Here is a 72089-nt window from a genome sequence, read left to right on the forward strand (position 1 = left end):
CGAGTGACATGCCCTACGCACAGAATAAAGGAGCAGTCGGCTTGGCAAGCCCTTAAATGATAACACGCCTTTCTCTCTTTTTGTAGCATATGCTCCGTTGGCGGCACTCCGTGATCGAGTCCGTGATCAACTCCTTGGCCTCTTTTGGTCTTTTGGCAGTACGCTAGCACACTCCGACCGCCTTAGTGCTTTCTTTCTCACTTTACCCTGTACTGAAGGTCTTCCATATTAATTTAGCCATAAGATATATGTTCTTAACCTACAACATTAGCTCGCTAGCAGAATAACAGAGGCCAATAACAGTCATACAACGTGGTAAACATGCTCTGTAAGCAAAAACAGTACCACAAAGAATCTTTCCCGACGAATTCAGTTCAGCACTTCTTATAAAAGTGATTAGATTTTCTTGCTGCATTTCTATTTCGGGGAAATTTTCGTCATTCTCGCAAACAAAATTGAGCTTGTTTATTGTGGTACAATCGTGGCAGCAATTCTTTTTATTGAGGCACATACTTAAGAAGTGCGTTGGGTGATGTTGCTGATCAAATCTCCAAAATTTATACCAGCGATCTAGCGATCTGTTTATGCTATTTGAACCTCTTTCACTTGGAGCAGATGACTATTTAAGCTGATAGATGTCTGAATTATAACACCACACAACAACGGCAAGTGTTCTCTGAGGAACACCTCGAGCGTACACGGTATCAATGGTGACTCGGACAAATCAAGTCAATCTTTGTTCGTTCAACTACAATCTTTTGCAATTTAGGTGCCTTTAAGCTTTCTTAAAGATCTTGTGCTAGTTTGCCATTTACCAATGCACATGTTTCCGGGTGTGTCCAAATATTAGTCTTAACCTGACCAGCGTGTTCGCGGAAGTACGTCCCACTGCTTAACGTCAAATTGGTCGATTTCACGTGTGCTTATTATGCGAAGCAGCTGTCCCCCTTTGATGTCAGCCGCCGAGCCGCATTTTAGTGCGTTCACCCTTGCGGAGCGTGCTGTGGCATGCAAGTCCAGAAGGAAGATAGCGAGATTGGCCTAAGCGCACCAGTAACGGTAATTATGAAGGAAAAAAAGATGACAGAAGACTTCAGAGATTCATTCGGCTCTGAACTCATTTACTGCGACAACAGCAATCTTCTACTCCGAAGACCGCCATCTTATTTTTGTTTGCCTACTTTTTCCTTTATTAATTGCGCTCGCCTACTACGGAACACTAGGCAGGAAGCCAGTGCTTACGGGGTGGTTCGATGAGAGGAGGGGTGCAGACGTATAAAATGTAATAAATTAAAGTAAGCACTAGAAAAAAGCTATATTTAGTATTGAAATGTTAATGTTAGAGAATATTAGAGAAGGAAAGGTGTGGTTAATAAGAATAATTTGAGGCTTTGCTTTTTATTTTTATTTCGTTTTCTTCTTTATTTCTTTTTAGCTGTGTGCGCAACTTCCTTTGTTTGTGACTAAGGCGATACATGCTCTGAAGTTCGAAATACGTACATGGACTGGGGGAGATTGCAACTCCGGCCTCCTCTCGGACTTCCTCGACGTGAATCTACGCTTCTCTGTCGCCTTTGGTTAGGAGTTGCCTTCACAAAGGCATACTCTACATTAATTGGAGTGACTGACAGTGCAGCATGCGACGTTTGTGGCACCGAAGAAAACATCGACCACCTGCTGTGCCACTATCCACGATAAACCCCAGAGAGACAAGAACTTGCCAACGCTTTCCAAAAATTGGACAATCGGCCGCTTTCTGTGCAGGTACTGCTGGAACATCGCCCCCATCGCCAATCGGCTCATAAAGCGGCGAAGGCGCTTTTGTGCTTTTTAAGGATGACGTGCTTGTGCGACCGTCTGTGACTATTAATGTAATTTCTGTAAGACCACGCACGTCAGCGAACTCACCGCAATTTCCTTTTTTCCTTCCCTCCTCTCTCTCCCTGTTATCTTTGTTTTCCCCTTTCCCAATCCCCCGGTGTAGGGTAGCCAACCGGACGTTATTCTGGTTAACCTCCCTGCCTTCTACTTATCTCTTTCCCTCCTCCTCCTTGACTCCCAGATTTTCCATGTTTAATTAAGCCAGATTTACATAGCTTAAATCGATAGGTTTATGAAACTTTTTGTTCGCATCTGTTGAGCGCAAAACTTCTGTTGATCTTTTTTTGCCCGGGCCATTTAACATATTGCTGTTTGAATATATTTGGTTAAGATAATTCTCCACCACCATCTTTGTGTTTGTTTCTCTTGTGTATTGTTATGGCGAGGTTGTCTTGCGGCCAGTGTAGCAAGTTTCGACAACTTGTGAACAGCACACATTATCTCCTTCGATCATTCGGTATGAGAATGGTCAATCACCATTGAGATGGCAATTGCGATGGCATTGAGATGGCAAAAGCGTGGCAATTGAGATTAACTTTAAATCTAAAATGTTCTTGCACATTTATTTAAACTCGGTGTTTCTGTCAATCAATGTTTCAGCTGCCGCGGATTTAGGCTTCTTGCTTTTCAAGCTCGAAGAGTCATACTGAAGCCCCCGCCTCTCCTGGAGATTAATCAACTGTGAGACCAAAACGTGTAATAGAACTGGCGTCATGAACGAAATGACGCAGTGCCACTTTCGAAATTTGAGCGAATTTTTGTTTCCCTGTACATTTGCGGTGCTGCTGTATCGGGTACTTGGCACTTGTGAAACCTGTGAACTACGCTGTAATTTATGTCGGGTTATTGCTGCAGCGTCGCGCGATGGAATCTTTCGACGTTGTTTTTCCCCCAACCTCTTGAATCTAGGTGCATACTCTATTGTGGTTATGTACCATGTTGGAGGCTGATTATTATCACTGTCATGTACGCCTCCTCGGCGCCGCCGTTGCTGTTTTCACGAGCATGACAATGAATAGCATGCCAACACGTCACGATCTTGTCTAGAACAATTTGTGTGGGATGCATATAATGTCATCCGCATCCACTACAGTACTGCTTCGTCTGGCCGCCACTCACAGGTTTTGTGGAGCGCAACACCTTGCAGTAACTCTAATGTGCTACTGTGTTTTTTGCTACATTTATTTGGAGCTCACGAGTCAATGCGGCTTGTTTTCATGATTACTGTTATTTTTTTGCTATTTGCTTTTCTTGCTTCTCGAATGTGGGTGCCATGGTTTGGCTCTCCTTTTATTCAGACAGCTTGTTCCCCCTTATATATTTGTTTCCGCTTTGATACACATCCACTGATTTACTGAATGTTACATTCACGTCTAGTTAGTTTTCTTTCGAACATTGTATCATCGGCCTTCAATAATATATTGGAGAGACGTTGGGGTTTCCTCAAGGAAATCGTCGAAAGTTTTCTTTTCCTAAACGTACGTTTCTGCGCGGAGTATATCTTGAATGCTTCCCGTAAGGCATTTCCTGCCGCACTAATGGAGTGCCGGCTCCAAGTTTCCTTACATCGTGCCCCTTGTAAAGATGTGCTATGACGTGTACGCCTAATGTGTGTTCCTCCAGGAGGAAGACCGTTTTACTTCGTATTGCATTCAGCAAACCATCGTGTTGAAGCATAGTTGGAGGAAACAGGTTGTTTTCTTCCAGTGTGAACTAACTGTCGTCTGTGTCAGAAAGTTGAAACCATTCACGATTGATTTGATCATTGCAATGACGAGGTCTTCTTTAAGGGCATCCTACAAGGAACACTTGGCAAATATATAGACTTTACACCATATACAATCCATTTTCTACCATTGAGGCGGCCCTCCATGTCACATGCTCACATATAGTAAGACTACACAATGCTGCGCAAAATCGATTGTGTGACAGAAACGCGGAAACTCTTAGGTCGACGATGACATTTTTCCGCGAAACTGCAACGTATGTGCGTGGTGTGTATGGGGCACAAGAGCAGCCGCAGGAGTTGTGCGATGGCGCGGGGGTTAGGGCACCCGACTCCAAGGTGTACATTGCTCCAGTAAAATAGGCTCGAATCTCAGGGATGGCGGTTGTGGTTAATTTTTCTTACTTTTCACGCAGGGTCCATGGTGAAGCGTGGGGCAGCGATTACAATGGTTTTGTGTCGTCGATGATGACAGTGGTTGTCGTCAGCGTAGTGGGATGGAGGAGTGGATGTGATGAACGGGCGGACAAGGTAGACCGAATTTCCAGTCCATAAGTGCTCACGCAGAAATGAGGAGCAGACCTTCGTAACGTCAGCTATTGAGAAGGTTTATTCCAAGTGAAACAAGATCACTAATTCCTGTAAATCTTCACGGAAGGTTAGCAGCCGTAAGATTTATTAGACATATAGTACTCTCAACTACGTCCTCCATCGGCAGAGCAGTAGTACGAGGAGCGTACGGATGTACACAAGAAGGCCAAGCACTCCAGTCACCCACTCATCACATGCGCTGTACTGCAAGCGCCAGGAAATGCTTACACAAAGCAAAGAGCTGCTTTGATTGGCTTCATGTCCACACTATTCTTTAAACTCTGACGCGTGTCATGGATTCGGAGACTCATAGCAATGTCACAATGGTCACCGCATATCAGCGCTTTTTCTTTGAGGATCAAATTTTTGACACCCATAATGAACACACAGGCTCTCTCAAAACTTTTGCGAGCAAACAAACAGGGACGAAGAAAAGGGCAGCACAAGGACGAGCACTTTCCTTGTGTTGCCTTTTTCTTCGTCCCTGTTTGTTTGCGCGCAAAAGTTTCAAGATGAATCTGTTCCAACTAGGCCGACTCACTGTTAGGCTCTCTCAAACACAGTGGCACAAATTTTAACTTTGTCTTGGTGCTAAGAGCCGTTTTTTAACTATGACAGCCTAAATGGAGCGAACGGATTACTGTGACAATACTCACCGTCTTCTGTTGGGTAAAAGGCGCAAAAATGGCCACCGCTCAGATACTCTTGCATCGTTATGCAACTACCATCCACCTTCACTTAGCTTGTTTTCGCAGCAAGTAAAGGGAACATAGCTTGCTACCCTCCTCTCACACATCAAACTTACTAGCACGACTTATATATGGTCTCAAACTATCTAACTAAATTTGTTGGTTCTCTCTCTCTTTCTTTCAAGTATCCCAGGTCACTCAACTGAGGTGTGCGCTCAGCAACAATGTCATGTCCGCCTCCGCCCCAGTGTGTGCGTGCACGTGTGTGAGTGTCTTTAAGTGCGCACTGGCTCTCACCGACGAATCGACCCCCTCTTTCCTTTGTCAAAGGTTCTCGCTCTGTTGCGAATAATGATGATTACTGACAAAAGTAAACGGAGCGAAGACTGCTTCATGACGCCAGGCGATGTAGAGCAGTCAAGTTTTACTCCGTCCTTGAGCTCCTTTGCTTTCCTTGGAAATGATAATCCTCTGTAACGGAGCGCTCTTTTTACCTCATCTTTGTTGCATGGCACACGTCACTGCATGCCTTGGGCCATTGCTTAGCATCTCCGCATAGTTCTTTCTCGTTTATGGAAAGCCCGCTGAAGATGTAGACTTACCTTATGTTACGTTCTTTTTGCAGACGGCTGCCACGACTTGGCTTCCGGGGTGAACATTCCAATGGCACACGCTAAATATATGCCAAAGTAAGCGAGCCTGTTTGGGAAGCGAAATGAGAAGAGCAAGCCTTGCGCGTTATCACGAGAAACGCCGATACCGTTCGTTCAACTGCTGGAGAATTTGATGTCTCTGAGAAAGGGAAATCAGGGGGTCATCGAGAATGCAAGGGAAAGCCTGGACGTGGCCTAGCAAGACGCTTCGTGGGACTTTCCTTCTCCTTTTCGGCCCCGCCAACGTTTACGGTGGTGGTGGACCGAAAGGGGGGAACAACCCGAACGCGCCGAGGTGGTGGCGGAAGCGGCGACTCAGTGAGCGTCGCGGAAGGTAGTAGACCCGTCCAGTGACTCCGGTTTTTCCGTTTCTTTCTTTTTCGAGAAGCGGCGCGCCGCCTTGTCCACAAAAGTCCGCACGGACGCGCGCTTCGGAGGCAGATGCTGCACTGAGCTTGCCTGAAGAACAACAAAGATCTCCACACCGTTGCAACTTTCTCCGAGAGAGAGAAATACACACTCTCTCGACAGCCCTCGGCGCTGCTCGCTTACTTCACGACCATTCGAAGGACAAGCATCGCTCAGAAGCTGTGAAGGTGAGTTGGCATTTTTGCTTTGTAAAGTGCGAATTGTTCTCTAGACAGAAGTTAATGAGGCAGAGTCTATGATTTCTGTTTAAGGTAGTTAGAAAACGCTACCGTTGATTGTGATACGAACTAAAGTGAACATTAGTGAGTTTCTTCTTGTGGCGGGGGACGTTTACTTGAGTTTGAGTAGCTCGTTCAGTATTTTACTCCGCAGCATAAACTTCATCGCAAGACATGCCCTTGCACCTCCAGGAGAGTAAGCGATTCTTGTCAGCTATGCTCAGTCTATCCCAGTTTTGTATCATATTTAGACGAGGCGACACTGTAGCGCATTGATTTTCGGCGGTGTTATCTGCGCAACCAGACGTGCTCTCTGGGAAGCACTAGTCCCAGCCGTGAGAGATATGCGTTTAAATGTTTATTTCCATTGTTAAGGGAAACAAGAAAGCTTGGTTTGGCAACTTCATATCGTGCATTAAGAACATTTCATTCACAACCAATCTAAGATGTCGTCGTAACGCCTTTATCGGCGTCGTTCGGGAGCAAGAAAGGTGCGGTACTTTTGCGGAGACGTGTGCAGTAGGAAACGCAAAGCCTAACTCTGTGAGAGTCAGTGGAGTGACTTTTTCTTGTATTTTTGTGGAGCACACAGTTTTTTTTTTTTTTCAGTGCCCACTACGCGAAGAACTCTTGCTCCCAAAAAATAGTACCACCATTTCTATCTCAGTAACACCAATGTCTCGGTCATATGCATTTCTGTTGCTATGTAAGTATTGTGTAGCAACGCTTGTGAGCACACTAGCAGCTGTCGCATGCAGAAATGTCATAGGAATTTTGTTTTTGAGTGTTACTGCTACTTGCGCTGGGACAGCGGTCGTCGTAACCTCAGTCGTGCTAATCTGTTGTAGGCAAAGTGAATCGCAGGAAAAATGTTTAAAGCAAGGCAGCCAAGAAAAAAAATTTCTCACGACTTGACAGTCTTAAACTTAGTGCTTAAATGCGTTAATCCTTGGGGGAAGCATGACCGATTGAGTTCTGGGAACGATACGTCGGCTACTGCATGATTTCACTTTTTCTCGAATATCCTGTGCTGATCTCTGGTTCACTGCAAATCTAGTCCTAATTGCTGGGCTTCGGAAAAGAATAAATGTAAATGTATATTTCAAAGCTCGAGCAGCATTTCATAGGTATCGCTAGCAAATTTGCTATATTACTCCTTCAGTTTATTTGTTACATATGGCGCCTGTACCATCATCTAAGAGGCAATTTAGTGCCAGGTATCACTCGAAAGAATTAATTTTATTTTTTGTGTTGTGGAATTCGTTGAACTATGTGCCACGTCGCCGAACTATCAGATGAACTCTGAAATATCTCAAGGCACCCATGGTAGGCAAGCGAGCGTCCAGTGGTAGGTACGTGCGTCAAGCGTAAAACGTTTCTTTTTCTCCGCAATCTCTCACGTGTTTTACTTTCGTCTTGCTGTGGCGCAAGTTAGCACTCCTAACTATGGCGGTACTGGCACCAAATGCAGCGCGCTTCGGAAGCGGAGCCAAGAGCACGTTTACTCCGGCGGAGAGAGTAAGTAGAGGGGCCCGATCCTACTGCCATGGAGAAAATTGAGTAAAGTAGGCTCTTAGGCGACCTCAGAATATTATTAAGGAGTTCGAGGGGTGTAGTGCGCAAGTGCTGCTGTCGCATTGAATTACTTGCGAATTTCGTGGACCCTACAGATACAAAAGGCTTTTTGGATATCAAGATAAATAATTCGCTACCATTTATGTGAACAGGATAGCACTTTTAAACTTCGTGCACTATTTAGCGTAGATATTTGTAACAAAAGAAGTAAGGATCCGGAGCACAGCGTTAAAGTAACCGACATCAGAAAAAAGGTGATTGCTTGTGTATGAACGGACACTCAGAGCACATAACGTGAAATTATTTCGTGAAGAAAACTAGTACACAAGAGCTCTAAAGAGACATGAAATATGTCATGTGCTCTTTTAAGGGATAAGAATATCCGTAAGGAACCTTGGCAGCATCGTGTTTATTATGAAGGAGCGAATATATGTTTTACTAAAGGTGAACATTATTCTTTTCCGTGTGCTTGCACGCATCATTTCTTATGGAATAAAGCAAGGAGACTTGCCTTGAGTCAAGGACACTTCGCGAAGAGAGGTTGCGGAATGAGGAAGAATTATTCATAACATAGAGTGCGAAACGCGGATTCTAATGTCCATCAACCTTGTCGACTGAGCAGTATGGCTGTAAGTAGCCGTCTAATGTGTCGCAGACGCAATCACAAGCATTTGAAAATCTAGATAGAGCTATGAGGGACGAACTTAGCGTCAACTAGTGGTAGGTATTAGGACTTTTGAAAACCTAAGGTGGGGAAAGATGCAGGCTTCTGAAGGGCGCACGCCTTCATTCGCAGATTTCAAGCTATACGACGAGAGAAAGCCAGAAATCTAATCAAATGATGTAAAAACTTTTCAAAGACAAGTTTCTTCACTAACGAAATGCAGCCTTGAATGTAAACTCCAGAAAGGAGGACGGAATTCTACAAAAAAAAATGGATCTCGCCCTCGACAGACCGATATCCTCAATAGAGTCCGCATATCTGCGGTAAATTCAGGGTGCTTCAAACGAGGATGGAACTTCTTACTGCAGTTTCTCTTACGTGTGATGACGACGATGAATTAGTTAATTACGTACTGAGGGTACTGACAGTGAATTCTGCGGTTTCTTCGCGCTCAGATGAAGCATCTTTCAGCATTTCTTGTAAAATGAAGTTTGTTTCTAGCTCGTTTGTGCCAAGAAATTTTAGAAGGGAAAACCTACGTTTGCAACTTAATAAATCAGGCGGGATGCATTGTCCGTTTTCTGTTTTCTGGTCGTTTAGTTCAGAGTAGGGCTTCTTTTGTTTTCCTGCTTACTATACTGATGAGTTACAGGAGGCTTTTTTGACGGCGCTAATTTGCTTGGCATCCTCAGTTCAACAATCACTTTGTTTTGGTTTTAATTGAAACATAGCTTTATTGCAAGCTGCTCACTGCTAAACCCGCTTCTTTGAGTGTAATTGAATATTCGGTGAAATTTTGGTGCGTTTCTTGGCTTAAAGCGAAAAAAAAAGTATATGAATATGAAAATGCATTGGTCTAAAAAATCTGAAGCTTCAGAAATAGGTTCCTTTTAGGCAAATCGAGACCAATCCTTCCTTCTAAGTTTCGTTTCCCATTTTCTTTCGTCCAGCTTATGTCCACTGATCGTTCTATGGGCATTTTTCGTTGGTTTAAGGTAAAAAGCGTCAGCATAGTAGACGGTCAGCTGAATCGCGAAACAATGAACAAAACCAAAGACGAGGCACACATGCGACTATCGAATGCATCTTGTTAAAGTTGAAACACATAGCTATAGAGCACAGTGCCGGCAGTGATGGGAAGAGCGTTATGAGCTGGAAGTCGTTGGCACCGTCCAGCTTATCAAGCTTGTTTTTCTCTGCGCAGAACTTTAGTTTTACTTCACAAAGCAATGTGCGGGGTACTAGAGCACATCGATGCACTTTCTGGCTTCGGCTGTATCTCCTATCGCTCGGTATCTCTTGCTGCTAATGCAAAGGGCACCAGATGGCGCGCGCGACGTCAAATCAGTCCCTCCTAACACCACCCCCTCTCCACCCCTGCTCCTTGATATATAGTTATATAGTCCATGCATGTGTTTCGCCCTAAACAGAATACAAGTAGACAGCAATGTACACTGTATTTTCGCATGGCGCATTTGCTTCGCGACTAAAATGACCCTTTACTGGGTACACATGCCGACTATAGAGACGCGATTTTGTAGCGATACCTTTCCTGATGCTAATCCTATTGCGATTTTCGCGCCTCATAAGTAGTCAGAGTGAAAGCAACGCTCCGCTCCCATTGTCAATGAGATGAGCCAGCCGTGAACGGTGGATCATAAGATTGGCCTAAAATCAAGCGGAAGGCATCACTACAATGTCGCGGCCCAGCTTAGATTAAAATAAAGAAGGAAACTGCTGGGACGTCAACCGACTAGACGAACTCTCACGCAATCTCTTTCCCCAACGTGGGAAGGATGGGAGGCAGCCCTGTCCAGCTCAACCCTCAAGGACCAGCGAGCCCTCGTGGAAAGAGCTAGGGCGGCGGCCTTAGCCAGCGGAATTCCGGAATAAGAATCCGACCACCCTTCTCCTAACTCCCCTCTCCTTTTTTTTTTCTTTAAATAAAACGTTTTCATCATCATCCCCCACAAGTACATCTCGTTATGCTTTTGAGCAATGAGATAGCTACGGGCATGGTGGAGGTCGGCAGTACATAATCATCACATATCTGATAAGGTTGGCGTACTTGTGCAGATTCTGTGACTAGATGCTCAGATAATTGTGTACTTCCTTCTAATTGAATCATCAGTAGCGAGATAACAATATCAGATTTATATCGGAAGAGAAATTCAGACAGTAAGCCTATAGTTGACAACATGGTGAGTTTCAGCAGAAACCATGATATTAAATACCAAGAGATTACACGATGCAGCATGGTGTAAATGTTATCCTCTGTATTGCGGCTTTACACAGCGTGTCTGGCTGAATTCAGGTTATAAAACAAGCAATAAAGCCCGATCTCATGCTTCTAATCGCTGAGAATGCAATTACGCAGCAACTTAACTTTTTAACATCTGTAACTACATTTTCGAAAGTAGAACAGAAATGAGACTTTTACTTAAGAACCGATGACAATTCTATGTTTTCAGAAGATGATCTGCTTGCGTCAACACTACATTAATGGTCTCAGAAGCCAGGATGACGGCCAGCCCACACGCTTTTCGTAGCGGGGCTGAAGTCCAGCATCCCACGTATAGTATTTCTGATTCAGTACTCGGATAATATTCAACTGCAGTCATGCGCCACTGACAGTGCGCGATATTATTTTGTACATTCGTTGGCCGTAGACCATGAACACTTGCTAAATTTAAAAAGGCAGTAGCGGATGTGGCATATTAAAGAGATAGAACTATCTACAGAAGTCACATAAGCTCTAATGGCAGCAACTCTGCGGAACCTTCCCGCTCCAATGGCGTAAATGAAAGCCCGAATTTGAAAATTGCAAATTCCGTCGTGGGTAAAAGTCTGCCCATTAAGATGCGCATGCACATCGTGTTGCCCCATGACATTCGTATGTAGGGATTATAATTAGTGTCACTTCTACATCGCAATTCAATAGCAGGCCTTGTTGTGTCAATTGTAAGATATGAGCAAATATGCTGCGACATAATTCACTTGTGGAGGCAACGTGCGGGGAGTAACGGGGGATCTGAGAAAACTGCACGCTTTTCGAAGTGACCGAGGGAGCCGTCCCAGGTGACCCTTCTTTTCAGTGTGATTTGCTTTATCTTCGTGCCAGATGTCATTAGCTTAGAAGTGGTTTATCAAAGGGACAGATGGCTACTCGCTTTGTCAAATTCTAAAAGGAGAAATGCACGATGACAGGACAATGGCTGCGCCTTAGCACTTTCTTCTGAAGGCAATTTGGTAACATTCTTCAAACCCGTTGAAGTCAATGGTCGTATTGCTGATCGTGTATGACTACATCGTAACGTACAGACATGAGCTTATTCAAAGTTGATAATTGCAACCATTCACCAAGTCGAAGAGCAAGGAACTGAACTTTTGTCGTTTCAGGGATCTTTACGGTTTTTCTGGTCGCGATGAGCCGGAAAAGTGTCAGTTATCTGTTAAATATGCTGCGCATGACAAAGACATCGTGGGTAGATTGCCGGAATATTGCCGTCCAATGTGTTAATTGTGCGTGTGTGGCCTCCTGTGAATCAGGAACGAATCAAAAACATTGTAGTTGCCAACTTATATTTTTCATTGAACAAGGTATCATAAAGCACTTGACTACAAGACATTAACTTCCCATGTATTCTCATAGAGGCGTCTAATATCATATAATATTACGTTCTGATAATCAATAGCCAATCTATTCTTCGTGTCGTACATGGAGCCTGTTTTTGAGGATTTGCAAGCAGAGAGAGAGAGGGAAGAGAATGCATAGAAAGGCAGGGCGGCTAACCAGAGGAAGTTCCGGTTGGCTACCCTGCACAAGCACAAGCAAAAATTCTAATTGACATTAAGAAAAAGTAATGGAGCTGGGCAGGTCATGTAATGCGTAGGTTAGATAACCGGTAGACCGTTAGGGTTGCAGAATGTGTGCCACGAGAAGGGAAACGTAGTCGACGACGGCAAAAGACTAGGTGGGGTGATGAAATTAAGAAATCCGCAGGCGCAAGTTGGAATCGGTTGGCGCAGCACAGGGGCAATTGGAGATCGGAGGGAGAGGCCGTCGTCCTGCATTGAACTTAAAATAGGTTGATGAGGATGATGGTGATGATGAAGCAAAAAGACATAAAATTTTCAGTACTACTACGTACTACTAATTTTTCTGCCACTCTTGCTGCAACCAGAGTATTAGGGCCCCAGTGTTTCATTCTCATACAGCTGGTAATTGCAATCTTGCTATATATATCGTGCATAAAAAAGGCAGCCAGCCTAATAAGGAATTTTCTAGTACGGGCTTTACTTTCTTGCTACGGTTTTACGGTCCTTACTTTCTTCCTTTGTGACTTAACAATATTACTTCTTGAGTAAAAATAAGTAGCCATCTCTAACAATTTTGGACAGACTCCTTTATTGTTTCCTTTTTTTTCAGTTAGTTGTCAGTTCAAGTGGCGAGCATCTCCGTTCATAAAAAGATAAGTCAGTTTACATGACAGCCAGTCAAAGAGATGCCGAATAAATACCAACCCTGCATAGATAGCAGTGCCGTCGGTTTCTCAGCTCCCGGAAAAGTCGGTCACATTCGAAGGCAGCTCAACTGCCGAGTATCGTTTTGCCGACACCACTTCATGGCAAGCAAGGAGTCGTGTTCCGCCCGATGGTAATCGTGCGGAAAGAAGCGGAAGAGTTTGGCCGCTTCGGCTTTGTCCTTTAGGCTGGCCAGGTTGCCTCCCTCCGAGCGGGTCTGATTTAGGTCCGATGTATTTTTGAAATGCGCCGAGGCTCGCTTCCACTCTCCGTGCGAACTGGCACCGTGCATCAGTGCATCCGGAAACAAGCCCCCACCTGGCCCACTCCACCTACACTTCCTTCCTCCTTCCTCCAGTAACAACAATGACGCTAAATTAAGCGCGCTGACGGTCGAAACGGCACGTACAGCCTCCTATACTCCTACCCACCCCCCGCCCACGTCGCGACCCACCAGCATGCAACTAAGTCGTGATCTCACAGAAAGGGTGGCTCCTCTGCGCGGCAGATATGGTTATCCGAGATAAATATTACGCTGCAGGCCTGGCTATTAGCTCAGTTCTAACCACAAATCCTATATAGAGTGCGGGACCCCGTCACCAGCGTGCAACGGCCGGCAGATAAAATGCGTCTTGCACTGCGAACCCCATTTTTACGTTGTTTCGCTAGAACCAATATAATTGTCTTTAACTTGTAGCGTATTATGTGGGTCATTCTATGCATGCAATGCTCCGTTAAGCTTGTGCCTCTTGTGGTGATGTTCGAAGACAGCGCACCCTTCTCCATATGTGGGACAGAGGTTTGTGGGGGCAATGCAACTTACAAAAAGACTTCCACTTTAAATACTGCAGCACGTTGATACTACGCAGTCTTCTGTATACGTCGCGCCTTCCTTAAGCCGTTCAATGTCTTGGTGCTCTTGTACTATTACTCTGTATTGCTCTGAACAACAGTGCCACCTCATAAACCACCTGGGCTCCACACCGAAGCGATATAAAGATTGATGTAGCGGAGGGTATTTGTTCGAGACTTGCCGGTCAACCATCCTCATTCACTGGACGTAACCTGCATGACGTTCCACTCTTGTGGGAACCTAGTATGGAGAATGTTTTAAATCGAGGAGTTGCAAGTGGTGATGGCTTAGTGCGAACTATCCTCATGGCGTGGGTCTGACGGTATTACGTACGTAGCTCCTGGAGACCTCGGTCAAACAGCCCGCATGCTTATCTGGAGGTTTATGACAATTCATGGCGTGAGAGTGGTTCCAGCTGCACGAAAGTCCAGCCGACCCAACCCGCTGCTCAAATCACACAAATCAGCCCTAGAAGCGGCGTCTTATCGTCTTATTGCCAAGACCTAGGTATGGAGACCGACAGGATGGCGCTGACACGTCTGGAGTCGTATCTACAGAATTAGGAAATACACCCTAACATCCCCACCTGCTGCTATGTTCCACGTCGGCGGGCACAAGATCGAAAGGTGGAACATGGGAATGTTGAACATTCGCCGCCATTGTCGCAATGAGCGCTAGCTAACACTGCCGGACTCAATCTTGTACGCATACGCAAATACTCAAGAAGACGCTGAAGAAGGTGGCCGCAGGTGTAGTTTAATTAACAACTAATTGCGCGCGTAAGCGTAAGAGGTTCCTTCAGCTCCCGCCTGCGGCAACTTGTATTTTCGTCCGCGTTAATTTCGATTTACTTATTCGTACGTTTCAAATAAAACATAATTTTTCGTACGCTTTCGTTGGATTGATTTCCTGGTTATCTTTTTTTTATGCGGTTGCAACTAAATTATATAATTGTAATAGCAGGTGCTACCTGCTTCTCAAGACAACTACGGTTTGTTTAAAGCATGATGCGCTTTTCCACTTCATTCCGAGCGTTTTCAATACAGGAATCTTAGCTCTTGTGACAAGTGTTTCAAAGATAATAAAGATCAACACGAATCTAGAAGAAAATTCAACAGAAGTGGAGCACAAGTAATCAGCTGACAGCCTAAAATAATAAACACAGTGAAATATTTTGAAGTGCGCGCAGTGATGCTTTCAAATACTCTATGTTGAGTGGACCTGATGGTGAATATGAGAACTTCTGCACTCACGCGGGTCTCGCAGGCAGAGCAAAAATGTTTGTTTTTGTTGGGGAAAGCAACACGCAGACATTTGATACACCACGAAATGGTAATTTCAAACTGAACCAGCGGAAAAGGAAAAAAAATGTAGGCATTATGCACTGTGGGAATCGATGTTGGATGCAACATTTTTCAGGGACTGGTTTTCGAGCATAATTTGGGCTTTAACAAAGAGTAACCAGATGTGCGAACCATGTGTGAGGCGAGCACAGGGGATTGTGTATGTGTCACGCAAGTGTGTTTGTGACAAAAACGTATGTGGGACTACAGCAGAAAGGTAACGATGACGGTGACGACAATAGTATGACGACGGCTGCAATGGCTTGACGACTGATTTGTTACATTCTGGCGAAGAAGCGTCATGTTTTTGCGCCGCACATGTCACGTCATTAATCTCTTGCCATAGTTATGTTCGAGCAGCAAACTGTTCACAAGCTATGCCAAAATTTAAAAACTATGTCATGCGGATGCACAGCGTGTAATGAGACTCTGACGTGGCGATATCACGAGTGCGAAGGCGATGTGTGATCGAGTGTTTTCAGCGCAAACAAGAAAGCGAAAGTAACACACGTGAAAACATGACAAGCGCTAAGAGTCATATGCGATAAGAGTCACCGATATATGATGCTTGTCGATGTTTATTAAATGACGAGACCATGTGAACATAGGCCACCGAAGCACCGACTATCTCAACCATCGAAAACAAACTCAAGCGACAAAAGAATGTAAGAAAAAGCAAAACAAACAGACGGAAAAAGGAAAAGAAGCAGTAAGGAAAAATGTGGAGAAAGTGAGCATTACTTCACTCAAGCGTCGCCCGCTGCAATATACATCGCCAGAGCGTGCTGTATGGGCGACATGCCAACGTCCAGTCACAGCATGCGTTACCGTAATGATCTTTATCTGTAGAGCCAGGGCATAAAACACAAAAGAGAGTGCAAAATAAAGCACACACAAAATTGTTCAGGTTCACATAAACGTGTACAAAGTCCGATACTGAGTAAATTCACGATGCACGATGAATCATATTTCAAAAAGACTGCATAAGATCACTATTTCTCAGAAAGCCATGAACAGTTGCGACAGCATGTCTTTGTCTGGGCATTAACATGGATCAAGAACCCTTTGCACAGATGAAGTGCGCCTTTCCAGCTCGTTCAAGCAGCTGTGCAGGGCATTTCGCTGGCGATTGCATGGGGGTGATATGTGCATTGGTACACAGTATGGGTACACATCTTTAAAGGGACACTAAAGTAAAGCACTATATCAGTGTAGGCTGAAGTATTGTTAGACAGCTCTGTTGTCGTCAATCTCACCATAATAGTTTGACTACTAGAACAGCTAATGAAGGTCAAAGTTCCATAATTTTAACCTCCTGCCGGAACACCAACGCTGGTACGTCAGTGTCACGACACGGATTTCAAGTAATTTTTTCATGTTTAGCCTGCGTTGGCTCAGTGAACGTTCCCAAGACTTGCCATGTTCATTTCTTGGCTCCCTTAAAACACAATGTAGTCCATTTTTACTAATAAAGAAATGCGTAGGACTCAGCAGATGCCGTCAAATTTCCTGACGGCATGGTGAGATGATTCGGCAACTTCAGGCGGCGTCGCCACACGTATTTCATTTTCACGCCTTTTCTGGCTTAGTGCCAAGTGTCTTCCCGCGGTAAGAGTTGCGTTTGTGGTATTGTAGGAGGGTAATTTACTAATACAGGGGAAATTATTTTTCTCTATAGAGTCCTTTCTAGTATACATTTACGGATTTTAAACCTTTTGTGTCACGGTGACACGTATGCATTCTGAAGGAAGAATTGGCACATACCTAGTGGTACATACCCAGTTGCACAAGAATAGCACATTCGAAATATAAGAAATAAAATAAAATCAATGAAGCCGTTGAATACCATGCACAATTCGATTAAAAGGTCTGTCAGTTTTAGAGGTACCTATTCAAATGAACAGTACAACATTTAGAAGTATATTTAGAGGTACTTAAGGTAAACAATTATAGCTACATTCAAGGCGCCATGTACATTTTTCATGTCTGAAATTATTGTTTGATCCCACAGTAGAGTTGCGCTCACAGCTACTAATTATTCGGCAAGAATCGAACCATACTATCCCGCCCGCCGTAAGAATAAAATCTGGGATAGATCCAAATGATGCTCCGCATTAAAAGCGAGAAATTAACTAGTTGCTGTGTACAAAACTAATAAATCGAAGGTTGCGGGCAGGAATACGTGTCTCGCCCCCAAGGTCTTCGACTGTTGTCAAACACTGCAAGTGTTGTAGTAAATACTGCGTCCTGTCGTCACGTAGGTAGCAAAGTCCACCATTTGTGTAACGACTACCGTGCTCAATGCATACAGCTGCCGCCTCAGATGCTTAATGGGTGTCGCCACGTACATCGGTATAAAAGCCATTACCTCTGAGAGTATGTGCCTTTCTGGTTAAGAATTCACGAGAATCTTCTACATAGCCATAAAATATATAAACGAATAAGTGGTCGGATACTTTCTTCTCTATGTATTATTATCCATAGCTTGTCAGTGCGTGGTCAAACCACCTTAGTTTTCCCTAATACTTTACTTCAGCGTGCGTTATCTTTGCCGGCCGTCTTGCGCGGGAGGCCTTTCGGCGCCTTTCTTTTTCTTCATCTGTGCGCGCTTGGCCATTGCAATCTTTCCACGCAATGTATTAGAGATCCCAAGTAGTGAGGCACCACCAAGTGGGCTGGTGCATCTGTCGCTGAAAAGTTTACCTTGTACACAGCCGCGTATACGTACTATTTTATGAGAGAGAACACCAATGGCACGTCCATATCATGACCTCCTAAACATGTGGCACACAATAAATCATCGGTTCCGATCTAATGGGACGCATGGCACAATACCTTTAGCTTGTATTGCAGTCTTAATTTAAATCATTTAAACAAATCATGACTAGAGTATTCACTAATGCTCGTTTCTCTTTGACAACAATGGTTTACTTCAGCTTTTTTGCGAGATTTCCACTGTCCTGCCGACCTTCATTGCAGTGATTACGCTTGCCACCTTAGCTTCTACGTAGAACCTTTGATATATTTAAGGGGGACGTATTTCCAGTGTCTATTTTCTTATTTCCTCGAAAAAATTTCTTCGAGACTGGTTTACAGTGATTGTGCCAAGTGCATGGTAGGAGGGATCAACTTTTTCCTCAGAACGCCTATGTTTGCTTATGACCATTTCCATTCATATGCTTGTTTCAGAGGGGTGTGTCATTTGGTTCGCAGGTTTCGACACTGCTACAGCGAACCAAGAATAGACAAAAAATCTCAAAAGATAAAAGCGTAGGAGCTTTCTGTTGTTTAAGGAGCATTATTTAGCACCACACAGCCTTGATCATGCCTTTATCCTATAGTGGCAAATTAGAGAGAATGAAACGATAAATAAAGGCATCAGAGAAAGATAAACTAGAACTCAATATATCGCGGTTTTTATCCTTCTAAACCAGCCACAAAAATATGCAGGAGTTCTTGAGCAAGAAATTACATCAATACATTGTGCGCGTTATGCAGTGTGACAGCACATAAGATTCAGCACTGAGAAATATATATTTTTTGAATGAGTAACACACGGCCGATTACACGGCATTCAGATTTAGAAGACCTGTGTGCTGTATTAAGTCCACATTCTGGAAGCCTTAGAATAGTAACACGGCATGTGAGCGAGCTTCAATATTCCTGGCCATAAATGACACCCGACCGCATGAACTCAAACATGATGGTCGACCACACACTGGTCTGTTAGAGGTTGCAGTGCTCTTTATTTTTCATCCTACACGGGCACCTTAAAAATTCTAAGTTCCTTACAATATACCTGCGCTGTGTTTTTTGAGGGACTCAGCACTTTTTAAAAAAGTGTCATCTCCTTCATTACCTGTCAGTTTCTTCAGATGTCACTGCTTTGAGTGTCTGTGTTTGTCGGAAATGTCTTGGGTATGTAGGGGTGCTTTATCGTTGCCATCACTTTTATGGTGGTCTTCTTTCGTGCGTGCAAATAACGATTCCTAATGTAATCATTCTTGCAGAATGAGGGCCACCATGCTGTTGGTGGGCTTTATGTTAGCCTCCTTGGCAGCCATCAGTGCTCAAGAAGCAAGTGACGACGTTGTTCAGACCATCACTGGTGCTGTGCGGGGTGTCGATGTTCCCACGACGACAGGGTCAGTGCGTGCCTACCTAGGCGTTCCCTTCGCGGAGCCCCCGGTTGGAGAGCTTCGCTTCAAAAAACCAGTGCCGAAGATGCCATGGAAGGGCGTTTACAACGCTACCTCGCAGCCACCACTTTGCCCTCAGATGCCCGTTCGAATCAACAATTTCTTTCTTATTAGGGCCTCGGATCCTGTGTCCGAAGATTGCCTATACGTGAACGTGTTCGTTCCGACCAGGAACGACTCCAGCTTGCTACCCGTGATCGTCTACCTGCCAGGTGGTGGCTTCTCCTACGGCGGCATCTCTATCGGAGCCATGGACACATCTGAGCTGGCAGTGAGAGGCAACGTCATCACGGTCGCCGTCGGTTACAGGTTGGGCGCCTTCGGATTTCTCTACATGGATATCGAAGACGCTCCGGGAAACATGGGGCTCTACGACCAGCTTCTAGCACTCAAGTGGGTTAGGAACAACATACGCGCATTCGGTGGTGACCCCTCCAGGGTGACGCTGATGGGCGAAAGTGCCGGCTCCATTGCAGTTGGCATGCAGTTGATATCGCCCAAGAGCAAGGGCCTGTTCAAGCGTGCCGTAATGCAGAGCGGCAGCCCATTCACCGCCGCTGTGGTGAGTGATCAGAAGCAGGGGCTTTTCAGAGCTTACCTGCTTAGCAGAGCGCTAGGTTGCGATGGAGGTGAGGCCAAGAACAACGCTGAAGACGTTGTCAAGTGTCTCAAGTCCAAGCCTTTCATGGACATCTTGAACGCCACAGAGAGCTTCAACGCCGGTGGCTTGGACTCGTTCTTCCCCGTTTTCGGCGAGGAGATGCTGCCCGAAAAACCTGCGACCGCACTGAAACGTGGAATCGTCAACGCCGACGAGCTCCTGGCCGGCATCTGCGAATCAGAAGGCGACCTTTTTCTCTACTTCCTGTTCAACAAGCTTCGCGACATGAACTCCATCGAAGACGTGATGAGCGGAGAGATGATATTTCTCATCAAAGCTCTCATCACCTCGACCATGGAGGTCGACCCGGATCCTATCATCAAGTACTACTTCAACGGCGTGAATGTTACCCAAGGAAGAGAGCCCGTCTATATTGGTTCCTCACTAATCGGAGACATGCAGTTCGGGTGTCCGACGCTGGGTTTCGCGAAGAGGTTCCTCCGCACAGATAGGTCGGTTTACATGTACCAATGGTCGCAGCAGGCTTCCTTCGTTGACTGGCCGGAGTGGACGCGACCAACGCACGGAGACGACATCTTCTTCAGCCTTGGCTCCGGTCTCAAATTGGCTAAGAACGCCACCAGAGATGACATCAAGGCCACAGAAAACTTCATACACATATTGTCCACCTTCAGTCACACAGGGTAAGGCTTCGTTCTGATTTACTGACGGTCCGGCAACTAGTTGAAATTGTAAATTTTGCGAATGCAACGACCGCATTGCATTAACACGCTGCGCATCTTTTCAGTAAACCTTTAAGGGGAAACCAGATACAACGCATTTCCGGCGTACCTTGCGTGATAACCAGGCTGTTGCCATAAGACATGGTACATTTACTCTTCAGTTGGTAACCACGAGGAATACATCTAGCCGGTGCACTGCGTAGTCACTTCGTAGCGTTGAATGGACACACCAATGCCATCCGACAGTACGCGGGTAATACGCCGGAAATACGTTATTTATTAACTACCTTCAATGACACGTTATGTGTAGCTATCCACTGACCTATATTCAATAACGCACGAATTTCGTGGAATTACCGGTGATCGATGATTGTCAATGGAACAGTATGCAGAAGTGTCTCAGTACTTACAATCTCAGTCTCAGTACAATGTCGCTCATACACTACTGGAATATTACTACGTTTGCTTTTATGCTGGGGGGTGCAATAGCGGTTGAATACGTTCACGCGAGACAAGTACGTGAAAACTCTAGGTTGTGAATCTATGAGCGACATGTTTACTATGAGGAAGCATCGCACATACGCAAATAGCAAGACTAATCACGCGACCAACTTGTGCTCATTTTTCTCAGCTTTCTAACTCTTAAGCCGTTTTAGGCTGAGAGAACAATTTTACCTCAGTACCGTACCTCGTGTCATTTTCGGGATATTATCTACAAAATTGCGCCTATTTTTATTTTAGTTTTGCCTGTTGACAAAATTAAAGGCTGGTTTAAAATAAATTTGACGTTTCCAAACAGCCGTCATTTTTGTAGTCATTTACATGTTATGATAAGTTGCACATTTTTTCATGAGATCTCTGGCGAACGCCATGCAGGTCGATTATTATGCTACATATCCATAGATCGATTCAGTCACCAGGTTGGCCTCATCTGCATGAGAACTCGATTTGCTATGCATTTGGTTCGTAAATAAATGCATTCGTGTGCAGTAATAAATGCATTTGTGTGCAGTAATAAATGCATCAATTGAGCCTCGTGCATGTCGCGTGCATATGTCGAAAACCTCGCACATAATTTTCACTGACGCAGCTTCGTTTTACGCACACTATCTTAATGCACATTCCGCCCGCTTTATACTCCTCAAGCGACAGCGTCGTTGGCGCATTTGCAGCAATATTTGTAGTCAGCGCGACGTAGCTATACCAGAAGTTGCGAACCTTATCGCATTAAACATCTTGAAAAACAAATGACCAACTCGATGTTCACAGGATTACCGTTTTTGTATTGTCTTTCTTTCTTTTTTGCCTTCCAGAGTGCCAAAAGTTCTCGACAACACCAGCTGGCCGAAATTCAATGACGAAGAGCAGTACCTAGACCTTCGGCGGGAGGGAAACGTGGTCAAGAAGCGTTTGCTTCAGCCTGCATGTGAATTTTGGGGCAAGGTGCGTCCTTACGAATGAAGATGTGTTCCATAAAGCCTGCTACAGAAAGCATCGATGACCATAGCAAATAACATTGCACTCTTGTGATAGCTGACGAGTGGGCTCTGACTGGAGAGGTTTCAATGAAATGCCTACATTGTATGATTGCATCTTCATGACATCTCCAGCCAGAGGTCATTCCAAATTATATATATATATATATATATATATATACATATGTTGTGTACCTGTCAGAGATTATATAGCAATATTTACAATACTAGTGCAGATATATTTACATAGTTATCTTGTACATAACCAGAAAACAAAATATTGCAGCGTGTTAAGAATTTCAACAAATCCAGGAATTGTCACTCCTTAAAATGTCACCTACATGCAGTTAAAAAGTCTCATATTTCTTGTTCATGTATGATGCAGTGCATCGGGTATGACACAATTTTGTTTGTCTTGGAGAGACTTCCTTTTGTAACCCTTAGTTGTTATTGCTTTACTTGTGAAAGCAAGATGTCAAAAGTCATGAATGACTGTCTTTAAGGCTGTTAGCTATTAATTGTTATTCTGTTAATGTGTTATCTACCATGTGGGCTCGATTTAGTATCTGAAAATTTGAACTTGCTCGCATTATATGCGATGACATTTATACTTTGTTATCATGGCTACGTACACGAAAACTACACGGGAATTATGAGAAGGATGTGTATCCAGCGGCAGACATTTTGTGGTCCTGCATAAAAATCTACATTCTCGGCAACGTCTAAAACAGTTTTACAAATTTCCAGTACCTTTTCCTTACATCAGTGATTACAGATTCTTATTTACGCATGTTTGGAAGCGCCTACTTTTCAAAGCATGAGCGTGTTACACAGCAAACCAATTGGCGTACTTAGAAAGTTATGTGTCATCTTGTTTTCGCGTAAGGAACTGCAGCAGTCTCGCTGTAAACGTGAGATCACAAAGGAGTGGGCGCTGTTTGCGATCTCATCCGACAAAAATGTCGGAGGCCTAGATATGTAACGATATATCCAAAAGGATGAACTATTTTCTTCCACGTGAGCTTGAAAGTCTAAAAGTTCAGCACGCAAAGTCAACGACACGTAGTGGCACTGAAATTTATATTTAGCATAAATAAAAGCATGAGAGATGCAATAAGCAGGACAAACGTCTTTCCTGTTTCGCGTTGCCCCGTGTACGTCACATTGTCGCCGTTTGCGCCTGAGTGCGGAGGGTCGGAATGACAAAATTCGCAGTTAACTAAGCTAAGCAGTGACATACTCTGAAGTAAAGCCGTTCGTATAAGTGTGGTAGATTTTTTTTTTTTTTTTGCTCACATTCAACGTTATGCTGCGAGCCCGGCACCTAGTCCGTTTATGTAGATTACAGTAATAAGGTGCATGTAAATGGGTCGTTACAATTTCCCAAGTGTCTATTAAATAACCGGCTCTAATGTAGCCTACCTTTCCATCTGTGTGCAGTTAATAAACGAACGAGCAACATGCGAGCACTGCCCTTTGATTCAGTGCAAGTGAAGTCCTATCCTTGAGTATAACGAGAAATCTGTTGGTCGGTATTCGTTGACTTTGTAATGCGCTTTGCACAACTAGCATCCACGAAAGGACCCGCCAGATAAGGACGACTGGCAGCAAGTCAGTGTCGTCCTCAACAGCCTGAACAGCCTCCTTAGAGGATATGTTGTAATAGAAGTTCTATGACGTTGAGAAGATCTATGACGTTGAGATCTGTCATCGTTGTCTGGTGTGTCTTTTCCTGGTTGCTAGCTGTAGTCAGTGCATTACACGATGAAATCCTAACTTTACATCTGGGTTTCAAATTGAGGCTTGTATGCTAATGTCACCAATACAAGAAAGTATCCATATCTCAGCAGCTACAGGAAAATACCGCTTCTTTCGTTCAGTAGACGACCGCTTGGGCTTTTCCAGACAGTGTGTTGTGTGCCGTGAACATGCATCGCATATAGTGCCATGACACTGTACAGATATATGAAAAAGTTAACTGGACACATTGCAACAAAAGTTGTCCGTGATCTTGTTATCTCGCAAGCATACACTTTGCACACTCAATGCATGTTTTTATTTATCTAATCGTAATCTGCGGGCACCATCAGCACTGTTTCTCCGCAAGCATCATTGGTCTTCTCAGGGCGTGATGAAAATGCAGCACTTGGTGAAGACCAATTTCTGTTGAAGCGATCACATTGCCGCTCATTTTCTTGCTTGTGCATCATTCTGTGTGCGACACACATCTTGCATTTGTATAAGCACTACTTTTCGACACAAACATCTTTTTAGGTATTTTTTGAGCACAGAAATATACCTACATCAAAGTAGGCACAACCGCAGCGATTTGCGCCTGTTGGTCTACCGTGCTAAAATATTTTTTGTATCGGGAGTACATGGAAAGAAGAAACACAACGGAAAACAGAGCGCTCTGCCTTCCTTTGTGTTTCTCTTCCCACGTACTTGCGCTATTAAAAATATTTTATCAAAGTAGGACTAGTGAGACATGTTTACATGGTGTCATGCAATTATGTCAAACACTCGAACCCGGAACATGCACGCGCTTCAGGATGCAAAATTCTTTCGTTTGTATTATAAGCAGCTAATATAAACACTGGCACTCTTAACTGTTCATTAGCACCGCTCTCAGGGAACCTAAATAACGTGGAACTCTAGCCACCAGGCTCATCTCGTTCATCTAAAAAAATGTAAACTCATCACATTATTTGTTGGCATTTAAGAGATATATCTGCAACATCGTTGGAACAAAATCAGCATTGTGAACGCAATGTCCTATTAAAATGTGTGTTCACCCGCTGTTTGTTGCTTCAGTAAGTTTATTGGCATAGCGAATCCCACTATCATTCCCCAGCCTGCTCGAATATTAACATCAAATGGTATTCCCTATGTCGACCCTTCAAGAATCGTAAGTACAATGTTCTTTGTTGATATACGAATATTCTTGCTTCACGGCAGGTTATCACTCTAGTCGCTGGCAAAACATGCTGACACTGCACCCGTATTGACACAAGTATTTGACATCACTTATGTTTTCTTCTGGATTATCTGGAAGATCGGATGTTCTTCTTTATTAAATGTGTGGGCAGGAGGGGTTAGCAGTTGGGTGATACCCGCTACGCCTTATCTCTTAGACAAACAGTACTTATAAAAAATTAGCCGGCTAAACGAAACAACAACAAATGACAGGGACAGTACGGAAAAAAATATAGACTGGCTAAGACTGACTCAAGAAAGCGATACAACGTCAACATAAAAGGTAAATGTAGGTCCTAAAGCACTAGCACAGAATTCACATAGAGTTCGAACTGGCGTTTATTACACTCCAGACCCGTTCCCTAGCATGAAGTCTCATGTTCATGTCAGGCCCATTTTTCGGAGTGCATTGACGTGCCTCATTGCGTCAGCCGTCAAGATAAAACTTGGAAAAATTATTTTCTTGCATAATCTATTTCAGACTTTTGCCAAATGCTTACGTTACAGCTGCCAACAAGAGGTGCAGGGGAAAATACGCTAAATTGCAGTGCATTACAGTGCACTGTTAAAAGATCTGTGACCATGGACCTTGGCAAACTAAGAAGCCGCATTATAGCGCACCAATTCTCCATGCGATTGTTCAGTGATTAGTGAAATAAACGAGGTGTTCCCGTGTCGCTGTCGCGATTCATTCTCCCCACCAATTAACTTTCAGTAGCAATATCAGAACTTATTGGGTTCAACATCCCACAGCAACGGCTGTGCTATGCGAAGCGCCGTAGCGCAATGCTTTCGAAACAATTTTGAGCAGCTGACCATCTCTAACTGCACCATAAGATATCTGTGCAGGTACGCTGCTTCTATATGAATGCGGCTGCCGTGACCAGGATTCCAACTCGCAACCTCGCACTTCGTAGAGGCCGTCAAAACCGCTTATTATCCGCGGCGGGCACGATAGCTATCTATTTTTTTTTTCTAGATGCAAACTTTTCCATAACCCGAATTCAAATGTGAAAGTTGAAGCACGCCATCAGAAATATACCATCCAGGCGTGGATCTCCGCGCTTATCGCTAAGGCTGCACTGTTCCCAAGCGAACGCGGCCACAGCTGACTGATGTGCGGACTGACTTACAAACGTGGCACGCGAAACTCCAAACACTCGCTAGGCCATTCCAGACTTTGCGCTGAAGTCCAGGAAACTACCCGAGACCGCACTTGTTTCTTCTTATCGCGAACCAGTCGTTGGCGAGAAATGAGCACAGTCTGGCGGCAGCGAACTTCGGAAACCAGCGCGCCGGAGACAACGTCGCCACCTGGAAGAAGCGAGGGCAACTAGGCAAAGCAACACGCGGAGACGAGTTATTCGTCATACAAGGAAATAAACAAGACTGGAAATAAACAGAGCAAGCGATGAAGGACGTGTATATGCAGTTGCTGTGGGCACCGACAGAGAGCGCGCGTTCTTTTGTCATGGTGCGAGCCAGAGACAGGCAGTTGTTGCAAATGACGGCAGACTCCGTGCTAAAGCCCTCAAAATTTAACCCCTATTATCCAGCGGACTGTACGCAAAGCATTGGCCGGCGGAAATTTAAGTCGCGAACATGTCCTAAATATTATATACATAAGAAATAATATTGATAATTAGTTCCCGCTGAGCCTGCTTACTGTAAACATTCAAAATTTCAAAAGCTCGCAGCATACGTGGCGTCCCTATCTGCTAACTTGAAAGACCGGCACAACAAGCACTCCTTTCGATGTCCTGCTCCAATCTGTGTACGTGGACAGGGCCGGTCACCCTCCATCTATTAAATTAACACGCTACATTAGAAGTATAGCCGCGTAGTCGGACTCGGGAGTTCTCTTTTATCTTTGTTCTTAGCGACTATAGGCACATCTGGCGGTAGGTATTATAGTTTCTTGGTTTTCTTTTCGTTTTTTTTTTATTGAAACGCAACGAACACTGCTGTCTTGCGTTGCTAACAACAAAATTACATTTTCCGGGCCGTTTTACTTTGTTACATAAACGGCGCACATTGGCCCACATGCCTTCAGTTAAAACTATATGGTGTGCTACTCCATCTGTCAGCCCCCTTCTTAATTTTGCATTACCCGCAGTTCTTGGTTCTGATCAGAACCACATAGACTTCAGAAAGGGCAGAAGGTATTCCTTGCTTCTACAAGTCATGACATATTCCCTATATTAAAACGCCGTCTGAACTCATAGATAGGATCTCCTCAAAAGTTGCTTAATTAACAGCCCTAAATTCAAGATAAGGCAGTTGATGAAGTATACAGAAATTTTTTTACCTACTTCCATAAAATTTGTACATGTATACTTTCGCTATTCTTATACTTTCACATTCTTTCACACCTTGTGCCAGCGTACTAGATGCAGTGAAACAGCTGTTTCTAAAAACCTGGCCCTCGACGTTTATGTACCGTTGAAGTATACTAGCAATGCAGAAAACAGGGGGAACAAGATAGCATGCTTAGCCGTTGTCTCTACGTGAAAAATCAGGGGGATATAAGAGGCAAGATAATTTTTAATACATATCATTTAAGTTGTGCTGGAACAAGTATTTACTAAATATGAGCCCACACTGAACAAAAAAAAAACCGGGTAACAAGAACGAAAAGGTCAGTCGGTTAACATAAATGCCCTAAATTGGTTCAGAACATAAATAACACAAAACACATGGGAACATAACGCAACCTTAGTTAATTTTTATTCGCAATAAGGAGCTGGAACCATCAGCTCCTCCCGTACTTGAATTGCATGCAGAGGAAGATGTCTTCACGTGAAGCACCACAGTCAGGTGCTTAATAAGACGTTACATTTGAGTACTTGAGGACAGAAAGCGTTACGTTCGTAGGAGTTGTTCGTTTCCTCAGTAGCGTCGCGTTGATCACCATTATGATTCTCTGCGGCCGTATAAGGACCAGCTTTGGAGCTGTTCTAGTGCACGAATGGTTGCGAATCAGAGACGAAGACTTTCGCTTCTAGAAAAGGATTACAGCGTTCCATAAAACTAACAAGAGCGTGATTTTAAAGCGAAACTTTATTTGCTTATACTTGGCAGAGTATGGCGTGGCTTCTGGCTGCTGCCTGCTAGGCCGGTCACTATCTCGGTGGATATATATGGGAACATTATATAGGAAGGTTATATGTGCGGCGAATAAAAATAGCAACGAACCGGCTTGTATGCTGACCGACAAAGTAGTGCAAGTAGGCGCACCTTTCTTCTGCGTAAGAAAACAATAAATTCCTGCACAATACCTGTAAATGTATGTTGGCACAGAGGCATCTCTAAAGCACACCAGCCTGTTAATAGAATGGCGCATGATATTCAGCGGATCCTTCCATTTACCTAATCTTCATTGATTCAGCCATTCGGTATGTGTCATAGGATGTGTGTATAGGCCAATTCTCCAGAATGGGTATGTGACACTGTGACACAAGTGTTACATAATCCTTAAATGTTGCTGGATAGGTGTCGTTCTTTACTGTGCAAAACACCTGTCATCACCATGCCTTCCTTGACAAGTATTATGCATCGCCTACGCCCTCATGACATCGCTGCGTATGCGTCTCACATTCTGTGTCCTCCTGATTTGGCGTTTTGATTTCGGCATAGCTTGTAAATAATTATGTGCATAGACATAAAAAATCAAGATACGATTTTTATGGTGGACGGACATAAACACTGCATGAGACTGCACGTGCCATGAATTGGATGAAATTAAACAATATTGTACGTATCGTGGTTAGTTGTAGAGCATTCAATTATCCGCACTTTACTAACGCATTGCTTCAGATAGATTCCAACATGTGCATTGTGTCATCCTTTTCTTTGTTTGTTTAGGTTGCCCGTAGAAATTTATATAAAATGCGGTGAGAGAAGTGTAAAATAGATAGCAACACGCTTGCATTTTAATAGAAGAAAACAATGAGAGACAAATGTGAGCTGCTCAAAATTTTGGATTTCTTCTGCATAAACTTTGATATGAGAAAACGTCGATAAACTTCGAGATAAACTTCGATAAAGTTCGAGATGATAAATATGCTCTCCTTCCCGAAGTAACAGAGCAGATGGCCAGTTTTAAAGAAGAGCGTGTTTCTAGGACAAACAAAAGTATTTTTCAGCTCAAATGATCCGCGAGGTGTAGGTACCACATGGAGGTCAGTTATCCATGGAGTTACCAAGAGTCAAACACAACTCGACGGTATAACAATGGCAGTATCGATCAACGAATGCCGGTTAAGAAGGGTGCCAGCCACGGAGAAATAATCTCTCCGTTATTAGTGACTGCATGCTTGTCAGAAAGTATCCTAGATTGATCATGATTAGGCGTAAGCGTTAATAAACAATACCTCAGGGACCTGCAGTTTTCAGATGACATTGCTCTGTTCAGCGACACTAGAGATGCCTTACAAACATGATAGCGGTCAGAAATAGCATAGCTTAAGGATATCTCAGTAGAATAATATGCAGCAAACTAAATTGAGTGGCGCCACAAAAGAAGTGGTTTTTGTGATTAGTAGCCATTGCCTTGAAACAGTGAAGCAACGCATTTATCTACACCACGGAGACAGAGGGGACTAGTATCATGAAAAGAAAATTTCCAAAAAAGTACAAATAAGTTGAACGCGTATGGCAGGCATTCAAAAGTAGTGACGGTAGCTTGCCGATATCCTTGAAAAAAAGGTTTTTGACCACTGCATTATGCCAACGCTAACCAGTGTGGCCGAATCTTATAGGATGACGAAAAAAGTTTAGAATCGAGCATCGTGGCAACTACCACTGAAAAAAGAAAGTAACAGTAACGTGAGAAGACAGGAAGATGACAGTGTGGACGGCAGTATATTTTTAAATGAAGTTGTGAGAATGAACCTCTCCGAACTGCACATTGGATTATGAAGGACGCCGTAGTGCGGGACCTGGCTTTAATTTTTACTACCTGTGGTTCTTTAACGTGAAGAATCCGAATCACGGTGCACTAGTGCACTTGCATTGCGCCCCCACCGAAGTGCGGCCGCAATGGTCGGGAATCAAACCCGCGGCCTCAGCAGCACAACGCCACAGCCACTAAGCTACCGTGCCGAGTAGCAGGATATTCTAGTTGAGATTACAAAGAAATTGAGTTGGGCAGGTCACGGGCAGGGCATACAGCCGGTGGCATATTATAGTCCGAGAACGGGTGCTTGCCAAAGAAAATGCTGTCGAAAGCGGCATCATATTAGATCACTTCATTAGATCGTGAAATTAAGAGGCACAGGATTCATGGAGTCGGGCGACGGAAGGAAGGTTAATTTGGCACCGCTGAAAGTGGCCTTCTGTCGACAGTGCACAAAAATATAGGTGATGACGATGGCGATAATGATGAACGGCAGCATTGCTACGGCATGCGTTTTGCTCACTGCTAGAATTTTTAATGAATGCAGATATACCGATGTTGCAATGTTGCGCATCTGCGCAACTCTTCAAGTGCTTGTCGAAGCTGGAAAAAAGCTCTACCTTTTGTGTACACAAAGTATCAGTGTATATTTCAGCGCACTAGTTAATTGTCAGGACTGCATTTTTAATTGGCCCAATGTTACGGGCATGAGTGAGCAAGAAGTTCAGAAAATGCGAATGCTCCATCACAATGTCAACACATTGCGACGCTCCCAATTTTGCTCTTCATAGCCTTCCACGCGTATGCAAATAATATACTTGACATACGTGGCACATTATGAGATCTCTACAACATTATGTACTGGAACTCACGAGTGTCATTGAATTGTTCATTTCATGCGTTCCTTTAGAGAATTTTACGTAGACAGTCGTGCAAGGCGAGGCATTATTACTGTTTATCTTGCTATCTACATTAGGCTGTCGTCATCATTCATGTATTCATTTGTCAGCTTACTCTTGTATAAAAAGCTCTTGTATGATGTCGAAGACGTTAAAATGCCATAATATAATCCGTCCTTCTTCAAGAGTCTTCTGGTGTAGCAGTCGAGGCAGTATTCGAGTTCTTCCGTTGTGACCAGGAACAAGTATAATTTTGGAGTCGCTTAATGAAGAAACGCCTTGACAAAAACAAGTGTAACAAGCATACTTATGATTACAATGCTTATTCATGCGTTCTTAAAACTATTGTTTCAATGCTTCGTCTTAACAGGCCGTCTTTACCATGAAGGCCCCTCTGCAGTGACTTCTTTTCTTAAATTGTCAAGTCGGTAAGTCTATTTTCTTACAACTTTTGTTTACTTACAGCAAAGCAGACGGTCGTGCAAGAAACGACTAGCTGCGGGCCTGGATACAATGACGTACTGCTGACTGCAGCGCTGACCTACATTTATATGATCTCTTTTTACATCAAGTGTCATAATAAACTCCTGAGGCTGGTCCTCCATGAGCGCAAATGTACTGCCGTTTCTTTGCTGGCACAACGTGCAAGTATTCAAAAACATAAGCGACGTATCACTACCGGAATCTGAGCGGCTCCCTGAAGGGCTATCTGAGCATGCATATTTCTGATAACGTGATAAACACTTGGCTGGAAATCGATGAATGAGTGTAGAAGATCGAAGCGCGTGCGAACAATGTTCGCGCATTTCAGTGCCGGACCCTTCTTAACCTTGCCAGCACTTATGAGCTTACAGCCGAATGCTCATTTGAGGAAAAACCCCAGAGTTTGCAAAAGACGGCGGAAGGTAGTTCTCCTTTCTTATTCTCCTCGCCCAAGTTCTTAACGCCCCGTATGGCGAGAAAATTGCTCGAAGGACACCGGCACGTCATTGAGACACGATAGCCGTGAAGCGGGGCGCCTGTAGCAGTAACGAGCATCGCTAACCAGATCTACCTGCTGCAGCATCGTGCGCGTGGCGACTGTGTCTCTATGCGCATTTTCGCTTCGAAAAATGAGCTCTCTTCAAATAAGCTGAACTGTTGCCTCGCAACACTAACGGGTCCAAGAATGGCACCTCCTGAGAGCTTCTGTGATCAGCTTCGTCGCATCAGGTGTCGTTAAAGTCGATGTTCCCAGCAATCTTCCGGCACAGCTCCAAGACAGGCCACTGTTGAATACACCGGTGACTGCACGGCGCTCTTAGAACTGAAGAAACGGTAAGTAAAACCCTTCTTGGTCATCTGTTTGTGTGAGCTGCATTGCATGTAAGGTCCGTTGGAAACTCACACATTTAATTACAACGAATGGAGTGTGCTGCTAGCACTGCTGTCGTGCGACGGTGACCTTTCATCTGCATTCGCACCTTAAGACGCCACATGGGTGAATCATTTATATGTCGTCATCGGATCTCAGCGCTCTGAGCGAGATACATGGCTGCTATATTGAGGCGCCAGAGAGTACATCTGTATTACTGGGCATTTCAACGATGGTACCCGCATCACCAACGCTCCCACCTTCACCCGTTAAGATGAGGAACAATCAGTAAACAGAGGACCAGCCAGTCTGAGGGAAAGAGGGAAAGAGGGAAAGAGATAATTAGAAGGCAGGGAGGTTAACCAGAATAACGTCCGGTTGGCTACCCTACACCGGGGGTATCGGAAAGGGGGAAAACAAAGATAATAGGGAGAGAGAGGAGGGAAGGAAAGAAGGAAATTGAGGTGAGTTCGCTGACGTGTGTGGTCTTACAGAAATTGCATTAATAGTCACAGATGGTCGCACAAGCCCGTCGTCCTTAAGAAGCACAAAGCGCCTTCACCGCTTTATGGGCCGACGGGCAATGGGGGCGGTGTTCCAGTAGCACCTGCACAGAAAGCGGCCGATTGTCCAGTTTTTGGAAAGCTTTGGCAGGTTCTTGTCTCTCTGGGGTGCATAGCGGACAGTGGCACAGCAGGTGGTCGATGTTTTCTTCGGTGCCACAGACGTCGCATGCTGCACTGTCAGTCACACCAATTAATGTAGAGTATGCCTTTGTGAAGGCAACTCCTAACCAAAGGCGACAGAGAAGCGTAGCTTCACGTCGAGGAAGTCCGAGTAGAGGTCGGAGTTGCAGGGAGGGGTTTAGTCGATGCAGTTGTGTAAGTCGTAAGTTAGGCGAGTCCCACTCGGTCAGTGTGAGACTGCGTGCCAGGTGTCGAAACAGCCTTGCGGCGTCTGTCCTCGAAAGCGGAATTGGAATGCTGTGCTCTTCTTGATGTGCTGTGCGAGCAGCGTTATCGGCGGAATCATTTCCACTGATTCCACAATGGCAGGTAGCCATTGAAAAACGACCTCGTGTGTTTTTTCTTGGACGTGATGGCAAAGTTTCGCGATTTCGTATGTCAATTGGTCATGGCATCCGTGTCGGAGAACTGACTGCGTGCACTGTAATGCCGGTTTTGAATCACAGAACACAGCCCATTTTCTAGGTCTTTCAGAATCAATGAATTCCAGTGTTCGACGCAGGGCCATTAGTTCTGCCGCCGTTGAGGTGGTGACATGCGATGTCTTGAACCGCAGTGTCATTCCTCGCGTCACCACCAGAACTGCACGACGTAGTCGATCCATCGGTATAGATGTGCACATGGTTGCTGTACTTTTCATGCAAAAGAAGTAAGCTCAGCCGCTTTAGAGCAGGGGCCGGGAGATCTGTCTTCTTCTGTAGTCCTGGAATCATTATATGTACTTGTGGACGGCTCAAACACCACGGAGGAAACGCTGGCTTGGCCGCAGGTGCGTACCCTGAAGTAAACGACGCACGATGTGCACAGACAGTAGCGCTAAATGTCGAGCAGGGCCTTGCAGCAGTGAGGCTAGAAGGTCGTTTACTGTCCGAAACAGACATGGCGAATGCCTTTAACGAATACTTCCTGAACAGAGAAACACAAGCGCATACACGCCCGAAAACCACTCTCTCCCTACCCGGAAACTCAAAACACAATCTTTTTCCATCCAACTAATGTTGGCGAGGTCTGCTCTGTATTTATGGCAATGAAAAACTCTAAAAGTTGTGATTCAGACGGCCTGCAGATAAAACCCATAAAATATGTCATACACGATATAGCCGCCATTCTATAGCCCTCAGGCTCAATATTCAAAACTATCGCCCCATATCAATTTTACCGCACTTTTCTAAGGGACTTCGAAAAATAATATTGATCCAGTTAACATCTTTCTGTGAAAAATATCGCGTTGTAACTAAAGCTCAGTATGGCTTTCAAAAAAACAAATCAACACAGTTAGCACTACTACACCAGAAAGACCATATACTGCAAAATTTTGAGAGGTAGCAACTGACAATAGGCATATTTATAGACTTTACTATTACCATAACCTATTATTAACAAAGCTTGATACGTATGGTATCAGGGGCCTCCCACTGCAGTTAATTAAGTCATATTTAGAAAAAAGACGGCAATATGTGCACATAAATAACTTTAAATCGTTTTCTGGAGAAATAAAAACAGGAGTCCCACAAGGAAGCATTCTTGGACCGCTACTTCTTAACTTATATATAAATGATATTGTTCTGATCTATCCCAAGGCAAAATTTATCATATATGCAGACGATACTAGTGTGTTTATTTCATCGGCATCCTATACTAGTTTAATAAACAGCGCAAACGAGTTTCTCCAGAACATATCCTCATGGTCTATAGAAAATTATCTAAAATTCAAATAAGACCAAAGCCGTAATCTTTTATGCGAAAGGCACAAAGATTCCACAAAGCCACACTTTAGAGATGAACAATGGGAGCATAGAAATAGTAAATGAAATTAATGTATTAGGTACATACTTCTCTAGTACGCTAAACTGGGATCGACAAGTAGACTCTGTAGTACAAAAGCTTAGCCGTATCACAGGAATGTTAAATAAGAATAGATATCGTCTACCAACATCCGTAAAAATATTAATTTACCACTCACTATTTGCATCACACATTAATTATACACACCTTGTGTGGGGCACAACAACTCAAACTAACCTCAGGAAAATACACTTACTACAGAAAAAGATCGCACGTATCATTGCAAACGTGCCATATCACAGTCACAGTGAGCACCTCTTTAAACAATACAACAGACCTACAATGTACTCTCTATACAACCACTCTCTCCTTCGTATATGGCACTCAAACTCAAACTCTGAAAACAGCGTATTTAATGAAATTGCTTGTCTGCAAAGAAATACAGCTACCTATATCACCCGTCACGGAGAATATTGGTCTATACCCCCCTCAAGAGCCAACTACGGTTTCCAAATGACGAAAAATAAATTACCCAAACTGCTTAATTCATTACATGACGCTGGCATTGACATCATTAACATGACACGTTCAGAACTGTCGTTACTTATCAGAACCTTCTCCTAAATAATGAATCAAGCGTAATTTCTTTTTCACTTGTATTCACATGTGTGTCTTGTTAAATGTTTGTAATGACATAATTTTTGCTTGTCCTTTTCTTTCTCTTAATTATTCCAATATTAATCGACCATCGTATCTCTTCACCTTTAATTCTGCATCGTCAAGTGTACGCGATTTTCATTTTTATTCACGTATTGCCAAGTGTATGTAATGTGGTGGTTCGTACTATCTGCCCTTATCTCATTTCTTTGTTCCTTTTTTGTTTGTTCCGTTATAGAAAATTCTCTTGAATTGATCGATGATTGTAATTAATATTTATATGCAATGTTCTTTGCGTACGGTTGATTGCGCTACTCACTGCCACCATGTAACACGGGGGCTAAGGGCACCTCAAGCTGCCTAATTGCACCTTTTATCTTAGCCCCCGTCATTGTATTTTAGCAATGGAAACAAATAAAGAAAGAAAGAAGAAAGAAAGAAAGGCTCGCCAAATGGTGGGAAGGGGTCCTAGCATAATGCCCGAGATGCATACGCATTGTCTCAATGGTAATGTGCGTCGTGATTAGGTACTCCTGCGCAAGGGCAATGGGTTCAGCTGTTGATATACTGCATGGTAAGCCAAGACATATCTTAAAGGCTTGGGCTTGAATACTTTGAATCGTACGCAGGTTAGTCTTGCAGGTGTTGGATATTGCCAGCAGGCTGTATCGCAGGAATCCAACGAACAACGCCATGTACAGCTGTAGCACAGAGTGTATAGATACTCCCCAACTTTTTCCTGCAAGGAACCTGAACAGGTGACAGATAGGAGGATAGGATACGAATAAACTTTATTTGTCCAACGGTTGTTGATGTTGGTGCCCGGGGCTAGGCTGCCAGGGGTCCATCGCCCGAGGAAGATCTTTCGAGATCCTCGGCAACGGCCCTGGCCCGCTGGACGGCCCACTCCTGGTCTTCGGGTGCCTCGCTGAGGAGGGCGGCTTGCCATCTCTCAGCGAAGCGCCCCGCTTCAGAGGGTTCTGCTGTTGTATTCCCCCTTCCTCTTTGTCCTTGTTCCACGTGGCGTTGGCATTCCCAAAGCACATGGGCCATATCGGCCCGTTCGTGCTCGCACCACGGGCAGCCGGGCGACGGGTGCAGCGCGGGCCACAGGCGGTGCAGGTGGTAGGGGTTTGTGAAAGTGCCCGTCTGCAACCGTCTCAGGTCGACCGCCTGGGACCTGTCTAGACGCCCGTGGGGTTGTGGATATTTTCTTCGTTGTTTTCTATAGTGACCAAGCACCTCTTTGTACGTTGCCGGAAACTCCTTGACATCGCAGTCGGCGTCCGCGGGATCCCCAGCTCCGTCCGCCGCGATTTGTGTTGTATCGGTAACGACAGCGGCCGCGTCAGACGGGGTGGCAGCCGCCGTCGCCGTCACTCGTCCGCTGGGGTCCCGCACAACAACGGCTGCGGCTGCCCTCTGGGTGACCGCGTCGCGGCGGGTAAGCTGCCTCGCGACGAGGTGGGCGCGCTCGTTGTGGTTGGGTGGAGTGACGTTGCGTCTTCAGCCGTTAGCAATGTTGGTGTCATTATTGTCGTTGCTGTTGTTGCTGTTACTGCCAAGCTCCCCGACGTGCGCGGAGAACCACTTGAGGGACTTGTTTGTAATGGTGCCGGATCCGAAGTCCCCGGCCCGGGCGTTGAGCATGCGCGCCACATCCGCGGACACCCAACCTTTGATGTAATTCCGAATCGCTGATTTGGAGTCGGTGATAATCAGGTTATCCTCCGCACCTCCGTGGAGTACCGCGAGGGCTATGGCCATCTCTTCCGCTGCTTCGGCCGACGGCAGCCTCGCTGATGCCGTGACTCGGATCGTTCCCTTTGTATCTACGACTGCCATGGAGAAGGCGGGCGCCGCCGCCGTCGGCCGGCCGTGTCGATGTTGCCGTTGTCGCTGCTGCCGTTTTTGTCGTAGTAGCAGTAGTGGTGGTGGTGCTGGTAACTGCGGCTCGTCTCGCACATTCCCTTGTAGCGGCGGTGGTGGTCGACGTTCCTCGTCGCCATAAGAGTCACCGACTGGCCGCGGGTACCTGGCTGCATCGACGAAGAGGACGCCTTCTTGTCTTCCATGCTTCTCGAGGATTGCTACCACCCTGCGTATACGTCTTTGCACGTCATGCACCGGGTGCATATTCTTCGGCATGTTTTCCGTCTGTATGGCGTCCCTGACTTCCGGTAGCAGTGATTCTTTCAGTCCACGCGCCTCGTGATATCGAATCCCGAGTAAGTCCAAGATTCGTCTTCCCGTTACGGTGCTCGACAGCCTCTCCAGCCGCGCGATTCTCTGCGCCTCGGTGATCTCCTCGAGCGTGTTGTGTACGCCCAACTCGAGGAGCCTGTGGGTAGGCGTGTACTGGGGTACTCCCAGGGCGGTCTTGAACGCCCTGCGGATCGCCACGTTCAGCTTGTCGGTTTCGTTCCTGTTCCAGTCGGCGTATGCGGCGACGTACGCAATGTGGCTCAGCGCGCACGCCTGCATCAGCCTCGTAACGTTGTGTTCCTTCATTCCTTTCCTCCTGTTCGCAACCCGCCGCACGAGGTGTGTGGCGGCGGCCACCTTCTTCTGCAGTCGGGCAACCAGCTCGCGGTTGGCACCGTTCTCTTTCAGCCACAGGCCGAGCACTCGCAACTTGGACACCGTCGGTATTCGGGTCCCCTTCCTCGTCGTGACGCGGACGCCCAAACGACGAGCGTCTAGCACGGCCTGCGGAAGGGGTCCTTTCTTGCGCGGCCTGTGGAGCAGGATCTCCGACTTGTCGGGTGAGCAGACGAGTCCCGTGTCTTCGAGGTGCCGCTCCACCTCCAGGACGGCCCGCTGCAGTCGGTCTTGCATTTCGCCGACGCTCGTGTTCTCCGTGGTTCACACCGTCACGTCATCCTCGTATATCGTATGATTGATGCCCTCTATCGCGTCAAGACGCTCCGGCAGGCCGATCATGACGAGGTTGAAAAGCATGGGGGAGAGTACGGAGCCCTGCGGCGTTCCCGCACCACCCATTCGGACCGTTCGTGGTGGGGCCCCGTCGATCTTGATTGTCGCCTCGCCCCCATTCAGGAAGCTGCTGACATATCGGTGGAACCTCGCCCCGAGATCGAGTCGGCTGGTCTTGTCCAGTATGGCCATGTGCTTCACAGTGTCGAAGGCGCTCTTGAGGTCTAGCCCGAGTAGAGCGCGCACGTGCGTGCTCGGAGCGTTCACGACCTGTTCCTTGATCTGCAGCATGGCGTCCTGCGTTGAAAGGCCCTTCCGAAAACCGATGATGTGGGTGCCGAAGGCGTCCTGCTTCTCGAGCAGCGTCGTCACCCTGTTAAGGCAGGCATGCTCCATCACTTTCCCGACGCAGGACGTGAGGGAGATCGGCCTCATGTTTCGGACCTCCAGCGGTTTGCCCGGCTTTGGTATCAGTATAACGTCCGCGGTCTTCCACTCTTGCGGAATTCGGTCCTCCTTCCAGCACGCGTTGATGTACTCGCAGAGCTTCTCGATGGCGTCGTCGTTCAGGTTCCTCAGGATTTTGTTGGTGATCCTGTCAGGACCGGGCGCCGAGTTGGTCTTCAGTAGCTGCAGGACCGTTCTAATTTCCTGCACGGAAAAGTCCGCGTCCAGCTCCTCGTTGGGAGCGCCGCAGTACTCTGGGTGACTCTGCCCTTCCGGGCGTGCGAGGTGCGTCTGCACGATCTCTTCCGCGAAGGCCTCTGGGTCGTCCTTGTACTTGTGTCGCAGCTTGGCCATCTCGGTACGGGTCGCCGTTCTGGTGCTTGCCGGGTCGAGCAGGTGCCTGAGAATCTTCCAGGTTCGTCCAAAGCTCATGTTCCCGTTCATCGTGTCGCACAGCTCTTGCCATTCTTGCTCGCACAGGCGGGTGCAATGCGTCTCGATCTCCCGGTTGATTTCGGCGATCTTCTTGCGTATCTTCCTGATGAGTTTTTGCCTACTCGCTCTCCGTTGCATAGATTTCCTGGCCGCAACAAGATGTGCCAGCCGGCTGTCCACTCTGGACGGTTGGGGAGCGCCGTCGCCCACGGCTCCGCGGGATCTGTCTGCCTCTTCTTTGGGTGGTTCTTGTCGCCAGTCCGTCCATTCGATCTCATCGGTGGCTTTCTCTACGTCCGCGAGTAGTACTCTGCACCATTCGCTGATGTCTTCGATCGGGCCCTCCTTCTTGTCTTGCTCTCTATTTTTCCGGAATCTGTCCCAGTCTACGATTCTCGCCTTTCGGTAGATGCCCTCCTCGCTTTCATCCTCTCCCACGGTCACGCACAGGATCCTGTGGTCACTCCCCAGGTCCTCGAACGAGTTCGACCAAGTGACCACGCCCGCGCCTGACGAGACGGAGAGGTCGGGGGACGTGTCGCGGCACACTCCCTGTCCGATCCTGGTGTGCGAAGCAGGTTCGTTGAGTACAGTCAGACCGAGCTCGTCTATCAGTCCGGCTAGCCTCTTCCCTTTCGGCGAGTCGGCTCCGTATCCCCATTGCGTGTACGGCGCATTGAAGTCTCCGCATATCAGCAAGGGACTGGAGGCGGCCTTGGCCATCGCTTCGCGAAAGAGGGCGTCGAAAGTGTGAGTGCGGTATCTTTGCGAGGGGGAGCTATATACGTTGAGCACAAAAAGGCCGGTTTTCCTACTTCCAATACTCGGCACGACTTCGATCAGTACATGGTCTATGTCTGACTCTTCGTGGAGCACGAGTTCGTGTTCGATGAAGGCCGTCCCGCGCTTAACCAGGGTGCACACCCTGAAGTCCCTCCCCATGGATTCGTAAGGGGGACCGCATGTCACATAACCCGGAAGCTGGGCCCGGTCGAAAGGTTCTTGCAAGGCAATCACGACAGGAAGTTTGTTATTGGCAAGCGTTTTCATGTATTGTACCATCGTTGCTTTCTTGTTTTTGAAGCCCCTGCAATTCCACTGCCAGACTATGCGTCTGTTGTCGGACTTGCTGGACACAGCCATGATTGTTATGCAGAGGTGTTGGGGGGACATAACTGTTCGTGCGTCCCTCCTGCCCCGGTGCGGGTGGTGTTGGCGTTGTTGTCGTTGGCGAGGATGGCCGGTGCGTTTACCACTTGTGACGATGGTACCCCGGCCCTTCCAGGCAGGTGGTGGTGATGTTGCTGTTGCTGCAGCTGCATCGTCCCGTGTTCCAGATCTTCGATTCGCTTATTCATGGCCGCGAGTTGGGTGTTGACCGCTGCGTACTGCACGTTCCGTCCCGCGTCGGATTCGTTCAGCCTTGTCAGGAGTATGTCAAACATTCGCTCCGTCTTGTCCGTCAGTTTGTTCACCATCTCTTCGATCGCGTCTATCTTTCTGGCTCCTGACCTGGGTCTCTTCAGTGCTTGTGCGTGGTCCAAAGCGTCTTCCGTAGGTGGCGTATCGCTTGTGCCCTTGCGCTTGGAGCCCGCCGCCGCTGGCGCTTCTTTGCCACAACACATGTCCATCTGGCCTACTTCGCCTCCTGTCGCGGTCGCATCGCCTCGCTCGGCGGCCTCTCGGGAGGTGAAGGAGGAGATCCTCTCATGAGGGGATTCTCTCATGCCCTTCAAGATTTCGTTGAGCGTCTGTTATAGCTCGTTCATTTTCCTTGCTGATTGTTCGTTCTGCTTTCTGGCCCTGCCCAGCTCTTCTCGAAGTTCCTTATTCTCTCGCTCCATTTTCTCCATCCTCGACGCCAGGAGGGAGTCGGGGGCTTCCTTCGTGCTGCAAGAAAGGGGGGTGCTCTTTACAGAGTATCCATTTCTTTCCGCGACTATGTCGGACCAGGTGACCTTGCGCGACCCTGTCTGTATCTCGCCATGTGTGGCCCGCACGCCGTCTGGCATGGGGCGGTTTCGGTTGCGGCTTCCACTCCGACTCCGGCTTCGACTTCTGTTCTTAGGTCTGTTACGACTTCGGCTACGTCTTCTTATCGGCGAGAGGGATCCGGATCTCGAGCAACTTTGGCCTTTTCCCTGCGCCATACTGTACCCCGATGGTGATAGGGTCCGCTGAGGGGTCTTTCCTTCTTCCAGTGTGTGTTCTCTTTCTTCTCTGCTTCTCGCCCGCCACCTTCTCTCCTTCACTATGTGTGGCAACTTATATTTTGCCTTGCACATTCGGTCGGCCGTGGCGTGCGCCTCGCCGCAGGTCCGGCACTTGGGCGTGCACTCGTGTTCGATGCTCGGGTTCTTCGATCCGCAGGCCGGGCATAGTTTGATCTCCGGTTTAGGGCATACGTCGGGTCGATGGCCGAGCCTGCCGCACTCTTTGCAAAAGTCAATCTGTTTCCGATACAATGATACTCTTATCATGATGCTATTGAAGTAAGCCCATGTGGGGACTCTGTTTCTCTCATACAGCAATATCACGGTGGTGTACTGCCGAGCCGCTTGGCGTATGTTAAAGAGGGGTTTCTCGAGTTCACCAGAGCATGCATGAGCTGGTCTTGCGTATACTTCAGGGGAATGTTGCGGATAATCCCTTTTGCCATTTGCTCGGACGCCGAAACGTACGCATTGGTCTCGTGCCTCTTTCCGTTGATCGTCAAAACCTTGATCTTAGCGATTTTCGTCGCAGTTGTATCGTCCGGTGTGCTTATCACCAGGATGTTTTGCATGGGATTGGGACAGATCGTGATCATCTCGTCATCGCCCACTACCGCTTCTTTGCGTATCGCCTCGTCGAGACTCGTTCCGCACGTGTTCCTTATATTCAGACCGTCTTTCGGTCGAACAATTATCTTGATATCATCCCTGGGTAGTCTGGGCATCCTACTTGCTCGTAGAACTTTGTTCACTATGCTTCGGCCGCCTCGGGGCATCGGGCTTCGCGAGCGGGTGTCGTTCTTTCCCGCCATCTGGGTAGCGTTCGTGCGGTGCCTTCTTCTGTGTGTAACTTCGATCCAACCGTCCGCAACGCCTTCAGCGTCTTCTCCCACGGAAACGCGTTTTGCGTCGTTGGATCCGTTGTCCGGGGTCTCCCCAGTTCCTGCCTCGTCTATCTCCATCTCGGTGGTGTTTCGTTCAATCCCCGAGTCCAACGAAGGATGCGCCAGGCCCAACCGTCGTTAGGCCTGGCCGCGCTCACACGGGACTCGTGCGATTTTCGTGCCGTAAAAACTCGCAATGTTCACGCTCACCCAAAAAGTTGGTATCCCTGGGTTCGTGATGACTTGATCTTTCAGATGATATGCCGCTTTCGGGTGTAGGACTCAAAAACAACTGTGGAAACACTCATAAATCGATGGAGCCGAGAAGCTTCCGCTCCCACTGGCGACTTCTTCTTCTTCCTCTCTCCGACAGATAGCAGTCAGCCGCTTTTTCACGTAATTCTCATGCGGAGTCCAAGGTAGGTCTCTGTCAAATACGACTCCCAAGAACCTGTGACTTCTGCTGTATGGCATAAGTTGCCCGTTAATAGATACGCCGTAAGCAGACATTCGCTTCCTCGTGAATGCCACCATTGCGCACTTCCCGCATGAAATTTCAAATCCTTGTTCACGAAGGTAGCAAGATGTCATTGTGGCTGCCTTCTGAAGCCGAGCGCGAAGCTGAAGTCGTGTCACACCTGATGCCCAAATGCAGGTGTCGTCCGCATAGATGGAAAGTCACACGGTGCTTGGCAGGTTGTCAACTAATCCACAAAGGGTGAGATTGAAAAGAGTCTGGCTAAGCACTCGGCCTTGAGGGACTCCTCGGCTACTGTAATGTTCGGATGTCGGGCCATTTTCTGTGGGCACGTAGAATGGTCTCCTCTGTAAGTAGCTGCACACCCACATATATATCTTACCACCAAGTCCGACGGCTTCTAACGCGTTAAGGATGGCTTCATGGGTGACATTATCATAAGCCCCTTTAACGTCTAGAAACAGAGCAGCAGATAGTCACTTACAAGCCTTTTGGTGTTGCACAAGTGTTATCAAGTTAACAACGTTGTCTGTTGACGAACGGCCACGTCTGAATCCGGCCATAGCATCTGGGTAGATATCATAGTACTCTAAGTACCATTCCAGACGTGTTAAAATTCTTTCCATTGTTTTTCTGACACAGCTGGTAAGTGCGATCGGACGGTATGAGGAAATGTCCAAAGACGACTTGCCAGCTTTGAGAAGTGGAATGAGGCGAGTTGACTTCCATTCTTGCGGAACCGTACCCGTCTGCCAGAAGTCATTGTACAGGAGCAAGAGTGCCTTCCGAGCTTGGTCTCCTAGGTTACACAGGACAAGTATGTAATGCCGTCAGGTCCTGGCGCTGTAGAACGCCTGCACAAAGCCAGCACAGCTTCTAGTTCTTCCATAGAAAAAGGGCATTCCATGCGGGGATCGCGTGAGAACAGTGGGTGGTCGATCGTTCCCGTATCCCTTCCATCGGAATTTGCTTCGCCAGCAATCTTTCTGCAGAAAGATTCAGCGACGTCAATATCTCTACATTGTACATGCAGTGCCAGAAATTTAAATGGGTGGCGCTCACCAAAGGTTGTGCGAAGGCCATGAACAGTCCTCCATATAAGCGACAAAGGTTTTCGCGGATCCAGGGGCTCGCAAAAGGATACCCATTGTCGCGAAGCCAGCTTGTTCATGTGACGCTGTATTTTCTTTTGTGTTCGCTTAGCCAATCTCAAAACATAATTGGATTTCGTGCGTCTATATCTTCGCTCCGCCCGACGGCGAATTGCTCGAAGTTTCACTAGCTCGATGTCGAAATCGGTGCGGGAAGAACTCTTCGAAAGCAAATGCGTGATTGTTTGTATGGCATCTTTTATCGCGCCCTGTAGGTTATAGGAGGTGCCGTCACGACAACAGTCTTCCATTATTATTTTGTATTTAGGCCAACCGGTGCACTGGACGGTTCTGGAGGACTTGGAGCTAGTCAAACCTTCGATATTCAAATAGGTTGGGATGTGGTCGCTACCCCGCATTTCTAAATTAGAAAACCAGTGCACTCTTCTCGAAAGCGAACGTGAAACGAAGGTAAGGTCCAAGCAGCTAGTATACGCTGATCCACGCAGATAAGTAGGGCTTCCATCATTTGACAGGCAAAATTCGAGTTCATCGGCAAAGGACACCAACGTTCTGCCTCTAGAGTTCACTTTGGAGCTTCCCCATAGGTAATGGTGGGCATTAAAGTCACCAGTGAGCACCCACGGCTGTGGAGTCAATGTCAAAATTCCCCGTAGGCGCTCACAATCTAGACGGCTTGTTGGAGATAAATAGGCTCCAAGAATTGTGAACGCGAGCTTTTTCTTCTTCATTGTTAAGCAAACGTATTGATTTGCTTCATCAGGAGACACTGGGTGATGTACATAAGTCAGGTCACGGTGTATAAACACAAGAACCTTGCTGCACTCTCCGTGGGTAGAGGACATAAAGCACTCATACCCGGACAGTCTGATGGGAGCTGACAGGTTGGGCTCGCAAATCACGATAATGGGGAATTGGTGCGTAAAGACAAACTGTCTAAAATCTGACCTGCGTGACTTAAGCCCTCTGGCGTTCCACTGGAAGACAGATGCATTCTTGACCTCCTCTTGAAACGACGGCAATTCTCGTGCCGTGGTTTTACCCTAGAGCCGCAAGCACCGGGCTCAAGGTGTCCAGCACCTGCAGTGCGCTCTGTGCCGACGGGGTTTTCATGCTGCTCAGTAGAATGCGCATGGCGTCCATAAGTGACTTCAGCATCACTATGACTTGGCGATCCTCAGTCGTCGTCACATCCGCGGCTCGTGAGGTCACTGAGGGCGGCGCAATTTGATGTGACTCCGATGCAGGTTGTGCTCGTGGAAGTGTAGGCCACTCTTCAGGAGGTGCGTGTCTTGCCCCTTTCTTCGTTTTCGCAGTGTCTGCCTTTGTGGAAGTCGGCGTTTATACGGTAGCCCCTTTGCCGGAAGATGGTGTATATCTTTCAGTAGATGTAACTCTTCGTGATGCTCTTCGGTGGCGATGTTGTCGTCGCCTGAAAGTAGCGGCAGCCTCTCTGTGTGTTGAATGGTCCCGTACCATACGTTTGAGTACTGTTCGCTCGTTCCTCACCCGCGGGCAATCATTGGATGAGGCCTTGTGAGTACCATGGCAGTTAGGGCACTTTAACACAGTTGCGCGGCAGGCATCTGCTGAATGAGATTCAGCGCACCGTGGGCACACGAGGTTATTCCTAAAGACACCTTTTACGTGTTCCATCTTGTACCATTTGTAGCATTGCAGGGGTTTCGGTACGGTATGGCGGACGTGGCCAACTTTGACGTGTGAGGGAAAGCTGTCTCCCTCAAACCAAAGCTTCAGGCAACGTGTGTTGCCAAGTCTTGTGATGTGCGTGATAAGATAGCCTTCTGTAGTTGGCTTTATTATTATCGGTAAGTCATTGGTTGGTATAGAAATATCGACATCATAAATGACGCCGACAGTGCCATTGCAGCCTGTAGGTATCATGGGTCGCACTTGTACTTTGTCGAATAGACGATGCCTTGGATTCCTTACAGGGTGCCGAGTACTTCTGCAGCATCGATCTGCGTTCCGGCTACTGGCAGATACCTATACATGAGGACGATAAAGAGAAAACAGCGTTTTCAACACCAGATGGGCTCTACGAGTTTAATGTCATGCCACTCGGCCTCTGCAATGCGCCCGCAACGTTCGAGCGCATGATTGACACCGTTCTTCGTGGCCTGAAGTGCAAGACTTGCTTGTGCTACCTGGAAGATATTGTTGTTTTCTCGTCAACCTTCTCTCAGCACCTGCAACGTCTGGATGAAGCTCTCACGCGTCTTGCCAACGCTGGACTTCAGCTAAACACCAAGAAATACCGTTTTGCGAGCAAGACGATCAAGGTACTAGGCCACATTGTGAGCTAAGATGGCATTCGTCCTGATCCTGACAAGGTTTCGGCAGTTCAGCACTTCCCTCGTCCCGAAAACACCAAAGATTTGCGTAGTTTCTTAGGCCTCGCTTCCTATTTTCGCCGATTCATACGAGGCTTCGCCTCAATAGCGTCACCTCTGCACAAATTACTGGGTTCTAATGTTCCCTTTGTGTGGTCTTCCGAATGTGAATTTGCGTTCGCCCATCTGAAGCGCGCTCTCACATCTGAACCAGTACTACGCCCTTTTGATGAAGCTGCTCCTACCCTCCTGCATACGGATGCTAGTCACGGCATTAATGGCATTCTCCTACAGCGAGACGACACTTTAGGTGAGAGGGTCGTCGCATACGCAAGTCGCGTTCTGACAAACGCCGAAAAGAATTCCACCATCACGGAGCAGGGATGCCTAGCTATCATTTGGTCTATGCAGAAGTTTCGACCTTATCTTCACGGCCGCCATTTTACGATCGTTACAGACCAACATGCAATATGCTGGCTTTCAACGCTGAAGAGCACCATTCAGAGCGATCCAGGCAGCTGCAAGCAACAGCTCGAAACTTAGCCTTTTCTACTACTTTCTGCAGGATCCGGCGCCCGACCTGACTGCTGCACCGCGCTTGACATCGATAGTCGCACAGGCGGCTGGTCCCTTCAACAACCTGCGCACTCCGCTACACGTGAGCAACCTGATACGGAAGATCCAGTGGCTTGGTGTGGCAGCGGCATCTCATTCGCATATCAAGACTTCAGCCCTTTCTGCGCAACTGGCTAGCGCTTAAAAGGACGTGCCCGACCTTCATCGGCCACAATTCAGAGCGATCCAGGCAGCTGCAAGCAACAGCTTGAAACTAAGCCTTTTCTACTGCTTTCTGCAGGTACGTTCTACTGCTGTTTTTTCTGCTTGATATTATTCTTAGGCTCCTGGATCACTCTGTTTCTGCTGTTTATTGTTAAATATGGGTGATAATCCTTTAAAAAGCATTGGACAGACACTTGCTGATAAACCACCGTCGACTGTAATAGAACTGGCTAAAGCTCTAGTTGATGTTACTTTGCGCCTTGAACAGATCACTACAATCATCAGAGCAGACATCAAAGGTATAGCTGATAATAGCAAGAAGCCGTCTACCGATATGGAAGAACTCAAAGATTCCATGCCCCACATGAACACCATATTTGACCAACTCCGAGCAGATATGAAAGGCGTGTGCAGCGAACTCGCTGAGGTAAAGGAGAAGCAGTCCGACCACAGTCGAGATATAAAGGAATTAAACAGTCAAGCAAAGAGCATGAGGAACGAAATGATAGAGCTAAAACAGTATAGCTACTGCTTTTCATCCTTATGGCATACTCAATCACCAAAGTTAACACCGAATTTCATGCAAAACCATGCATGTCTATACTTCACTGCAACATTTGAAGACTGAATAGAAACAAAGATTTATTGTGCGCATTTTTAGTGCAGCATCAGTTGTTTTACGACATCATTGCGCTCTCCGAAACATGACTAAAAAACAACGAACACATTCCGATTTCCGGTTATTTTCTATCTAACCCAAGACAGACTTCATCACGTGGCGGAGGTGTTGCTTTATATGTTAGACAAGAACTAACCCTCATGAAAATGCCTCAATTGCTTATAAGTAATGATAACATTGAATCACTTTTTATCGCAATACCTACAGGCATGGCCATAGGCGTAGTCTATTGACCACCCAGTCCAATTTTACAACAGTTTCACAGTGTTCTGGAAACCATTCTTTCCGGTTTGACGGATATAAACTTTAACTCTGTAGTTGTAACCGGGGACTTCAACATAGACACTTACGGAGACCTAAATGCCGATTATTCTTTGTTATTACAATCATACAATTACAAGAACACAATCTCTGAACCCACAAGAATTACAGCAACCTCAGCCACAATCATCGACCATATTCTATGCAATCATAATAATATTCTCGCAGGTGTATACAATACGAGTATAACAGATCACTCCCCTGTCTTCGCATTGATACCTAATGATGGAAGCGTTACTAGGAATGAACTAAATCCACGAACAGGTTGAATAAATTACTCGCTGCTTCGCGATAAAATTAAGAAGATGAATTTCTCTGACGTACTCACTGCAGACAACAATACCGAATGTGACAAGCTACTTAAAACCCTCTCCCGTGTCATCTCTGAATGCAAAGCAACCAATCATCACAGGTACAAGCAGCCGTTATGTCCATGGATGACTAAGACTATATTAGGCGCCATTAAGGAAAGAGACACTTGGTATTAGAAGTGGAAACAGCAAAGACATAATATGTACTATTTACAGCAGTTTCGTAGCTCCCGCAATTTTGTCGTTGCAATTATTCGTAACAGGAAAAAGAGTTTAACGCGCAACTGATCCGTAAAAATCAGGGTAATTCTAGAAAAATGTGGGACATTATTAACAATGTAATTAGTGCACCTATGAAAAGGCACATTGCTCCTGGCCGAATTGACACCGAAAAAGTTGATGAGTTTAATACATACTTTACTAACGTTGGACCAGTTCTAGCTGACTGTATAACTCATCAGACATGTGATGTTAATTACCCGTTAGTATGCAGCACATTTTGCCTTAAACCAATAGAAGATACTCTAGTACAAAATATATTAACCGATATGAATGCTAACAAGGCGGCTGGACACGATGGCGTTACTGTCAAAGTTTTAAAACATAACGTTGACCTCCTCTGCACTGTTCTTACAACCATATTCAATCTTGATATTGCACGCGGTACATATCCTGAAACTCTAAAGATTGCTAAAGTATCTCCTATATATAAATGCGGTGATAATAATGACCGTGGAAGCTATCGACCAATTTCTGTTTTGAGTGGTATTAATACCGTGTTTGAGAAGGTTATTTCTATTCATTTGAAAGAGTACCTGAGCACAAACAACATTTTAAATGAATCTCAGCATGGCTTCAGAACCGGTCGCTCTACGTCCTCAGCAGTACTAGAGTTGTCGCAGCGTATAAACGAAGCACTCCCGAATAATGAATTAGCCTTAGTAATATTTCTAGACCTCAAGAAGGCTTTCGATACAGTTATTCATTCCATACTACTAAAGAAAGTTGAATACTACGGTTTCAGTGCCAGTACTTTCAACTTATTTTCTAGTTACTTAACCAACCGACAGCAGTTTGTTAAAATTACTAACTTTACGTCTTCGTATTCTGTTAAATCTGGTGTGCCACAGGGGTCTGTCCTAGGACCAATTTTATTTTCTTTATATGTCAACGATTTTCCTTCAATTCTCATGTCTGCCAAAGCTGTCATGTACGCGGACGATACTGCACTAGTGTTTACAGGCAAAACACTTCACGAAGTAATACAGATTGCTAACAAAGAACTAATCTGTGTTTCATCATGGTTTGGAGCAAATAAATTTACACTCAACAAAGCTAAAACTCACTACATGATTTTTCATTCTAGGCATAGTCATGTTAACAGTGCACCTTTGCAAGTATGTCTTGATAATAGCACTCTGGAGCAGGTGAACACAATTAAATATCTGGGCGTGACACTAGACAGTAGTTTAAACTGGAAGCCACACATTGATAATGTATGTTCGAAGCTAGCGTCAGCGTGTTATGGGATCTTAAAGGCGAGGGCATGCTTCGATATTTCGGTACTGAAAATAATCTACTTTTCTCTCTTTCATTGTCATATGACATACTGTTGCGAATCATGGTCGTCCACATTTAAAACATATTTGGATCCAATTTTGCGCTTACAGAAGAGAGCGGTGCGGGTAATGACGTTTTCTAGTCCATTCGAATCCAGCAGTCATTTATTTTGCAGGTTGAAAATACTTCCCTTTACCCTATCCTCCGAAATGAAAGTTGCTATTTTACTGAATAACATCATATGTCGCAATCACTAATTGTCGTTTAGTATATTTGTGATTCCTACACGAAATACTAGATACGCTACTAACATAAATTTCAATTTACCAGTTACCCGAAACACATACGGTCAAAGACTAATTCAGTATCATGGCGCGAAAATATGGAGCGCCTTACCAATAGAAGTGAAGAGTGCCAGTAACTTTTTGTTTTCCATAAAAAGCGATTCTGGGGCTCAAAAATTAGTTAAGAATGTTGCTCTGTCTTTGTGGTGATATTTTTTCAGTAATACTATTCTATTGTTGCACTGATGTATGTTTTTTTTTCATCTTGTTTCACATCCTGTACAATTATGTATAATCAATACGCATTTGTTCATCACTGTCCTGATCGCCTTAGCACATACGCATGTATACCACATGGGCCTACACTAGCCTTGGCTATGGGCCCAACAGTTGTTTGCTTATGTTGATGTACAAATTTATGATGAAATAAATAAAGTCTAATGTCTAAAAAAAATCTTGTCTGGGTGACTTGGTCGGTGGATTCTTCGGCTGCAAGAATACGACTTTACTATTACCTACAAGTGCGGAAAAAAACACCAAGATGCAGACGCGCTTTCTCGCTGTCCGCTTCCTACAACACCATGCAATGGACCTCAAACTACCATCCGTGACAAGCTTTCGTACGATCCCTCCTCACATGCTTTCTTGTTGGCCACTGTCGATGAGATGCCTCCACACGACAACAAATCCTTCCAATGTCATCAACTTGCCGACTCTTACTGTCGGCGCATCATAGACCACCTTCAAGGAGCTTCACGCCCGCCTAACACCCGCCTCCGTCGACAGCTGACGCAATTTAAGATTGACAACCGCGTCCTGTACCGTCATGTCTATCACCCTGACGGTCAACGCTGGGTTCCTGTCCTGGCACGCTCTCTACGTGCTCATGTCCTGCAGGCTTCTCACGACGACATCACTGCTGGTCACCTTGGTTTCCAGAAAACCTATGACCGCATCAAAGGTCGCTTCTACTGGCCTGGATTGTCCGCCAGTGTAGCGAAGTATGTCGCTTCCTGCGCCCTGTGTCAGCGTCGAAAGCTCCCTTCATCAGCTCCAAGCGGACAACGGCAACCGGTTCCTTGGCCGTCGCAACCATTTGAGGTCGTTGGCATTGACCGGTCCTCTTCCTGTGACTCACCGGTAAACGATGGATTGTGACAGCCGTTGATCACTTGACATGCTACGCCGAAACAACTTGCGTGAGTTCTGCCTCAGCCTCTGAAGTCGCTGCATCCATACTTCTATCCTTAATACTGCGTCACGGTGCTCCTCGCGTCCTCCCGAGCGACCGTGTAAAAGCATTCCTCTCGCAACTACTACACGAAGTACTCGGAGCCTCCGGAACCACCCACAAGACTACCTCCAGTTACCATCCGCAAACCAATGGCCTCACAGAGCGATTTCATCGCACGCTGTCAGACATGCTAGCCATGTACATCGAACCGGATCACAGAAACTGGGACGCAATTTTGCCATTCGTGACTTTTGCATATAATACCGCCGTTCAGCGCACGACCGGTTACTCGCCAATCTACCTTGTCGCCCTCTTCCTGTCTTGACGTCTCTTTCTTCGAGCCAACTTCCATCAATGTCCATCCTCCTGCGAAGAATATGTGCCCGCATTCTGCGTTGTCGCCAGCTCGCCCGCATCAACAAAGAAGCACGGCAAAAGGACCGCAAGCAGCATTACGACGCCTCTCATCGCGTCGTGTGCTTCCGCCCTGGCGAGGAAGTGCTACTCCGGGCACCAGTTCGTACTCCTGGCTTGTGTGACAAGTTTCAGCTTCGGTTCATCGGCCCCTACAAAGTCTTGGAGCAGACTTATCCGGTTAACTATCGCGTGGTACCAGTTATTGTTCCAAATGACCGCCGCTGCCGCGCCGCTGAGATTGTCCACGTTTCCCGTATGAAGCCTTTCACGAGGAGTTTTCCGCGCCTTTGAATTGCGGCGAGGATGGCCGCTCTCGCGCGAGGGGACATTAGTGTGGGAATTTATAAGCTATTCTTCGCCATCTGTATATGATCATCATCATGTGGGGTTCATATGGGGTTCGTCTTCATCATCGCTTGTGGGGCTGGCTCTCGAGTGTGATCCGGGCTGTGGGCGTGGCCGGTATATATATATATATATATATATATATATATATATATATATATATATATATATAATTGTGGGGTCTCAAACGGGCTCTTGGGACAAAGGGAGGACAACAGAGTAGTGCACACAATCAAAAGGGCATTTATTGCACCTTTCATACGTTAATTCCTCCTAGCCAAATTACTACACATAGAACAGGCGGATGGGCGCGCGACAAAGTGAGGCCGTCAGAATAACCGCGACCGGATACCGAGCAAATATGTTCGCCCCCATGCTGGAAACCAACGCCTAATCATTCGTGCATACGGTCCCGACGTGGGACTAGCAGGGTGCGCGACGGTGGCGCGTTCGAACGATCGTGTTCGTCCATTCCGATGCAAGCCTTTCGCAGGACGCTCTCGCAAATCATGGGTGAGCGAGCGAAACCTCCACGCAGCTTGCCGATCCCAAGCCAAAGAGCAACAGCCTACTCTCTTTTGCGCCCGACTAACCCCACCCTTAGGTGGTGATAGTAGCGCAACACTAGCACCATCGCTCGTAATATGCTATAACTATACACCGACCGCTGCCGACGCTTAGCTACGGGGAGAAGCCGGATTACAGGAGACACGAACGCTATCCAGGGAAAACATCATCAGGGGACGCGTAAGAGTCGAGCGTCTCCACACTATATATATTGTAAGGAAGATAACGAACGTGCGCACTGTGTCAGCAGCATCGGCAGCATCAAGCGCGCAGCAGAAGCTCGAGCTCGGGAACTGCTCGGTGCATCGTAGAACCGGCGGTCGCTACAAACCCCAATAAATCTCCTTTACAAGTGGTGGAGGTCAGGGGTAACGTTCCACTCTACCATCCTGGAACTCCGTTCTCGGACGCTACCCTCTGCCATGCCGGACGCCGACCAGCAGACTCTTCCACCACCATCCGTCCCTTGCCCTGGTACCGTTCGCCAACGGGAGCCTCCCATCTTCAGCGGAACTGACGACAACGACGTTGAAGAGTGGCTGTCGTCCTACGAGCGGGTGAGCGTTCATAACAAATGGAATGACTCAGATAAACTGGCTTACGAATCATTCTATCTCGCGGGCGTGGCCAGTCTCTGGTTCAGAAATCATGAGAGGGATATCCGAACGTGGTCGGTGTTCAAGACTTCGTTTACCGAAGTATTTGACCGACCCGCCGTCAGGAAACTCCGAGCCGAGCAGCGTTTGCGTACACGCGCACAGGACACGGGTGAGACATTCACCAGCTATATAGAAGACGTTCTAGATTTGTGCAGGCGCGTGAACGCTGCCATGACGGAAGCGGAAAAGATCAAGCACGTCATGAAGGGAATCGATGATGACGCGTTCCAGATGCTTCTGGCAAAGGACCCACGCACTGTTGGCGACGTCATCAGCTTGTGCCAGAGCTATGATGAGTTGCGTAAGCAGCGAGCTCTGACAAGGCGACATCCCACACCAAATGCGACGTCACTCTGCAGCCTGACCACCGGCCCAGAACAAGCCTCCCTGATAACCCAAATCAAGGATTTCGTCCGCGAAGTTGCACGTCAGCTATCTCTGGTGTCCATTACTCAGGAGTCTGCCAGCACTTTGCCGTCTCATCTCCGTAACGTGATCCATGAAGAGGTCGCGGAAGCGCTGCCGGCTGTTCACCAGCAAGATGTCGTGACTGCACCACTCACTTATGCTACGGTTGCTGCAATGGCCCCTAGCACTGTGCCCGTGCGTCGCTTCCAGCAGCCTGTGCACCGTATATATATATATATATATATATATATATATATATATATATATATATAAACATATCATGCAATCAGCGTCGATATATGGCTTTCATAGATAATGAAAAGATATTTGATACGGTTGAGATACCAGCAGTCATAGAGACATTACGTAATCAGGGAGTACAGGAGGCATACGTGCATACCTTGGGAAATAAGCATAACTGCGAGTCGGTCTAGTTGGAACAGGTTCATTTTTGAACAAACTTTTTGTGCGCAAAACAAACAGGGACAAAGAAAAGGAGCAACTCAAGGTCGACCGCTTTCTAACAGCTGCGCTAATATGCGCTATTTGCGTGTTCTGTTGAATGGATCGCGCAGATCAGTGGGTATTTAAGCAGGTGGTTCTTCGAAAATAAAACCAGTTGTTAGAAAGCGCTCATCCTTGTGTTGCTTCATTTCCTTGTCCCTGTTTGTTTTGCGCACAAGAACGTTGGGAAATATCTGCAAATATTCCCCAGCTACCTTGGTTCTCCACAAGGAGAGTAGAAAGTTGTCTATCAAGAAAGGGGTCACGCAATGAGACACAATCTCTCCAATTATATTCACTGCATGCTTAGAAGTATTCAAGCTATTAAATTGGTAAGGCTTAGGAGTGAGGATCAATGGCGAATATCTCACCAACCTTCGGTTTACAGATCACATGGTCCTGTTCAGCAACATTGGGGATGAATTAGGACAAATGATTGATGACCTTAACCGAGAAAGTGCAAGAGTGGGGTTGAAGATTAATATGCATAAGACAAAGATAACGTACAATAGCCTAATAAGAGGGCAAGGATGCAGGACCACCAGTCAAACTCTAGAGTCTGTGCAGGAGTATGTTTATCTAAGTCAATTAATTACTCACAGGGGACCCTGATCCATGAGAAGCAAATTTACAGAAGAATAAAAATGGACTGGAGTGCATACAGCAGACATTACCAATCCTGACTGGGAGCTTACCACTGTCGTTAAAAACAAAAGCGTTCAATCATTGCATTAGAATGATGCTAACTTATGGGGCAGAAACTTGGAGGTTAAAAAAGAAGCTCGAGAACAAGTTAAGGACCGCGCAAAGAGCAATGGAACGAAAAATATTGGCCGTAACGTTAAGAGACAGAAAGAGAGCATTGGTGGATGAGAGAGAAAACGGGGATAGCCGATATTTTAGTTGGCATTAAGAGAAAATAATGGAGCTGGGCAGGCCATGTATTGCGCAGGGTAGATAATTGGTGGACCATTAGGCTTACAGAATGGGTGCCAAGGGAAAGGAAGCGCAGTCGAGGACGGCAGAAAAAAAGTTGGGCTGATGAAATTAGTAAATTCGCACGTGCATATTGGGTAGCGTAAGACAGGGGTTTTTGGTGAATTCGAGATCGCAGGGAGAGGCCGCCTTCGTTCTGCAGTGGACACAAAGGTAGACTTATGATATATATATATATATATATATATATATATATAGAGAGAGAGAGAGAGAGAGAGAGAGAGACATTGGAAAGCTTGTCGGGCCCCACCGACGGGAAAATGAACAAACATTCCCCCGAAGCAGCATACTAAACGTGGTTTGAATCCCGGTGCTTGCACCATGCAATCGCACTTTATCAGTGGCGGGGTGACAAAGGCTCCAACCGCCGTCCTCGCGGACTTTGGCGCATCTCCATTGCGCGCCGAGGTGGAACATGCGGACACCTGCTTTTTAAATATCACCGCGTTCAGCGCATATGCCTGGCTTGTCAAGCGAGGGGAGCTCGGCCGCCGGGCGTATCTTTTTGGCGTATCTTGTTGCGCATTACCTCTTCTCGCTGTCTCCCCCGGGCAGCCGAAAACTACATGCATCTCGCTCGACTTTAAGTAAATATGGCACTCACATTTCGATGGCATGAAATCAGACGCTGCTGGAAAGCCAGGGTCGTCGTGGGGAATGGAACGTTTGCCGCCTTTTCGCAAGCAATGAATTATGCAAACGTCCCAGCCGCTAATAGAGGGTTTTTTTTTTAAGTTAACATACAGAAATTAGGCCTTATATCTCTAGCCATCGCGTTTACCATATGAGAGTATAGAGACACAGAGTGGCTCTGAGTCTTTCGTTGTTTGTGGTCTACGGAGATAGTCGTAGACCAATATAACGATGAGGGCTTCCGATCTATTCCTGAAATGCGTCGTCTGGCAGCCTTACGTGGCCTTGCCTCATCGCTCTTCAAGGTGCAAGTTAGCCTACGTGAAAGGAGGCAACGTCGCTTCTCCGGCTCTAAGAATAGAATGACTTGTTCGACCGCCAAACAGACGCCGCTTCACGTCCGGCTTTGTAAGCAACATTACCGCGAGGCACAACTATTTAGTCGACAACGCGTCGTCTGGGGTTGGAGTCAAGCCGAAAAGTCGATGGCTCTTTGTTCTTTTAAAAATATTTTGGTTGGGATATCGTTGTGTTGAAGGAAGTCGTTACAGGAAAACTCGCCTTTAATAAGCCCCCTCACGCAACTTTAGGAACGTTTGAACGACGTGGTACGCTGGGCCGCGCCAGTCTTCACCCACGCTTCGAGAGGTGTGACCGCAGCACAAAGCCGTCTGTGTGGAGAAGCCATTGGGTTTCTCACGTGTTAACTTGTTTAAGTGCGACTAGATGAACTACATCTCGTCAGCGTGAATTTAACCATGACCTCATCGACACGCATTTTCCAGGTGAGTTTGCCAATACACCTCAACGACAGGACTAGACCGTCTTTTTATGCTATGGTTGAGACACGCCATTTCAAGGTGCACTGTTTGCTAACAGCTCATAAGTGCGCTGATAAGCTGGTATCACGCTGAAGATTTTAAGCGCTCAAGACTAACCACAATACCATAATCATGCCATGGGCACTTGTGTGATAGACAAACACCACTTCCAAAGGTTATCAGAAAATACGCACACCATGTTGCTCGCTTCTCACTTCTAACTTCGTTCGCTAAAATTCACCTTTTGTTACTCCGATACCGAAACATGACGCGCAAACGGTGCTTTTGAAGAGCTGTTTTTGTCATCGATGTTGTTCTTGACGTATAGCAGTTGGCCGCGATGACCTGCTGAGGCGTCAAATCTCTCCTCGCGCGTTTGTACCGCAAACGACGCTAGGTAGCCTAGACATGATCATCATAAGGAAAACTGCGGCATATCCAGCACACCCTGTTGAAATCTACGTATGGTGAGGCTTTGTTTAAATGCGTGAAGTACGTGAAAGTGGTGTTAGTTCCTGTGTTATTTGACCGTATTTGTGCGGTCATACCGAAGGCGCTCGCCAAAACCACATCGCCCACGTCACACGCTGTCCAAACGCATCTCCCTTCGCACCTGCTTGTGTGTGCGCGCCTGTGCCCTCGCGCACCCGTGCTACGGTCTGTGACACACGCGGTGATCACACGATAGAGCATCAGGCTGCTGTACTGGGCGACCGAGGTTCGGTCCAACCATCCGGCATGTAATTCATTACTTTAAGCGTGGGCTATCCGGTAAGACAACAGCAGCACCCAGCAACTACTTTCAGTAGAGTTCGGGAGGGTTTACAAACAAATATAATAGGAGTGCACATGTGTTCAATCCGTTGGCATAAACAGAAAACGACAGGACGAAAGCATCACGTGAGCAATTTGTTTGGCCACTCCTCGTGCGCAAAGTTTCGGTGTCGAAGCAGGAAAAAAATGCGACAAATATCGTAAAAACGTGTAGCACTTTTAAAACCGCATAAATTATTCTTGCTTTCTACGGCCTTCCTCCTCCAATGCTTGCATTGCAACGTTGGCGCGAAAACCAGTAATTATAAAGGTAAATAATTATTATTTGTTATTTAGTGAATGGACTACGTCGGCTACTGGACTATACAGTACCCGCTGCACTGAATGTATGATATTAAAAAATCTTCAAAGCATTAGTGAAATCCTATTTTAAGAAAATCGTTTTCCATAATAGTTGACCCTCCGGTATATTGTAAATACCTAAAGAGCCAACTAAATCTTAGAAGATGCGCGGGCCCTTTATTATTTATTTATTTATTTTCTTTTGTTTCATTATTTTGGCAAAATAACTACAAGGTTTAACCGCAAAATAAGGCAAAAGGATGGCGTAAAAAAACGAGAAACACAGGTGAGGAACCTACAATGCTAGCGATTACATTATGGTTCCAACCACACCGCGCAGCAAGTTATGCATGCAGCATTACTTCCTTTCGTTGTCGCTTGTGCAGTTTGCGCTCGTTCGCCAAGGACACCAGCATGTATTGGCAACGGTGTGTATCTTTTGCTTCTTTCTGGCGACAAACACGTATATGTTGAGCTTATTGAGATTGTAAACAAATTTAACAAAGCACTTTCGCTTGCCCAGGAAATACAGTCGATTCCGGATATGTAAGGTTGTCTAAACAGAATAATATTCAGTTGTATAAGCATTTTGAAGACCAGGTGAGCAGTGTCTGCCGCAGTAGAGCAGAGTTAATTTTCCTGGGCTACTGACTCTGCTTTTAGGCAGCGTAGCCCTCCATCGAAGTTGTGGGGCAGCTTCATGGCATGGTCAAACTTTTGAAAACATGGTTTCGCCTGAAGCTTGCCAGTTTTCGCACCATAAGGAATGTGGGCATTATATGCAGAAAAGTGAGCGCTGCTGAAACGTTCAGCAATGCCAGATCTCAACTTCTGACACATTTCTAATATTTCCATTGCAGAAAATGTGGTCGACAGCGTGGCCGCTCGTTTTCCTGGTTTTGTCGGGCATAAGCTGCCAGCGAGACTCGGACTTGACTGTCTCAACAACCGCAGGACGCCTGAGAGGTATACTTGTCCCTACAACAGCCGGGCCTGTACGTGCCTTCCTGGGAGTTCCTTTTGCTGAGCCACCAATAGGCTCTGCCCGTTTCAAGAAACCACAACAAAAAAAGCCCTGGAATGGAGTATTCGATGCCACTACATTTCCGCCAATGTGCCCTCAGCACCCTATACAGTTCAATAACTACTACTTAGTCAAGAACAGCGATCGCATTTCGGAAGACTGTCTTTTCATTAACGTGTTTGCTCCTATCAACCACAAAGGATCACTGAAGCCCGTTGTCGTTTATATTCATGGAGGCTTCTTTTCATACGGTGGAATCTCGATGAAGCTTCATGACGCCTCAGAACTATCGGCCAGAGAAGACCTTGTTGTCGTTACCATTGCGTACAGACTTGGCGCGCTTGGATTTCTTAGCGTTGGCACCGAAGACGCACCTGGTAACATGGGCCTTCATGACCAGATTCTCGCGCTGCGCTGGATAAAAAGCAACGCCAATGCTTTTGGGGGAGATGCTGACCGCATTACTCTCATTGGTCAGAGTGCAGGCGCTTTCTCCGTTGGCATTCACTTGATATCTCCCAAAAGCAAAGGCCTCTTCCGGCGAGCAATTATGCAAAGTGGAAGCCCCTTCACGAGCACTCTCGTGAACCGAAAGAAGGACGCAGCCTACGGAGCGGGCGAGCTGGCGAGAGCTCTGGACTGCCCTTCGGCAATGATGATGATGCAAGGTGGCGGTGCGGATGCAATGCTCAAGTGTCTGCGCTCCAAGGACGTTGCTTCCATCTTGAACGCGACGGCAAGCTTCACCATCGAAGGCCTAGACGGCTTCTTCCCGGTAATAGGCGACGACATTATACCCGGGAAGCCCGGAGATGCTTTGAGAAGCGGGAAGCTGAACGCTCGCGAGCTACTGGCCGGCATATCAGAAGCCGAAGGAGATGGACTTATTCACTTTATGGCGAAAAAATTCTACAATACCAACGACGCTGAAGAAGTCAGGAAAGATTCCATGATTTTCGTTGCGAGAGGGACAATGATAACGCTCTTGGGGTTCGATTCCAAGCGAGCAATAGACCGCTACTTTAACGGATCGCGGGTACAAGGCGGAACCGATGCACTTCACGCAGCAGCAGACCTCATCGGCGACAGCCAGCTCGGGTGCCCGACGGTGGGCTTTGCCAAAAGATTCGTGAACCCCGACACGAGAGTGTTTATGTACAAGTTTTCACAACAACCATCCAGGGTGAACTGGCCAAAGTGGGTTCGCCCGACGCACACGGACGAAATCGCGTTCGCGTTAGGGTCAATATTCAAGCTGGATCCAGAGATCTCGCTGGACGATGTCAGAGCCGCCGAAAACTTCATGCATATCATTTCTACCTTTAGCCGCACAGGGTGAGTCGCACATTTTCTGCATTAATATTACTACGCTTACGAGACACTGTAGGTTGCTATATGAGGGCGGTGTACGCACTGCGCGAGAATAACAGCCTGTGAGAGAACACTGTCAAGGTGAGGCACTTCTGGCGTCCTTTATGCAAGTGTATACAGGTGGCATCGTGGACTCAGCCTGGCGCTCTCACGGCTCCATGCATGTGTTGGTGCTGCCGATGGCCCTGAGCCCACTGACGGGTCAACATAAGCTTTCGCAGAGCCGTTACATATGCTCACACAGTGCGGGCCTTCTTAAATGGAAAATATCATTTTGTGCATTGCCCACAAATCTGTCTTGACCGACCTTCTCCTTGCGTTCGTCTCTTCATTCGATGCCGAATCGCTACCCATAACTTCTCATGTCAGGCTGATATCCTCTTTTTGTGCAATGTAGCCTCTATCTTCCCTCCTCTTTTTGATACGTAATACTACATTCCCGTGTGCCTATTGTATTGCAGAATATAGATTAAATTCTAAAGACACCACAGCAGACAACCTGTATCACATACTATAAATAATGACTGGCATGGCGCTCTTTGGCCATACCTGGCCCTTGCGCCACTACACAACACATTCATTCACTCATTACTATATAAATAATGACTGTGCCGATGTAAATGTCTGTTGTTCTGTGTGTTGCAGAGTTCCACGGGTCAAGGACAGAACTTCGTGGCCGAAATTTGATCAGCAGCAACGATACATGAACATCCAAAAGCAAGGAAACTTTCCCGGAAAGAATTTGCTCTATTCTACGTGTGATATGTGGGAAAGGGTTAGTCCTTATGATTAACCTCACTCAGCGTGCACTTCCTCTCCTAAGGTAATTAGATCCCTAAATAAGAAAATTTAATAAAGGGCATTGATATACGAAAGCAGGTGCGAGCTTCCTGTGTCAATTGAAAGCAATATGCACTCAACAACTGCTCATGAACTCCGGCACTGCGTGCCTTAACGCCGTGCCCCTTCTTGTTCTTCCCTGCCCTCTCGTGCCGTAAAATAGTGCAGCAGATGTAAAAAAAATATATTTGTTGATAAAATATAGTTTTTCTAGATCAAAAAATTCTCATTTCATTTTAACTTAAAACACAAAATTAGATAGGGAGGAAAGCATTATAGAGCAACGAGTTTCTAGAGACATCCACTGGATTCGAATCCACTATACGGAACGTAATTGTTAGAAACGAGGCACACTGACCGCTCGACTGAGACAAATTAACCATTTTTTTATTGCGATAGCAATTATATGGACACTCCAGGCACATTTATGCCATTTCTGGCGTCGCCGTTGCGTCGCTGTCGTCAACCTTGAGGTTCCGTATGGGTGAAAGCACGTGAGGGTGAGCCGGCGAACGCGGTTCAATCTCGCATGCGTGAGCGAGGAACGCGGCCCGGATAGCGTGCCCTCTCCTGTCGCGCGTGAGGTGAGGGAGGAGGGGCGTTCTTCTCCGGTGACTACCAGGGTGTCTCGATGTCCTCCTCGCCCGCCGCTCCGTACAGAGTGGAGGCAACCACGGCGTCTACTACGGCGTCGGCCACGCGAATCGCGGACGTCGTAGTAAACGACTTTGGCGGAGGCCGTAGGGACGCGTTGCCGGCACTTGTGTGCCTTGAAAGAGATCTACGACATGGCCAAAGTGCGCGCCCGCGCGGGCCTCATCTTCAAAGCGATCTGCGATGTTTCAGAGTGCGCGTGGTGCCGGTAGCCTCGTATGCGCTGTGTTTTTGGCGTGCCCTTCGCGTTGAAGCGAGAAATGAATGAAGGTCAATTCGCTTGCTGCTGCCGCGATTCCTCACTCCAGAATTTTGACAGCGAGTATCCGAGCTTTTCGAGCGAGATGTGTTCATGTTTACCTGTGCGCGCGTGACACCGTGCTGGATAATTTAGTTAAAACACGTTGGCGGGCTGGTTGGTTTGAATGCATGATAGTCTGTAAGCGCGACTGAACAAGGACGTAGAAAGAAGCAGACACACAAAGACAGCGCCGTCTCTGTGTGCCTGTTTCTTTCTGCGTCCTCGTTGAGTCACACGTACATATTCTATCATTGGTAATTTAGTTAGTAAGCGAATGTTCACAAGTTTATCCGGCCGATAAATCTACTATCGTTACTTCGTACAGGTATCTACTAATTTGCTATCGCAATAGGTGCTTCGCCTTTCGGGCGGAACTGCGAATGTCTTTATTTTTTTTTTTTTTAGATTGCGGAGATGGCTTTTATCAGTGGGCTTTTCTTTCCTTCCTTTCTTTTTTTTCTTTTTCTTTCTTTTTTTTTTTGCAGGAAGCTGTGCAATATAAGTCACCGGTAAATCGACGAACAATTGGCTACGTACTGGTTGATGATAAGCTTGGCGTGCCTTTTGATCTTGTTACGCTCTTGGGCCTTCATACCATAAACGGGGTCCTTATGTGTCGGGCAACAATATATGTTTGACGCGAGTATTGTGCGCGATCATTTTCAGTAGTCTGTGTCTCCGTTTGTAGAATGGTAAAAAAATGTGGAAGGGTAATGGTGCGCACGCGAAAATATTACGTATCATATTTTACGGAAGCGCGTTGCAATAAGAGCTTACTAAATAATTTTACAGTTACCGGAGGCGTTAGGTTACGCATACATGTTAGAACAGCATGGACAGAGAAGTTTCTTTAGAAATTGGCACTGTTTTTAAAGAGCCACGAGAGATGTCTGTAGGGACGCTGGTCCGGTGGCATAAGCAGCGTACATAAGTTTCCAGGACATTAAAATTCAACTAGAGGGTCATTTCGGACGCGTTTTAAATCTCAACATCGAACAATAAAACATGCATTACGCGCGAAGCATGCGGGAGCCCCGCGGTCGAAATAACAGCGTTAATTCGCAGCTGATTTACCGGAATTAGGTGCCAGAAGTGCCACATTATAATAGGGTGTTGGCAGTCATTTATTGTATCATGCTAAGAATGGACTCCAACTCGTCACAAATAATAGCTGTATAATCATAATACTTCAATTTTTATTTACGAGATAGTGTTCCCGAGAACGCCGCGTACTTCGCAACGTAATCGAAAACTTTATGAAGTCTCATTGTTGACTACAAATCGGTGAATAAAGTATACCCGTGGTTCACGTAGTTTGCCGATAAGACGTGCTAAACTAGGCTGATTGACTGTATCACAAAAAATAATATCTAGTAGCCGCTTTTACCATTGTGTATAGCGACTGTCGCAAAACGTGCCTGATTATTTTTTAGGGTTTTTTTTTTCGTATAATACAAGCAACGTAACATGATTTATTCGCAAAAAAACAACAACCGATATTCACAATGTACCCAAATCTATGATTGGCAAAAAAAGATTCTTCGAAGAAGGAAAGGCACACGTTAGTCATACAATATACAGCTATTTACGTGTATTCAAAGGACTGACCATGTTGTATTCCTCCTACCCCCTCTGAACAGACAGTACTGGATGTAGTCCTTCTTTGCCTAGTACGAGTGAAAACTGCCACAGCCAAGCAGCTATCATAAAAGCGTAATGAATTTCAGTGTGAACACTTGCGCACAACACTTCATAGATCAGCTGTAATTGTCGTCATAGTAATTTCCTTGCTTGCCGTAGTTCGCATGACAGCGTGGTAGCAATGTATTCTCCTTCACTGTAATTGATCTCAATGCTCGACAACGTTTCACTGGTTTTAATTCTGCTAAAGACAATATAAGGTTCGATACTGATAAAGACGAAACCTTCACAGGACCAAGAAATTGACATTCAAACAAAAAAATCAACATGAAAGATTAGGTATTTAACCAAGAGGTGTCGTACGCGTAATATTTTAAAACCGTTTTATATTAATAATTCAATCTAGTCATTACGTCATTCTAAAGTGCATAAGTTGCTATCGTCCGTTAACAAATTTATGTCTGGGTACACAAGACCACGCATATAAAAACTTTTTCCTGTCATTTCCCAACTGGTACTTTAACAGTGACTGCCTGTGTGTTTCGTTGTACTCGCATGCAACGCTTGCGTTTCAATGCTTTTAACGCGAAGCTTTCTTTGCCTCTTCCGTCGGCTTTTCCAATGCTGCCGCGGCTGCTGCTGTCCGGCACGCCGCTAACGCCGGCCGCGTCGGGTCGTGGTCGAGATGGGGCCATGTCACAAAAACGTAAAAGGCGTGCGCTGTCGGTGATTTGTTTCATAACATTTGGTTATGAGCTGTCATTCTCAAAATTGCCAGGAATAACTTTGTAAAGAATGTAAGGCAAGTTCTGCGCCACGTGGAGGGCCCACGCAGTTGTGGTTCAGAATGATTACTCGCCACGCGACGCCCACGGCGTCGACACCGCACTTTCGGCGACACGGGGCCGTTAACGCTATCGCGTTAGTATACATGACAGGAGTGTGGCACAAAGTAAAGACGACCAGAGAAGCTCGTGTCAATATTTATGCCGCGTCGCATCTGCACATTGCCCTCTGGACGCCTGACTAGGCGTGACCCCTCACAAATGCTGTGCAGGAGTTGTCGCGCCTGTCTCCGTGCTCACCCGCAACAACAGCGACAGTAGAGGGAGGAGGTGGGGAGAATGTTAGCGAGCGCATAGAGAGAGAGAGGAGGCAGTTTTGTGAGCTACAACGCTACAACCCAGAATAGCGCCGAAGCGTGCACTTAGTGCCGACAAGACGAAGGCTCGCATAAAACGTCGAACGGAGCAAGAACAACAAACACAAGCGGAGCAGGCAAGGTAACATTTCACATCCCGTCACGACTGTCGTATGCCGTCATTATATCACCGCCAAATAACGACAATGAACGCAAACAGCAGACAAAGCTTCGCTTACATCGATTCCCACAGTGCGTGAGGTCCGCATTTTGTTTGTTTTTTTATTATTTACCAACTTAGATAACAAATGAAACAGTTTTTGTGCACAAAATTGGCATGTGCCTTCAGAAAACACGCATGCATCCCTGCATTTTCAAAGGTCATACACTAGGCGCACGAGGAACAAGGAGATCCACACGCGGTCGATGGCCATGTCGGCGTCCCTGTGTGCGCCCTTGTGCACGCGTACGGCGAGACAGGGCATCAGAATCTGCTTCTCTCGGCGCGCTGTCAAGGTTGTATACGTACGCAAAGCGATAAACACGCGTTTCTTGCAGCCCTTGGAGCCGAGAACGTATGCTCATGCTACGCATGCTCATGTCTACATTGTTACATCACGCTTTATATTGTGTTATCCATGCCATAACGTACTACGCGATGAAGTTTCTTTGACATGCCGCAATATAGCTCTATCTAGCTAACGGGGGTAAGTTTGGATAAATGTTAGGACCCGACTGATATAGTTGTTAGCTTCTATGATTGTTCTCTGAGATACTACATATTCAGGGTCCTTCGTTTTCGGTATTCACGCTATTTTATTTTGGGGGTAAAAAGCGGATGTTATTTTCGAAGAGGAAAGGCGGGAGAAATCGTGATGTTTTGTTGTCTGGCAGCACTACGTTCACGATTTTTCTGGTAACTTTTACAAGCAATTGACACGAGCAATGGTTACCTTTCGGACAGAAACCTTTTTTTAATCAAGCAAAATCACAGACAAGAACACGCAATGGCAAAAACAAGAGAGCTGCTCGCAAAGTATGTGACAAACTCAGCTCTGCAAATCTTTGCTGTCAAGCAATATTACTAAATTTAAAGGAAACTGGACTAAAAAAAAATTGTTACAGGTTTGTTGATCTCTTCTTTACTTTGTTCTCTGGCCCTATGCTAACAAAGAGAGAATGCAAGGACTAATGTACACAGCTACGCTTCACAGGAAATGTGGTAGTTTTCTTTTTTTTTATCTGACAAGCTCTTAACAAACGCTATCAAATGCATTGGAAGCACTTGTGATCCCCCCCTATAGGCCTGTCGGGCATTTCGTTCTTGTGAGTTGTACAGGTTTACTGGATACAAATACACGCTCTTGCAAGAAAATTAACTGAATACCGACTAGACGAATCAGTCGCACTTCTCTAAACGTAACGTAGTTGGGTAAACATGCTCTCATCGTAACAGCTACCGTTAGCAATGCAGAGCAACGTCATCGCTGCGTGATAGTGCGTTTCCGCGGTTTACATCTATACAACCTGCAGGAAATGCGATGCAATGCGCCATTCTCGTATTTATGTAAACGCGGCTATTAAAAATGACAACGTGCTTTCGTTCACTTAACGCCGGTCTTCGTTTGAGTCTTTACATATAACATATCCATGTTATCCTAATATGAATAACTTGAAATTGAACTTGACCCCTCGATCACAAAAAGGGGGCAGCGTTCATTAGTTTTGCAACAGTAGCATTTATTATTATCGTTTATGAAAGGCAGAACTTAGGGGGGAAATCCGATTTTCATAAAACTTGTTGGGTGTGCTAAAATCGGGAATAATTGAATTTTACCCGAGAATGAAGAACCCTATATATATATGGTGTCCCAGCTAACTTTAGCCATAGTTTAAATATATGCAAATGCCACGTAGCTGGACAGAACCAAGGTAACGTTGTTTGCCGTCGCTTGGAGATACCTAAAAATTTTTTTCATACCGCCTAATTAGATAATGTCTTAATTAATTAATTAACTTCTGAAATATAATAATTAGATGAAAAGTGTCAATGAGAAAGTTGTAGACCGACATGAAAAGATTCAGATACAGTTTTCTGTTGAGTTGAGTTGAGTTGAGTTGTTGTAGGCTACTGGTGGGATTAGCCTTGCAGTTGCTGCCGGCAATTGCTCCACCGTAGCGACACTTAAACTAAGTAAATCACATAATCAGACACAGACCTCCCAAAATACAAATGGTCACTCCTCAGTTCACCATGTGGAGGCCAAATCTGTGTCCTGTAGGTAATTTAAAAGAAGGCGAGAGACCTCCTTCCTACCCAACCGGTTCCCGCGCGGGAAAACAATGTCTTGAAAAGAGCTGTGAGGAACTCCTGTCTTCTTGAGGGACCCGAATAACACCCTCCTTTCCGCGTTATACACAGTACAGCACATTAGGTAATGTTCTATGTCACCGCACACACCACACGTTGAACATAATGGTGATAACGCCAGGCCAGTCTTATACATCCACGCAGGGGTTCGAGCAGAGCCCGTGCGAATGCGGAGCAGTAAGGTGGCTTGGTTTCTTTTGAGGCCCTTGATCACACATGGCTTGTGAGGTGAGCTCCACAAAGAACTGAGGTGGCACAACACTGCTTCTCTGAAGAGTCTGTTGTCGTCTTGAGGCACTCTTCTCAATGGATTCCCAGACAGTTTTCTGTTGCTCAATACGTGCTAGATAAAGGTGTTTACCGAGCGTGACAGAAGCCGGCGAATACACGCAACGTGCCTCGAGCGGCCAATCGTGCAGCAATATTGCGTGCATTTGCTGGCTTCTTTCACGCTCGGAAAAACACCTTTATCTAGCACGTATCGAGCAACAAAAAGCTGCATCGGGAATTTGCGATGTCGCCTGCAGTTTTCTCATTGACACTTTTCATCTAATTATAATATTAGAGAAGTTCATTAATTAATTAAGACTTATTATCTAATTAGGCGGAATGAAGCAAATATTTTATGGAGCTTCAAGCGACGGCAAACAATATTACCTTGGTTCTGTCCAGCTACGTGGTACTCGTACATATTTTAACTCTGGCTAAATTTAGCTGCGACAGCCTGTACATTTAGATATTTAGGTTATGTGCATGTGCCTGCTGCGTGCGTGCGAGCGCGCGCGCGCGCTTATACGTGTTCGATCAGCGCTTCTCGATTTATTTTCAAGCGAAGCTTGTATTTGCTCACAAGTTTCGGTGGCGTTGTGATCACGCAAAACCCCAGTTGCTCCCAGAGCAGGGCAGCTGCGAGGAAGGGCGGTTTGATGAGTTGACAGCTGCGCCGGCGCCGGAACGTGAGTCATTAGCAAGGATTCCAGCTGCATAAGCGCGTGCTCACGCCAAGCGCGCAACCAATCAGAGCCGTTTCGCTTCCGCCGGGGAGGGAAATGACAGGAAAGGGTGTCACGCGCGCGTCGCCGGCTTCATTTCCGTTAAGAGGAAGCTTTAGCTCGGGCCCAACTCAGACGCGGCCTATTGAAATACATGTAAAAACGCAAAAACGTTTTTCTGAGATAACTCCTGGACCGATTTTAATGAAATTTGTTGCATTTGAGAGCGAAAGTTAAATTCTAGTGACTGTTGGAAGCGGAATTTTGATTTAGGGCTTGAATTTTGTTAAAAAGATTCTCAAAAACTCAGAAGTTTGAAAAATATAGAAGCACGAAGTTTACAACTTAATAGCTCTGCATCAAAAACAGATATCGCGATTCTGTAAACGGCATCCATTAGACCATTCAAAGCGGACAAATCTTGTATGTCATTTTACATCTTACGTGAATTTGTTACGTTATTTACGAGGGTTTTGCAAAAGTTGTAATAACACATTGACACATTTTTTGAGGTTCATGTGTAACATATCAATTTTGTCCGCTTTAGATGTGCTATCAGCTACAATTCACAGAATTGCGATATCATTTTTTCTTGCTGGGTTACAGAGTTGTAAACTTGTTAGTTTCGTTTTCTGAAAATTTGAGATTTTTGCCAATTTTTTATAAATATATGACAACCTAAATCGAAAATTCGAAACCAACAGTCACTAGATATTAAGTTTTTCTTTTAAATGCAGCAAACCCCGTCAAATTTGGTGCAGTGGTTGCCGAGAAAAACAAATTCTCCTTTTACATGTATTTAGATAGGAGCACCCGAGCTAAAGCTTCCTCTTAAGTTCATTCTCGGAAAACGGATGGGACGGCCGCGCGTTCTGCGTTCCCTCGAAGAACTGGCAGCCTTCGACGAGCGGCGGTCGAGAACTCGCCCGGGAAAGGGTTCGCCGTCGGCACGCCGATCCAGCCGTTAGAGCCGCCCGCGAGCCCGCGCAATCCGACAGCGAGAAGATCCCGAGCTAACTGTGCGGGAGGCCGAAGCCACCCGGCAGCGTTACCTGTGGGTTACTTAACCGTGACGAAGGTCAGGTGCACGCAGGACAAACTTCGCTTACCCCCATATTCTGGAAGGGGAAGGGTTGTTCATTGTTTTGTTGGTTTTCTTCGCATATTAACATGCCTTTTCGCTGTTATACCGTCTACTTGTACTAGTTACAGCCGTAGAAATATACTCGTTGGTTTGAATGATCCACCTGATCTTTAGCCAGTCTACCACAGCGGGTATCATACATGGGTTTCTTCGCTTACGTTTACATAACAACAGCGTCAGTAACGCAAACACGGAACCTAAACGAGCTATAAACGACGACGTCATTGTTATCGAAACGTCCTATTATCTACGTTTGGACTTTATGTCGAGATGCGCGAACTTTGAAAACTTTGTGGAGCGTGTCGTAGGGGCATAGCAGAGTATAATTTTGGGCAAGTTGGTGCATAGCTTTAACGAAACGACATGGGTGCAATTTGCGCAATAGGCTGTGCTTAAACAGAGCAACATTTTCCAAATTTGTGTAATAGGTATGTCGCTTTCTGGGCGTCGTGTATAATATAAATATTGCAATACATTTTGCACATCTGCTAATTTTTCCCGCTAGATCACCGCATGGCGAACCGCGACCTACACTGCAACTGAGCAATATTCTAGTGTTCTAATTTGCGCGACGACGTGAGCAGTGAAGTAGATTACTGTTGCTGATCATTCGATTAAGTATTGAGTATCACCTCATGAATATAGCCCACGTCTTTATTTCATAGTGGGAAACCGTGTGAATGATTAATCTGCGCGCCACTGTGTGAAAGAATGTGGTGAGAATTCGTTTTCTGACAGCTGTGTGCGTCAGAATGCCCGCGGTGAGGCCGCGGTGCTGAACACCGATGCTCGTCTTGCAGCGCATGCGTTATCTATAAACCTCGCTCCTCGGACAAGTATTTGGTTACTAATAAAAATTCGCTAACCGATTGTTGCGCGTTCAAGCGAGGTTTCTATTATCCGCAATTGGTTTCTGGTGGGACGTAGTACGATTGCCCACACATTTCTGAACAGCGCGGTCTGCCAGTCTACAGGAAAACTGCAACGGTGGCGCTTAAGCAATCGTCAGGAAACTTTTTTTTTAATTTTTACATACTCAAGAAGATCAAGAATAGCGTCCAAGGTTGATAATTCTGAGGCTTCACGTGCCAAAACCACGATCTGATAATTAGGCACGCCGTAGCGGGGCACTGCGGATTAGTTTTGTCCACCCGGGGAAAATTAATTGCGCACCTAAATCTAAGCGTACGATCGTATTTGGACCCCGCCCCCATTGGAATGCACCCGCAGCTGCCGAGATCGACCCTTGATCTCAGCAGCAGACCTTGATCTCAGCAGCGCATGCCGTAGCCGCCGAACTACCGTGGCGGGCAGCGTCCAAGGTTCAGATGCCGCACGGTCCCCCACAGTCGACGCGGGCAAAATGAAGACAACGGGCGTGCCGCGCATTGATTTGGGCGCTTTTCAGGGGAATTGCTCGCAAAGTGTGCTGCGCCTATGATAAGCGCGAGTGGTACGTCGCTACCTTGGCACATGACACGTTCGAGTACGCAAAACGAAAGAAAGCAAAGCCAGATCATGCGTTCATTGACTTGTTCGATCAGCGTTCGTGATAAGTATTCCTGTTCACTTACGCACGAGGTGACGCGCTTGTCCTCTTGACGGTGTAGGCAGCTGGGATTAAGCTACGTGCTTGGGCCTGTACCTACCATATATTACGGGGAGGGACTTTTCGCCAATGGCTGGGTTAGTGACGCGGACAGACATCAAGTGAACTCCCCGTGGTGGAGTTATCACCTTGAGACCTTGTATCAATGACTTAGTCTGAACGCCGCGTTCATGAATGGCTACCTATGTCACCTTGGACGGACCAAAAACTCGCACTGTGGCAGTTGTGGTGTGTTATAAAGTGTTAATCGAATTTTGTTGAAAATGGCTGGGAAAGAGGCTAGTTGGTGACTGTTGGTATTTTCTTTGTGCGCTATGTAGTTTGAAAAGACTGGAACCTAAAATAATGGACAGGTAGATGGAGCGCAAGCTTCAACTGGATTATTAGTACGCGATCACGTATAAATGTAGTACATAGGGTAAAAATAATATTGAAGGGCGTGAAAACAAAACAAGAAGAAGAAATAAAAAAGAAACGTGGACACATGATGATCGCTGATGCTCGCACGAGCCAGTCCGACAGGCTCTAGATTTCATGAATATAGATTTAGCTTCCTTAGATTTCATTCTGCACCAAATAAACGCCAGCTTCGTTTATTTGGTGCAGAATGGTTTATTTGGTTTATCTGTGTTAGCTATACAGATGGCAATTACAGATGTAAAATGAAAATTTCTTTAGTTCATAATGAGCCATAAGACCTGCGATCTGTCGGATTGGATCACGTAAGTATGGCGCATGTGCGGGAGCACGTGCGCCCGCGCCATCTTTGTTTACGCCAGAGACGCAGGAATGAAGTGGGCAAATTTAAAGCGTTTGGTTAACCGCATCACTAAATCAGTTCTCTTCGCACAGATTCCAAGATGCGCGTTTGATGTGCATAATGCTTTTTTGCCTTTTCACACGTTTACTTGAATCTCATCCTTGTCCTATGTTCATGTACGCGATCGGACACTAATAAATCAGTTGAAGTTTCCGTGCCATCCGCCTGGCTGTTCTTTTCTCTGTCAGTCGTTTAGTGCTAGGACAAG

General features: G+C 46.2%; 2 protein-coding genes across 2 annotated transcripts; both read left to right on the top strand.

Moving 5' to 3' along the window:
* Window positions 1–5835: 5835 nt before the first annotated feature.
* Window positions 5836–31554, top strand: LOC126532316 (acetylcholinesterase-like). Its single transcript, XM_050180009.3, has 4 exons — window positions 5836–6136; window positions 19157–20650; window positions 22003–22132; window positions 31402–31554. The coding sequence occupies exons 2-4, from the start codon at window positions 19158–19160 to the stop codon at window positions 31462–31464; spliced, it is 1686 nt and encodes a 561-aa protein (XP_050035966.1). The 5' UTR covers window positions 5836–6136; window position 19157; the 3' UTR covers window positions 31465–31554.
* Window positions 31555–56467: 24913 nt separating this feature from the next.
* LOC126532317 (acetylcholinesterase-like) lies at window positions 56468–61243 on the top strand. Its single transcript, XM_050180010.2, has 3 exons — window positions 56468–56821; window positions 58834–60332; window positions 61014–61243. Exons 1-3 carry the CDS (start codon window positions 56795–56797, stop codon window positions 61159–61161), a joined length of 1674 nt encoding a protein of 557 aa, XP_050035967.1. The 5' UTR covers window positions 56468–56794; the 3' UTR covers window positions 61162–61243.
* The last annotated feature ends 10846 nt before the right edge of the window (window positions 61244–72089 follow it).

This window comes from Dermacentor andersoni, chromosome 5 (assembly GCF_023375885.2).
Source record: "Dermacentor andersoni chromosome 5, qqDerAnde1_hic_scaffold, whole genome shotgun sequence".
In the NCBI taxonomy this organism is placed as follows: Eukaryota; Metazoa; Arthropoda; class Arachnida; order Ixodida; family Ixodidae; genus Dermacentor; species Dermacentor andersoni.

Bases quoted from the DNA above. Each gene is read 5' to 3' on its own strand.
- LOC126532316 (XM_050180009.3), top strand. From the start codon at position 19,158: ATGAGGGCCACCATGCTGTTGGTGGGCTTTATGTTAGCCTCCTTGGCA. The intron at 20,651-22,002 runs GTAAGGCTTCGT...TTTGCCTTCCAG, and splicing joins TCCACCTTCAGTCACACAGG to AGTGCCAAAAGTTCTCGACA. The intron at 22,133-31,401 runs GTGCGTCCTTAC...GTTTACTTACAG, and splicing joins CATGTGAATTTTGGGGCAAG to CAAAGCAGACGGTCGTGCAA.
- LOC126532317 (XM_050180010.2), top strand. From the start codon at position 56,795: ATGACCTCATCGACACGCATTTTCCAG. The intron at 56,822-58,833 runs GTGAGTTTGCCA...TTTCCATTGCAG, and splicing joins CATCGACACGCATTTTCCAG to AAAATGTGGTCGACAGCGTG. The intron at 60,333-61,013 runs GTGAGTCGCACA...TGTGTGTTGCAG, and splicing joins TCTACCTTTAGCCGCACAGG to AGTTCCACGGGTCAAGGACA.